Here is a 70,698-nt window from a genome sequence, read left to right as displayed (position 1 = left end):
AGTATTCTTGCACATTGGCTCTAACAAAAAGAATAGTGTCATCGGAAAAAAATAAATGTGACACCCAAGGAGCCCCCATACATATCCTAGCACCATGAATAAGGTTATTTGTAGCAGCTTTGTTTAATAAATTTGAAAAGGCATCAGCGTAGAGTAGAGTCACCCCGTCTCAACCTTCTAGACGGAGTGATAGAACCCGAAATATGGCCATTTATCTTGAATGTGAAGTTGACACTATCAAGACAAATCCTTTATTCTACTAAATGCCTATTTGACTCGTTCGTTAGATTACTCCACCCAACTAAATGCCTATTTGACTAACCTTTTGATTGAAAACAAAACTCTAAACTAACAATCTCATTCTAAAACTCTATCCTAATTTGATTGAAAATAGAATTCTTAACTAACTTTTTTATCTTATGAAATCTATTTTAAATATGTCCAAGGTGGCGCGACACTTGGTGAAAAATTGAAATGTCAAGTGTCGTTATCTCGTGACATGACTAAAAGTTTAGCTTTATATATTAGTTATATGATATGGCCATAATACCAAATTTAGGTTAGTAGTAATCAATAGTTATATGTGTGCATGAATAATATATGACTTTTAATAAAACATGTACCCATAATTTCATGGAACATTTGCATTATGTCATTATGTGAAATACTTTATAGATATCATTAATTCAAGAAACTCCAAATCAAATTAAATATATCACATGGGAATAAACATGACATAAATAATAATAATAATAATAATAGGAGAGGAATTTGGGAGTAATTACCATCCGAAAATTAAATTTTCATGGGATTTGTATATAAATCAATAATAACATAATATTGTATATGCGTACCTTTAATTGCAATATATACACACACACACGTGAGAATTTTTCTTATGTGAGAACACTCTTTATGTTCTAAAGTTTAAATATGATGTTCTAAATTTTTCCTTAGGTGTTCTAAATTAGATCAAATGTTCTAATTTAGTACTCACATGTTCTAAACCATAAATTAGTTAAGTTTAATATCATAAATTTTAAATAACTTGTTCCAAAATTTTAACTTATATATGTTTTAAATTTTAAAATGTGTGTTCTAAGATTTTTAATTATATGTTCCAGATTTTAAAGCATATGTTCTATTTTTTAACTCATATGTTCTAAATTTTTTACTCACACTTTCTATACTCTATATCAGTTTGTTCTAAATTTTTATTCACATGTTCATAATCTTAAATCAGATGTTAAAAAATTTTACTCATATGTTTAAAATTTTATAAAGCAGATTTTATAAATTTTTAATCACTTGTTCTAATTCTTAAATCAAATGTTCTAAACATATTACTCACATAGATGTTCTAAATTATTACTTAGATGTTTAAAATTTTAATTTCAAACACATGTTCTAAATTTTTAATCATATGTTCTAAACTTTTAGTCACATGTTCTAAATTTAAAATCTGTTCTCATATAAGTATGTTCTCACTGAATCCCTCCCTATAAAGGGAAGTTTTTAAAGGGTCATTTAGGACTTAATTTTTTCAGCGCGTCATATAAGATAATAAACTTTAGTGGTAGCCAATTAAATACAAAATTATTAGTTTCTTTTAAAATTGAATAATTTAAATGACACGTAAGAAAAATTGGCGAATGAGATTTTTCAGTTTAAATTAATTAAATATAAATATTATCTTTTGGTATTAGAAATTTATCTAAATATATAACAAATTTAGCATATAAATACTACCTCCGTTAAATGTTTTATGCAACTTTTGTCGTTTCGGGATGATCAGGGTTATGTGCAACTTTCCTTTTTCTTTCTATTTTAGTAAATAAAAAAGCTGGAATTTACTTTTTTACCCTTACTTATATTTTTTTTGTTAATCACTACCCTTATTATCTCCTAATTTCATTAACCTAAAACTAATCAGATTCCCTAACCTAATGATTCCCTCCCTTTATTTTCCCATCTCCCTCCTTCTCTCATCATTTACTCACTTCCCCAACCACCAAAAATTAAATTCTGATGGTTGGGTTTCCCTTTATGTTCTTGATTGTTCTTCAGAAGATGAACCCTAGTTCATCGTCTTTCAGTTTCTCTCTCCTCTTCTTCTTCGATTCTTCATCTTCCTCTCTCCAGATCCACTCTTCACCACTCCAATTTCTCACCAAAAGAGTCCTCCACGAAAATGGTTAACCTCGATCCTTTGAAAGACGCGTACATGGCCACAAATGATAAGGGTGAGGAGAACTTGATCCAGCACTTCATCCATTGCTTTGAGACTAGCAACCCTTTCCCTCGTGAGTTCTACGAGTCTACTAAAACCGGTCCCTACTGTACTTTGTACACCTACAAAGCTTTGGGTCAAGTTCTAAGGAGTATGGAGGAGGAGGAACGACTGAAGATGGAGCAGAGGAAAGTTGTTCCTGTAGATATGGTGGCTGAATCTGCTGCTCCTGTAGATCTGATGGCTGAATCTGCTGGTCCTGTAGATCTGGTGGCTGAATCTACTGTTGGGAGTGTTGTGGCTCCCAAAAAGGCCAGATCTAAGAGGCCAAGGTCACCCCCCAAGGTCCGATCTTCGAGGAAGGCGGTGCGTGTCGCTCTTAGGAGGATGCGTGGGCTTCTAGACCATGAGTACATCGTTCTTTCTTCTGATGAGGATGAGGAAATGGAGGAGGCTTCACCTACTCCTCCCAAGAAAACGGACTCTGATTGCTCTTCAGTCCCTGTTGTCAAATGCTATGTGAGGCGGATGAACCGTTCGGTTCAACCCTCTAAGTGACTGCTTTCGTAACGATTCCTAACCCTAACCTCTTTAATTTTAATTTATGAGTCCCTCAATTATGTTTGTTGTTCGATTTTTAATTGATGCTTGTCTGGTTGACAATGTGTTGTATGTATTCCTTAATTTAAAAAAAAAAAAAAAAGGGGAACAAGGGAGTATGATTGATGAATGATGAAAGCTGAGTATAGTTTGGTGTCTTTCTTTGGTTGTGTGATGTATACAATGTTCTCAATGATCATATCGTGTAGAGAACAATGGCTCTAGTTTTGTATTCACGTGTGGCAGTGCATGAAAGAGTCCCTCCCTTTTTGTTATGTGCAACAGTGAAGGTATGGAGTCCCCCTTCCTGTATGAAACACTACCCTAAGTTACTTCTATGGTCCATATGATGAAGGGACTCCAATGAATTTCACTTCACACATTAGTCTTGCTCCAATAATCTCTTGTTTGAGACTGTTGTTGAGGTAACAATGTTTTGAAGTGTAGTATTCAAAATCATTTAAGACCTTCTGATGAACTTGTATTTTCACAACCCAACAAAAACTTTTTTTTGTCATTACATTCATAGGGTCATTACAAAAGTTGATGCACATCATCAAAAGACTTTACATTTGACTGCCTAACATGTTAGCTCAATGTAAATCAACAAAATACACCTAACCACCTATTCATTAAGCTAAACAAAATTAAAAGAAAAATAAAAAGTTAAGTGGTTATGTGTGGCAGTCCATGTTGTCATTGTGCATTACCTGCTTCCTTGGGGTCCCTAATCTGCATCCACCTCCATATCTTCTTCTGCTTCTTGAGTCCCTTGAGTTGCTGGCCTAAACATTGTGTTTAGGTACTCTACACTCCCTAGCACTATGTCCCTTTGCACCTCAACCTTGTCTGGCAAAATTCCTAAATTTTCAAGCTTCTTTTTGTTCATGTAAGGAATTTTGTACTTGTTACCCCCCTCTGCCTGCAATATCATGATCATGCACTTTTGCAAAGTTATCCATATGTATTTGTTCACCTCTGGTTTGAATGTTTCATAACACTCAATCAACTTCTCCACTAGCTCATCTAGGTTGCTAGGAAATGATTGGTATTGCAGTGACTGAATAGACCTGAACAACCTTAAGTCTAGCACATTCAAATCTGGTGACTGTGGTGGCTGAAACACTAGTTGAATGTTGAATCCATTTGCTGTTGTTGCTGCAATGAATTCTTCATCTCTTGGTATCTGGTGTGGCCTTACATTGTCCCACTGTATTGTGACATTTTTCCTTAGACTTTCTGGCCATTTTGAGATGATTGATGGTATACTTTTGTGAGCAACATCTCCCTAATCACCTCTCTATTCACATTTTGGACTGCCTTGGTTTCCCATGTTCCTACAGGCTTGTTTTTGCTTGATTTCTTTGCCTGATCCTTCACTGTAAAAGGAAACATGCCATATTTCCCATCATGTAGCAATACCCCATGTGTGTCATACAATGGCTTCCCCACTACTGCCATAAACATTGCCTTGAGTTTCAATCTTCTTGATTGTTGAACTCTATGTGGATCTTCTTCACTTGGAAGGAGATAAAATCTCCTTTTATCTGGATTGAGATAGAACCATTTCTCATCTATGTGGATGATATGGTCCATATCTTCAAATGTAGGGTCTTCATTTCCAATGATTGGATTAATGTGTGACATAATCCATTTCAGTCTTGCAGCTTTGTGGTCACTTGTGAGTGCTTGCTTGTTGCTGCTTGTATGTGTTTTGAGCCTGCCTTTTTTTTTTTAAGTTGTGAATAGTAACATGAGATATCTTCAAAGCAGTTGCATAACTCCTCTCTGTCTGCCTAAGGTGCAGAGGCACTGACTGTAGGAATTCATGAGTAAATTCCCTTGGTTTAGGCCCAGTTCTGCCAAACTTCTTGGACCTGACATCAATCACATCCCCTTGTTCCAACTGTTTTTTTATGTCCTTGAATACCCTTGTGATTGTTGATTTGTGTACATTGAATTTGATTGATAATTCTTGCATGTACCCTCTAGGTAAGTTACCATTATGCATTTTGAGTAAGATTACATCAACAACCTCTCTCTTCTTGTGCAAAGACAATTGTTTTCTACTTGAAGGTTGTGTGTTGCCCTGATCTTGTGTTTCTTGCTCCCCTTGTTCTTGTGTTTATTGCTGCCCCTGTTCTTCCATATCTTCATCATCAGACTCATCATACAAGCCATAATCTTGCATGTGTTATTCATAGTCATAGTAAAGCTCTGCCAGTTCTTCCTCACTTAACAATTGCTCTGCCAGTTCTTCCTCACTTAACAATTGCTCAACATCCAAAAAAACCTCTTCTTCTAACTCTTCCATGTTGTGTGCTTAACTTGAAAATTTTCAGCTCAACGTTGATGAAACAGGGCTGCCTGCTGGTTTTTTTTGTGAAGAAGGGGTTGTCTTGTTGGAATCTATGGATGATGGAGGTGCCAAGCCAATGAAGCGTCTATTATGTGAAGAAGATGTGCAGCACTGACTTTATTTAGGATAATTTTTTGGATAATTAGGGTGTTAATTAATGTGTTTATTGCTAACTTTTGAAAACAAATGGTGTAATTTTGAACAATTTCATGGCTTGTATTTTGGGGAAAACATTGAATGCACTTGTATTAAATGAGGCTGCTTTTATATGCCTCTTAAATGCTGAAAATTGAATGATAAAGTCTGTTTTTTTTTTTTTTGTAAAAACTAGTGGGAGATTTGAATCTCCAAAAATTTCAAATTGTTTGAAATTTTGGTGAAAATTTAAGAGGGAAAACTCTTTCCCTCAAAAGTGACAGATTTCCCCACTAAATTGCAAGTGGGGGGAGGGGGGGTCCTACTTTCTCTCTCCTCAGCTTTTATTAATATCTCTAAACTTCCTCTAATCTTTACCCCTTAAATTTTGCATTGTGAACCGCAAACCACTCAAAAGTTGCAGAAAACATTTAACGGAGGTAGTATATTAATAAAAAAATAATTTTAAAACATTCAAACAAACCGTGCATCGCACGGGTTTAATTGCTAATCTATTAGTCGCCACTAAACAAATTCCTTCAACTCGTATAGTTTTTTTTCGTGTGTTTTTTTGTGTGTGTGTTTAGAGAGTGGGGGTAAGAATCGATCCCAAGATCTTCTGGAACCGAAAAGAAAGCTCTAACCACTTGAGGTATCCCTAACCAAAATATAAAGTTTTTGCCTTGTCGAAGGAACTTCCACTATCAAATTACCCATCAAATTTCCATCATGAGAAATCAATTCTTTGCACTTAACCTTTAATAATTTAAGACAAGATTTCATCCTAGCCCACAAAATATAGTCTAGCGTAGTGTCAAAGGACAAAACATATGGTTTTCATATAGTATAGCTTTGTCAATTAATGCGACAAACAATAGCAAATTTTTCTATACTCCCCGTCCAAAAAAAAAAAATCTATACTCTGGTTAATTTAGAGCATTCCCAACAGTGAGGAGAATTTTGCTCATGAGCAAAATTGGTGAGCAAAATTGCAATATTAGCTTCCCCACCAATGAGCAAATCAAAATATGCTCATGAGCATAATTAAATTTGCTCATCCTATGAGCAAAAATGAAAGTGGATAGTGAATTCGTGGAGCCCACCAAGTGTACAAACTGTCATTTTTTTTTTGCTTTTGACACCCTCAAAACGACGTGTTTTGAGGTTTGGTTATGAAGACCTTCCCCCAAAATGACGCGTTTTGAAGGCAGCAAAGGAAAAAAAAAATTAATGGCAACTGCTGACAGGGGCGCGTCAGTCCAGCGAATGGGAAGCTGACACGCGTCCCTGTCAGCTTGTTCAACCAATCAGAAAATGTTACCGTTTTGCAACGGTAATTAAATTAAAACGGTAATTTGGCCGTTTGATAATTAAAAAAAAAATCATCAACGGTTATATATTTTTTTTACTCTACAAATAGAGATCCATTTTGACATATTTTGGTATAATTTCAACAATCACAAAAACACTCTATATTACTCTTAATCTCATTTCTAGTGAGTTTTATGTTATATTTTCCAATATAAAGTTGAGAAAGGTTAATTTTTTTTTTTTAGTTTATTATTTTTAATTAATATTTTTACTACTCTAATATTTTTACAAAACGTTATTAATGATATTTTAAGTAGCAATATTTTGTTTTACTTTAAAAAATCCAAAAAACTCTTTATTATTTTTACTCCCAAGTGTAGTTAGATTAAATTTTTGTTTTCTAATATTAAATTTTCATTTTCTAATATAAAAAAATATATACTTAATTACTTTTTGTAGTACTCAGAAATTATTTAAAACGTTATTAACGTTATTTTATTTTAATTTAGGTGTGCCTCTTAAGTATATATTGTTGTTTTTAATTTATTACACAATATAATGGATCCAAACAACCCTAATTACAATCAACTTGCTCAACATTTTTCTGATTTAGCTGATTGATTTCATAAGTAGTCCAAATTTTCAATTATTCCTAGAAAGATTAGGCAACCCTTCTTCTCAAAATTCCGTTCATCAACCAATACCTCCACAAATTCCCAACAATGAAAACACTTTTTTTGAGCAACAAACTCCTTCCGTTTCCGAAGGGAGCAACTCTGAGTACGATGTCAGCCAAGAAGAAGCTGTTCCGGAGACACCACAGTACCCTCCACCACCTCCAAGGATTCCGGCCAATCAACCACTTGCCAAAGCGAGTCGCATTTGGTCGGTTGCTGAGGATGAAGCTCTAATTGGGTTCTACCTAGAACTAAGTGATGATGCGCTTCGTGGTACGAGCCAAAAGGCATCCGAACTATGGCGAAAAGTTCATGCAGCTTACTGTAAACTACAAGCTGAGAAACCGCATATTCTCCCGCCAAGACCTATGAAGAGTTTGGAGACACATTGGAGAAGAATGGCAGCTGATTTGCTACAGTGGACTAATTGCTATGAGGAGGCGGGCAAACTCCCTGAAAGCGGAAGTGGTTACAACGAAGCCGATCGAATAAAACACGCTTCCAAGTTGTTTTATATCTCCTCTAATCCACAACATAATTTTGCATTTCCACATGGAGTGGAAATGGTTAATAAAGATCCGAAGTGGAGGACTAAACTAAGATGAGGTCTGTCAAAGGAGGAAAGAAAGGGTTGCGGTGCCGATGATGAGGAAGATAGCAGTGGAAGTGGGAAAAGGTCTAGGGCAGAGAGTGAGAATGAAATCCGTACTGATGGATTTATGTCCGAAGGATTACCACGACCAGACAGTGTCAAAAAAAAAGAAGGCTAAGCGTAAGGGCAAAACAGTTGCTTCTGAAAGTGCAATATTGAGCATTAGTGAGCAGATAAAGGTGTGTACTGAGGTTAGAGAAAGGGAGGCGAATTTACGACAACAACGGTTGGAACTTGATAGAGAAAAGGAAAAGAGGAAGCAAAAACAAGTTAATTTAGCAGAGAAGATGAATTTTGATATGCTTCAATCACTTTTAGCAAGGACAACACCACTCACTCCAGCTGAAGAGGCCCACAAGGACGAGTTACTTCAATTAGTCTACGGTAGAAATTGACTGTATTTCCTTAATTAGTTTATTTTTAATTAGTTGTATTATTTGGTTAGATTTGTTTAATTAGTTTATCTTTTATTAGCTTATCTTTATTTTGTTCAATTTTAATTAGTTTATTTTTAATTAGTTGTATTCTGAGTTTAGATTTGTTTAATTATTTTATCTTTAATTAGTATATCTTTATTTTGTTCAATTTTAATTAGTACTATTTTGAGGTTAGCTTTCTTTACTTAGTTAATCTTTAATTAGTTTAATTTTTATGAGTTGTATTCATGTCCCTTGTCTTATTAGACATTGAGTAGTCATATGTCTTTCATGTCAGTTGTATAATTGTATTTTGAATAGTCAAGATTCTTTTCTGTCTTACTATCTTAAGTGTCATTGAATTGTCAATCATGTTTCATCACTCATTGAATTGTCAATCATGTTTCATCAGTCATGGAACTGTCATTCATATTTTGGAGTTGTCATTGAGTTTTCATGCTTATAAATGATAGTGATACCATCTTATGCAAATATAATCCAACTCCTCAAAAATATCCAAACACCCAAGTAACCAGCAAACACAATGTTTTCCATTAGCTCAACCTCCAGCTCGTCTGATTCTGATCAATATGTTGAATTTGATCATTTAGTTGACGAATTTGTCACAACCCATCTACCAACTTTGTTGTATAACAACCAAACACAACCCCAACCCGTGTCCGATGTTGAATGTGTTCCAAAGCGTAGAGGGGATACGGATAGAAGAGATAGGGAAAAGGGGCATGTTCAATTATTTAATGATTACTTTGCAAGTAATCCAGTTTATAGCGACAAACAATTCCGGCGTAGATTTCGAATGCAACGACCTTTGTTTTGTAGGATTATGAACAAGGTGGTCGAGGGGGATCAATTCTTCCAGCAGCGTAGGAATGCAGCTGGAAGGCTTGGGTTATCACCGTTGCAGAAATGCACCGCTGCGATTAGAATGTTGGCGTACGGTACCTGTCCAGATGCGGTGGATGAGTATCTGCGCATTGGCGAAACTACCTCCAGATTGGCTTTGCAACATTTTTGTCAAGGGGTTATTACACATTTTGAAGCTGAATATCTCAGAAGTCCCACCGACGAAGATTTAAGGAGAATCTTGCATCAAAATGAAATGCGAGGTTTTCCCGGTATGATAGGTAGCATTGACTGCATGCATTGGGAGTGGAAGAATTGTCCTATGGCTTGGAAAGCGCAATACGCAGGCCGTAATAAAAATGCAACCCTCATTCTGGAGGCCGTTGCAGATCAAGATTTATGGATTTGGCATGCATTCTTTGGGATCCCGGGATCTTGTAATGATCTTAATGTCCTTTACCGATCTCCGGTCTTTGATGATGTTCTTCATGGTCGGGCACCTCCAATTCATTTCACCATGAACGACCATGAGTACAACTTGGGCTATTACTTAGCAGATGGTATTTACCCAAAATGGGCTACTTTTATTCAAGGTATAACACTTCCACAACTTCAAAAGGATAAATTATTTGCTGATAAACAAGCTGCAGCTCGGAAGGACATTGAACGGGCTTTTGGGGTTTTACAGGCTAGGTTTGCCATTCTACGACAACCCTCCCTTGCGTTTAACGAAGACATATTGTGTGACATAATGAAAGCTTGTATCATTATGCACAACATGATTGTCGAAGATGAACGACACAACTATGCTCGGGCCGAAGTTTTAAGAAGGTACTATGAACAAGATCGCCCGCAAATTACAAGACCCACTACAAGTGCTACAGTTAACAACAACGAGCCTTTTGAATTCAATGTTGGCCGACCGCCAAACGTTGATTTCGACACGTACGTCCACAGAAGAATGTCACTACGTGATAGAGACACTCATGTTCAATTAAAAGCGGATTTAGTGGAACACATTTGGCAAAAATATGGTTTTATTAATGAGTAAAAAAAAAAATTTGTCGTAAGATGACAATTTAATAGAGTATCAATCGTACGTTTAAAATCTAGGTTCGCTATTGGTTTGTAGTATTAAATGTATTCGTACGCTAATTAAATTTTATGTTGTATTAAATTTATAATTAATTAGCGATTAAATTTCAATATTATGAATGAATATTTAATAATTGTATTAAATTAAATAAAAGTATAATTGTAATTAGTACCCATAAATATTCATTTAACCAAAACATAATAAATATTAATAGGGTGATGTGTAAGAGAGAGAGATATTGGTGGGGTATGTGAGAAAGTGGGTAGAGAGAGAATCAGGAGAATTTTTTTTGCTCACTAGTGGGGATGCTCTAAGAGACAATTGATATTGACAACAATAAAAAAAAAAAAAAAAAATAAAGGTAATATTGCAAATAATTATATAAAAATTGAGATACAAAAATATAAACAAAAGAAATAATGAGATGGAGAATCATTATAACAGACTAACCAGAGTAATTGATGAAAAAATATGCTACGATCACTGCCAATATTAGCGCTAACACCTTAACGACCTTCATTCTCCGAGTATTCATTAAAACAAGTCTGATAAATAAAATTGAGCATATGATAATTAACATGTACTATCTATTTATAAAGTCATAATTCTATGAGTTTAACGCGGATTAGGAATTCGTAAAAAAAAAAAAAAAAAAAGGGAAAATACTGCAGTGGGTTAATGACGGTTTAGAAAGATATTATTCTGCACCTAAATACTCCGTATGTTTTAAATACTGCAGGCAGAAAGTTAGGCTATTTTTTCTTTAAAAAAAAATTAAATATACTTAAAAATACTCCCTTTTAAAAATAAATCCTTTTATAAAAAATACTATCCTTTGTTTATGCGTGTTTAAACCCAACAAGATGATTATTTATGAATAGAGAGAGTAAAAATAAGTCCAGTTCATCAAAATTAATTTCAATTCAGTAAAAATAATAAATTTAGTTTTTTTTAAAGAAGAATTATAATAGAAAACCAGTAAAAATAATTTCAGCAAAATTAATTTAAGTTTAGTAAAATTAATTTAAGTTCAGTAAAAATAATTTAAGTTCAGTAAAAATAATTTAAGTTCAGCAAATATAATTTTGCTTAAGTAAAAGTAATTTCAGTTCAGCAAAAATAAGGTGAAGAGAACACTGAGTTTCAACAATTATAAACATATAATTTTTGTACAACAAAAATAACCAATGTTTGACAAAAAGATAAGTTCACCATAAATAAGTTAAGCAAAAGGTCAGCAAAAATTGATTGAGCAAAATTAAATTTGGGGGATCACATCATGAGGATTAGTGTTTATTTTCAAATGGAAGAAATGCAAAGGGAAAACTAAGATTAATTTGAAGTGAACTGACTGATTTTGTGAAATAATTTAAAGCTTCTCTAAGTTGTGTTTTCTTTTGTGTACGCCATACCTTTCTAAACTTTTGTCTAAATTTATACTAGTATATGCTGTTCCAATATATAAGTAAAGTTGCCTTTCAAAAAAATATATAAGTAGAGCTCTTAACTTATTTTGTTTCTGATTAAATTCGCATTTACAATTTTTACGAAGACATGATAAACTGATAGATCAAAACAGGTCAAGTTCAAGTCATTTTAATTCGTGTCAAGCCAGATTCAAGTTATTGAGACGGGTTACAACCTGTGTAACATTTGACAGGTTGATACAATATGTGAAAAACAAGTTTGCTACAATCAGGCAATCTATTTGACAAATGCAATGAAATTGAAACTGAAAATACCAAAGTACTCTGCAGATGAAGCAGATTACTTGATAACAGACCTATTGTGCTTTGTGCTAGATGTTGCCCATGATGGAGGAATTGGGTGACTCTGCCGGTGTCCAGCGATGGAATTCCAGTCCTTACCGGAGGCAGCTGACCATGATAAAATAGGTCTTTCATATCTATATGCTTCTTTTTTAGGGTTACAAATATAAAGATTGTCAACATTTTGTTAAACTAATACTTCGTATCCAAGTGTACAACCATTGGAATAGAAAGTTAAGCCCTACAGTACAAATTCCAGCTGCAATCATGTTCATTAACAATAAATCAGCTTCCACAAGTTCGACAAAATTTTTACATACGTGTAATCTAGCTATTACGACTCAATGTCATCATACGATCAATAAAAATCGCTGCTTACCATTACTTGTGAAAACTAACACACTAAATTAGAATCGATCATCCATGCAACATACATGACTAGTAGAAAACTTTCTGATAACATTATGCAAGATGTACAAACTGTTCTACTGGTAGAATCTTAATCTAAGCTTGTGATAAAGATTGACACCTAAAAGATACATACTAACTCAGAGTAGCCGGAGCACTGCCTTAGTCAACGTTGAAGGACACTCATCCTACAAAAGACAACAATAAAAAATCGGCAAATTGACAGCTCACTGACTGTAAAATTTAAAGCAGCTGACAGAAGAACAAAAGGATGGGATTCAAGATATGCTGACATGACATGTGTTAAGCCTCAATAGAAAGAATGGGGAAATATCAAGTACTCACACAACATAAACAATTACACATCAGCAAATTCACATTAAAAAGGAAAGGAAAAAGAAGGGGGAAACTGAATCAGATATGATTATTTATATAAAATTAAATACTAGTAAATAAAAACAACCAAGATAATTCTAGGTTAGTTCTGATAATGGTTGTTAAGTCTATTTTACTACTAGAATCAATACTGGGGGTACAAAACTATAAATAACTCAATTAAGGGCCACTAGTTACAGATAAGTGATATGTTTGCAGCCCATCATATTGGAAGAAGAATAGGACCAATGAAAAACAAGAGTCAGCAAATTAGGCTGCAAAATTAAGCTGATTCATAGTTCAGACAATGGAGAAATTTTCTTTTATTAGATGGGAGTCGCTCTGTAGGCTGAAGCATTAGATTTCTGGAATCTGAGAGTGAAATAAAGCAAAGAGTCATTTGGGTCTGAGATATCCTAAGATAAAGTCAGTTTCTAGTAAGATCTGATGCATCTTCTCAACTACAATGGCAGTAATTAACTTACAAGACCTACTTTTCAGCATGTTCATTTCACAAAACAGTAACTTGAGCATGCCATATGAGATATCAGCCTAACCCCAAATTTGTTGTAATTTCATCGCTAGTTGGGCAACCAATCTTCTCTTTGTAGGATGAGTAACTTCAACATCCAATGCTTCCTGCACTGCCAATAGAATATCTCTCTTCACTTTCAGAGAAAGAGGAACATAGTTTGGTCCGTGCATTGTGCTCAGATCTACTATCTGTAATGAAGAAAAGGTCAGCAAGTATGTTCAGGGCAGACTATTTTATGAGAGAATTAATCTGACAAGTGAGATGAAATTCATATTTCCCTGAATATGATAATCTAATAAGTGACATGAAATTTATGTGACCATATCTTTGTAATGTAGCTTTCTATTAACAAGATATAAATGCTATGCTGGCATAAAATACAGTTGTAATGTGAAAAGAAGCATGAAGGTTTATTTTGTTTGACCTCCAATAGTTTTCAGGTTCATTGCATTTTACCCGTGACTTCATGAGACAGTTATTTGACTCCCATTAAAGGGAAGAAGTCATCACCAAATAGTGATCACTGAACCATTGAAATTTAAGTAACTCTAAGAGTAGAGTCATGAAATAACAAGCACTAAGGTTAATCTAAAACAAAATTCTTACTTAAATTTGTGAGGAAGTCACATAAGATTACCTGCTGCAACCAAGGAATTATAGATTCAACAATTCTGTGTTCCGAGGCACATGATGCTAAAACAGTAAAGAGATTGTTGATGGTCTCATTTGACAAACTATCCAACACCGGACCAGTTCCATCAATCAGCTCAATCAGAAGTAGTTGATCGCCTGAATAGAGAGCTTCTGTGTAGGCAGAGTCAAGGTCCCCTTCGCATAGAAGACTCTTAACATACTTCCAGAGGTCATTATTATCCACTCTTCCATTCAGCTGAGTATTACCATGAGAAGTTGAAGAAACAATGTCATTTTTACCCACTCTTCCATTCTGCCTAGGATTACCCTGAGAATTTGAAGAAATGATGTCAGTTTTCCTGCTTCGGTGGTAGGTTGTGTTTTGCAGATTTGGCCCAGTACTTTTCTCAGGCCCTTCTCTAATATGATTTCTATTCACCATTGACAATGGTTGTCTTCGAGAGTCCACACAAGGGCTAATAGGATTGCTTTTATTCTTCATCCCTACAGCTTTCCCCTCCCAACTGTTTCTGTTGCTTGAGCATTGTGCAGCAAGATTTCGTTCCTGAGTTTCGATTGATTGCCTAGGAGTGGAATTATTCGAAATTCCAGAAGAAATAACACTCCGACTTTTTTCAACAGATCCCCTGCTTGCGAGATCACTATATTTGCCTCCCTGAGCAAGGTCATGCACAATTCTGTCAACAGCATGTTCCAGACTTGAAACCTTTAACTGTATGATAGATAGGGTCTCCATGGTGCTCGTTGTAAATCCCTGTCACAAAACAAAGAGCAGATTTAACAGCATATGAATAATTTGCAAAATCTGACAGAAAATTTAACCATGCAGTGATGTGCTAACTAGTAGGCCATGTTACCAAGGTTGGCCAGACTCTAAAAATTTTATCTTACAAGAGTCACAAATCACCATATAATAAAGGAAACAGTGATTTATTACTCCTTTCCAGATATACATCAAATTACAATAAATTATTGGCTTGTAGGATTAACAAACAACAGAGTTCAGTTCTGTTTTTCCTTATCTACTTCTCATATTCATAATGCTTTTAGTATAGGTTGACCTGTAATGAAAAAATAAAAAGCTTATACTAGAAACTGATATATAAGAAAATGTCATGTATACTACTGGTGGACAATAGCAGATGGGCAGCACACAAAAGCATGCTTAAAGCATCTAAGCAGTTACCTGTAAGATATCCATCAATCTTGACTGCTTGTTTTCTATTTCTATAAGCTGTTTCTGGATAGAGATAATCTCGTTTTCTGTTTGGGGACGATAAACACGCACAGAGTGACACTCGTCAGCTTCTGTAACTGTAGAATCAAGACTTCTACGATCTTCCAGCTTTGATATGTATGACTGCTTTTCAGTTTCAACGTCATCTTTTCCCACAGAAAACCTGTTATCTCCTCCTGCTGACTTTGTGATATCACCTCTACGAGAATTGCAATGGAAATCTGACACAAACTTGTTAGTAAAATTATCTGAAACACGGTTAGATGCAGATGAATACTCCTGCTTGTCTTCAATTAAATCATACTCATGCCCAACCTCTTGCATGCTTATGACATCAGCCGTCACTGTTTCTTGTGTCTTACAAACAGAGCTGCTTCCAGATTCATCATTATGAAGATACTGTGGAATACCAGAGTGCATCTTTGGAACAGCAACATCAACATGCCAGTCACTGTTATTAGATTTGCTAGAAATCTCAACAAAATTAGGACTTCCTTTTCTTCTTGAATCAGAAGCTCTATTCCTCACAACATTGGTCTTTGATTCTGTATGAGAGACGCCTTTCCACAAAGAGCTTCCAGCAGTAATTAGATCACTGCAATCATCACCGCACAAACTATCTGCAATATGGAAAACCATCGATTAAATTATGCCAGACAAGGGCTAAATAAGGATTGAGATCATGCTGGCAATGTGTTATACATGTTCATGGAGCAGAAAAATGTTCCAGCAGTAGTGCACCACCAAAGAAAATGAAAAATCAGATTAATCAAACATTAGCAGGTTTCTCTTCATAAATACACTTTCTAATACTTCTTAAGTAACCTAACTTAATTCATTACATTAGGGCATTATGACTAGCAGAGTTGGGGAAATTTGGATGATTGACATCATTACCCCAAACCAATCTAGCCTAGTAGTGAAGAATAAAAAATTCAAAAGGACCCGCCGAGAAAAACCAGAGAAAGGGAAAGAAATCAAGGTGAAGCACTTAAAATAAAATTAGTCAAGCATAAAGACATGATGATCAAGACCATTAAGGCCCTACCAAACAAGGTCCAACCATGGCACTGGGCATCAGTCTTCTGTATCTAGAATTCTAGATGGAGCTTAAATTGTTTATACAACTTTACATATGGAAGACCCTTGGCTTGAAAGACATCAAAAACCTTGATTTAAAAAGGAGCAAAAATGGTATACCACCTTTGAACTATAGGTCTGTAAAATGGTGCTTTGGCTCCTACTAATCAGGTGCGCTTTTTTAGAACAAAGTATAGGTTATCAGCATTCTAATAATAAAAGTTCTTGCTACATGGCTCTTTTCACCAGTTCATTGGCACAATAAAATTCCTTACAGAAATTATGCATTAGATGGCTCTGTCTCTTTCATGAGAAAATATGCACAAACTTGTCCCTTCAACCTATTTACCTACTTGCTATATTCCAAACTTATTTAAAACCTTTTTACTTTATAACATGCTTCTTTTCATTTTATACTTTTTCCTCTACTTTTTATGTAACATAAAAACTCAATGAAGTTTCCCTTCATATATCTATCAGGATAGTTGGGATAAAAAATGTACTCCTTTTCAAGGACCATGATTCCATACCCCAGCAAACCAGTACTTCACTCTCTCATTATCATTTTTTTTTTCTTTTTACATGAGCCCTTGAACAATCTCCTTGAAAACAAAGGCGTGTTAAAAGAAACTTCAAAATAAACTAGAATTGTGATTATTTGGAATAGAAAATTCATGCAACTGAAAAATAACTGCACGCATGAATGCAGAAAATAGAAAAAGGCTAGATATCAACTTTAGAATTAGGGCATGTGATTTACTTGAACTGAGTTGAACTGAATATTTTATGAGAGAAGGAAATTAGGAACTGAACTGAACTGATTGGAGCTGAACTGAACTAAACTGAAAATAAGCTGAAGAGAACAGGCCCTTAGTTTTTTAACAACCCTAGGATATGATTAGACCATTAAGGCTAAAATGTCCTAAAGTAGGATTAAATCTTCAAATCAAAATCCAAAGATATGGGCCACATCAACTAACCTGAAGGTTCGGGTACATCCTGTTGTCCAATGCTTCTCCAGCAATGCAGTGCCTGTGATACTGTATCTCTTACTGGTTTCACCTGTATAATAAGAAGAAGAATAAGTTGAATAAACCTTTTGTATGATGTAGGCTTAATATCTTTTTAAATTGAAGAGTTATTATCAATATTGACCTTATCAAAGCGACATGATTCAAGTGCTTGAATGCAAGAAGCCTTAAAAGGCACCAAGAAGGGTCCTCCACTTGAAGCAATCTCCCCCAATGCTAATGACGCAGCCTTACGAGTTGTCCAATCACTGTCCTTTAGAGCTTCTTGTATGCTGCAAATTGCAGTTGATAAAGCACTATGTGACAGAGCACCTCCTGCCTAAGCATCAAGAATATGCACACAACATCAGGGGGACAATAACTCAATAAGCAATATAATAAAATTCTAAAGGTAGTTTCTACAATTTGTAAGTCATCAATGCGATGAAATAATCTACTTCTGCTTCTGTAGTAATCTAATTCTGCTTCTGTAGTTCTGTGCATTACATTATGCACTCCTGTAACCATCAAATTGATGAAACAAGAAACTTAGCCTAAATAAACCACATATGCTGGAAGCTAGACTGTCACATAATCTGCAAACATACCCCTCCCCAAAGTTATGCATAATAAGGTGAGCATAGTAAAAAAACATACAAGCATAATGAGATTATGTATACCTCAGAACTAAACTAACCTGAATAAGACTTTTGTTCAATTCAATCACTGCTGGTTTAGCCTTAAAGTGTGGATTCTTGAGCAATTTCATGGTGCGAGCCAACATCTTTTGCAAGATTGACACTGGAGGATCATTCATGTTTTCAATGACCCTGGCTAAACACATTGCAGCACCTGCCTGAATCTGCTTATTCTGATCACCCAAGGCCTCAAACAAGGGCCTCACTAGCAAAACAAAGACACCATCAGTTTCAACTTGACGATTTCCAAATTCTGATGCAAAAACACCCATTGTCTCCACACATGTATCCCTAACAACAGAATCCTGATCCTTGAGTCGTTTTACGATTGAAGCAACCATCTTCCCCAAGTGTGGCCCTAGAAGATTCCCATGCATTTTCACCAAAACCCCCATCATCCTAACACATTCCTTGCGAACTGCACTCTTCTGTTCCGAATCAGAATCCAATATACATGACAAAAATGGGACAAGTCCATCTAGGTTCAAACTTTCAGCTGTTTTTTCCAACTCCTGAACTCCAATTTGGTATGTATCACGGTCCGCAATCTTATTAATAGCAAGAACAACTCGATGCTTGAGTTCATACACAACATGTTGTGGATTAGCCGCCTTTTTAGGACCCCTTGATTTCACCTCAGTTCTTCTCTTCATCATCTTAAGTTGTTTCTTTTTCGAAACTCAATCTTCCAATGACAGAAGGATCAAAACAAAACCGATTTCAAGAGGATTAAAAAGCAACTCCAAGCACACCAAGTGCTAGAAATCTGAGTCATTCATAGGTCAATAGACCACTAGAGCTTCCACAACAGCCCTACTTTGTGCTGCAAGACATCAGACAACAAATATGCATCAAACTCACAATAAACAACTTAATGGTGTAAAGAATATTGCTTCACTTTCATTAAGCTCGTGCCAACTAGATTAATTAGTTAAAGTCTCGGAAGTGCTACTACTTGTACCCATAACCTAACACAAGAATTTAGATCAAACCCCGTCTACATCATTACCCTTTGTGATTCTCCTTTATTAAGTCGCGGATTCTATCATATCACTTCAACTAAAACTAACGCAATCCAAATCATATTACTGGCAACCCAAAACCAACAAAAATAATGTTACTATTTTTGGCTACCCATTAGCTAGTTGTAATTTCCAAATTTACAGAAAATATAAAAATCAACCAGAAATCAAATTATACTGAAATCAACACATATTTGATATTAACACTTAACCAAATTCTTGAATAACATGCATATTTCACATAAAGAGACCCCAAACTATTCGTGCTCCCTTCGTCCCGATTTAATTGTCACAACACGGGTTCAAAATAAATTACACTATCAACGCGACTATTAATTCGGGACTAACTAAATACATATAGCTAAAAACTTAAAAACCCAGAAAACAAAAAACTTACAAGTTATCAATCCTTCAATAAACTCCATAGTTGACGAGCTAGAAGCTCGAGAAGAGGAAGAGGAGAGAGAAAACAACTCATTCCACAGCAGACGTAGTACAACTACAAGTACCTCGAAATGGGGTTTGAAAATTTTGAACTGGGAACAATTCAAAAAATAATATTTTATTTATTTGAATTTAATAGTAATAATTTGAAAATAAAAAAATGGAAATTTGAAAAAGGTAGAATGTGAATAATTTTGAAAATGTAAAAAAGAAATGGAAAAAAACAGTGGAGAAGTCGTAGTAAGAGGAGCAGAAAATGATTAAATTAACAGGGAATCTGAGAGAAATGCTGGAAAATGGGGAAACACGAGAAGAAGACGAAATTCGAGAGTGTGGTGGGTTGTCTTTTTCGCGCTCTTCTGTGTTTTTCGAATTCAGGGGAGCGTTAGTGTTTCAATTTTAGTGGGTCCGAATATAAACCCTAACCAAATTTCAGAATACTTGTTGGCTTATTGCTTTTAATACTCCTTCTGTTTTTAAATACTTGCTCTATTTATGTAACATGTTCAAGAGAAATGAAGCAAGTATTTGAAAACGGGGGGTTTAGTGACATCCTTACTACATTTGGGCATGGACAATTGGACATATGTAATGCTTCCTCCTTTTTTTTTACTTGACCCGCTTTGACTTTTACACTATCCACCACTCCTCCTTTAACCTTGTTTTGTGAATAATAATTAAAGAAAAACATATTCATGTAAGATATTTTTAAATTCTTTTCAACAAGTACTATCAAAATACTACCTCATGTCCAAATTACTCGCAACTTTGGGGTATTATTTGTGAGATATAAAATATTTCAAAGTTGCGAGTAATTTGGACCGGAGGTAGTATATAACTTTTATAATTTTCACTTATCAAGAATTAAAGTTATTGATCGTTAAAGTTTTGCATTGGCAAGTGTGATAAAAGAAACTGGTCAAGTAAAAAAGTACAGAGGAAGTATGTAGTTAGGGATGGCAACGGATCGGATCTTGACCGGGTTCGAATAGACCCAGATCCAAATCCGTTTTTGTATCAAAGATTCAAATCTGACCCAGATTCTTCGGGTCTGGAAAATAGAGACCCAAGTCCATATCCGACGGGTCCAATGTATCCGAGTTCAAAACTGGTCGAATATATATTACCTGATTTTTTCAATAAATGTAATGTTTGGGTCAAAAAATGCATTTTAAACTTCCTTTGGGAGTTATTAAGTTCAACCTGTAACCAATTTATATACTTATATTTTGAAATAAAAATTATAAACAACAAAAAAGGTACGATATTAAAAATGAGCAAGTGAAAAAACAACGATGTGTATCTGATTTGAGCATCCAAAATTCATCTCTTGAAAGGGCTAATCTCTATCACTAACTAAGATCATCAACATTTTTAATAAAGAAACAAACAAATTTTGTTTATTTAAATAGAAAAATAAAAAAACGGGTAAATGGATCTAGGTCCGGGCCTAGGCGTCAGTTCCCTTTTTTTCAGCAAGACCCAAATCCGACGGATTTAGGCTTTTCAATTATTCGTGTGTGTGAAAGCAAGGGTTCCCCTTCTTCATTGTAGTATCTCCCCGAAACAAGCCCTGTCCTAAATCACGAAGGCTCGTAAGGGTTGTCTCACGATAAGATGAGTCAAAGTATTTTTCTTCCCTTTGGACATGAGTTACTAACAAACAAATAAAAAGCGCATCAAAGAAAGCATTAACGGAAATGAACTTGTTTTTCTTTGATTTTACGGAGTAATTCCTTTGTTTTCAATTTATTGCAATAGAATATATGTAGGGTTGTATTAAGCGTCACGATGATAGTCTTGTGCTAATGAGGAAAAAAAAAAGGTATATGATTATGAAAATGCCACAATTTTGTAAGGAATTAATTTTAAATAAATTGAGCTAAGCAAGAATTAAATTCTAGTTGTTCGTTATGGTCTACAAATAACAAAGATGCTTAGGTATTTGCATGTTTATGTTAAGAGCGATGCTGCAAACCTGATAGCGGCTATAAAGAATGGGCATTGTGGCTTTATTCTTTCATTTGTTTAGTGATGTTATCAAATTGGATAACTTGTTTTATCGCATGTTAGAAACGCATGTAACAATATAGCTCACTTAGTGGCCTGATGAAGTAGGATACGACACATGTGTGAACATATATACTAAATACTAATGCAATTGTTTATTTTTTAATTTTAATGAAATTATACTCATCTTTTACCCCCAAATTATCAAAACTTGTACATGAATTTCAAGTTTTTATAAATAATAATAATAATTTTAAAGGGTTGACTTGTTTTAAAGTTATTAAATTTTAATTTCTAATTAGATATGGTAAGTTTTAAAGAAATATTTTGAATTTTAAAAATTATTATTTCCTTAATTAATTAGAACAAGGGTAAGGAGGTCATCTTCTATCAATTATGGCAAAGAAAAAATTACTTTAGCCCTCTATAATAAAAGCTAGTAAGTATCCCAATTTCATGAACATAGTCTTAAAAATCCCCAAATTGAGTGAAGATCCAAAACCCTAAAATTTTCTCTCTCTTCTTTTCCTCTCAAATTCATGGCTCTTACTCTCTTCCATGCTCAATTTCTTTAGCCATCACCTTCAGAACCACCACCACTGACCAATGGCCACCGTCATGCCAGTAGCAATTGTGAGCCACTAGTAGCACTATCGGTCTCCTTGTGTGTTCAATTTTCAACAAATAGATCATTTAATTTCATAGTTAATTAGAACTTAATATCACAATCTCCCAGCCCCATGCCATACATCAATGCTTGATTCTTTCCCCGAATTACAAATATCATATTTTAATTAAATACTAGCCACCACCAATATAATGTATTTATACTCTTTCTCTTGATTTAGGTCAAAATTGATACTACACTCATTCAATTTATTACGAGTGCACACAATTTGTTGGCGTTGTGCTAATCTTGAAGGGTAGTCGTTTGTTGAAGTTTGCACCAGTGCTTCGACGAAATGACTTTTTAGGTTAATTATCTCTCGCGTGATGAAAGATCATTGCCTTCTTCGATCATTTTCACCAAGTAAGATTGTTCTTTTTATTTGTGTTTGTTTGTGTATTCTTACATGTTTAATTTCAAACAATCAAAACCATTTAGTTCAATACTTAGAGCTTGACATTGAAATCATCCACGTACATTGATGCTTGATTCTTGCCTAAATTGCAACTAGCAAAAATCAATTAAATAATCACAACAAATATAATTTTTTTTTATTCTCTATCTCTTGATTTGGGCCAAAACTGTTACTTCAATCAGATCTTTGTGAGTGCACATGCCCAATTGCCAACGACGTCATGTTTATCTTAAAGGGTGGTCATTGCTATGAAAAAATCACTTTTTAGGACAATAATTTTGCCTGACATAGCAATTCATTGTCTTCTCCGATCCATTTTCCAGTAAGATCATTCATTTTATTTGTGTTTGTATGTTGTGCATCTCCTTGCATGGTTTAATTAATAGAACTTGACATTGAAATCCCCCGCATACATTAATGCTTGATTCTTGCCCCAAATTACTAATACCAGAATGCAAATTAATAATAAACACACCATTATTGTAATGTTCATTCTTTATCTCTTGATTTTAGGTCAACATTATTACTCAAATCAACTATTTGTGAGTCTTTACAATTTGTTAATGTTGTGCTGACAGTGACGGGTAGCTCAGGTGGTTAGAGCTTCCCTCTTGGTTCCAAGGGATCTTGGGATCGATTCTCATCATCCACCATTGTGACTCTCTAAACGTTATAAAAAAAGGTGTTGTGCTAATCAAGAAGGAAGTTTGTTGGTGGAATTCTACACAAATGCTCCAACGAAATCGTCTTTTAGGTTGTGTGATCTCCTACATCATAACAATTCATTATCTTCTCCCTTTTCAAGTAAGAACGTGCATTTTATTTGCGTTGGTGTGTGTCTATTTGCATGTTTTGATCAGTGGCGGTTCTAGTATGGGTTCAGCTAAACCCATATTAGATTTAGAAAAAATCTAATTAGTTAAATAAATTAAAAAAAAAACCTTAATATTGGTTGTATACATAACTATGCGCTATATTGTGTTGTTATTCCCAGCCTAGTGTAGTAACTTGGTAATTTTTAGCAATGGTCGTGGGTTTGAAACCCCAACACCCTTTATTTTGTTTTTTCCCCCCTTTAATCAGCTTTAGTAACTTAATGATGGATAAGATGATAATTCTAATACCCAAAATTATTTTCTTCCTTTGAACACTAAAATATGAAGACTCGATGAGCTCAATAGTAGATAAAATTGTTTTTTTTTAATAGTTAAACAACATGTGCACACCCAAATTATTACTTTTAACTTGTACTTTACATTATGTTACCTGATTTCATTATATGTGTTTGGACTCTGAACCCATAACGAAAAATTCCTGGAACCGCCACTGCTTTTGATGATTTTCAACAAATAGACCATTTAGGCAAAATTACACTAATTGACACCAACTATGGGGGTGAGTTACATTTATTGACACCAACTTGTACCACTTGTTGAACACATCAACTTGTTAAAAAACAGAATGAAGTTAGTATTAATGACATTGGAGTGGGCCTATTGTTGGAAAATTGATTTTAACAATATTTAAATCATTTTCATCATTTATAATTGTATTTGAAAATGGAAAATGCTATACATAGCCCTTAGGGCTACATATAAGCATTAATTTACACTTGAAAATCGTAAAAAATTAAGAAATCATCAAAATATAAACACTAATAACACTGATTTACGCGTGTTTTTGTCATGAACTCCTAATTTTATACAATTTCCAAGAGTATAATTAATGCTTATATATAGCCCTTAGGGCTACAAATAACATTACCCATTAAAAATTAAACAAATTATCTTAATGAGTTAACATTTAAAAAATTTATATTAAAATAAGAAAAAGAACCCAAATAATCTCTCTGATCTTCTCTTCTACTGTTTTTTCATCTTCACTACCCACTCTCCCATAATCTCTTTTTTAGAAAACACCTTAAAAACACACCCGTTATTCACTTAAAAAAAAAAAAAACCAAAATGCCAATCAATTTCATTGACATTCAAGTAATTTCATGCTTAGCAATTATGTGCTTCAAACATGAAAAAAATGTACTATTATTGATTTCTTCAAAATTACCCCTTTAAATTTGCATAAATGACTAACTTTTTTTTAAAAGACTAATAAACTTAAAAATATCATACATTGACAACAAATTTCTACAAAGTGATAATGAATATCTGGAAAGTAGCACATAGGGAGGGAAACATTAGACGAAAGTGATGAGACATGAGAGAGGTAAGAGGAGATAGGAGAATCGGGATTTTCTAATTTTAGTTTGGGTTATTATCTTTAAAATTTTTATTTATTAAATAAATTTCTTTTGTAAATTAACTTATAAATTTTAAAATTAAATTTTGAAATTAAATTTTTATTCTCTCTCTGATCATTATGTTAATTACATGCTTTTTTAAGCAGGTTGGTTTCATTTTAACAACTGATACAATAAGTTGGGGTCAATATATGCAAAACCCTTCAAAGTTGGTGTCAATGGCTGTATTTTTTTTTTTTAGTTTAATACTACTTCCGTTCTTAAAAGTTTGACTCATTTACTATTCATATGGTCAAAATAAAACTTCTTTGACCACATGGATTTACATAGTAGAAATGAATTAGCATGAGGGATCTTACATTATTAGATTCCCCTTATAATTTTTTCAAATATTAACTTTTTATAATTTTTACTTATACGTAGCTGAAAATATTCATGGACAAAGATATACACTGGAGACCGCGCAAATACATAGTGAGTCAAACTTTTAGGAACGGAGGGAGTAGCTAGAACTTGATATTAAAATCCTCAACCTTCATTAATGCTAGATTCTTACCCCAAATTACAAATATCAAAAATTAAAAATCAATTAAATTACCACCACTAGTACAATGGTTTTCATTCTTTCTCTTGATTCATGTCAAAACTGTAACTTTAACCGTTCTTTGAGAGTGCACTCAGTTTTCTAGTGATGTGCTAATCTGAAGGGTGTTCGTTGAATAAAATCTTCACTTGTATTCCAATGAAATCACCTTTTCACTTTTTAAGACAGTGTTGTCCCACGTCATAGCGGCAAATCATTTTTTTTCTCCAATTTCAAGTAATTAAGACCGTTCATTTTTATTTGCGCTTGTGTGTCTCCTTGCATGTTTAATTTTCCAATAAAAACATAGTGGTTAGAGCTTGTCATTGCAAATATATAAATTTGTGATGAAGTCTTAGGTAGTGTTTGGTTCATCAAATTGGAATGGATTGCTATGAAATATCATACTAGAGATGTATGGATTCTAAAACCCATAATAGTCCAAAGTTATTTGGTTTTATTGTTTGAAAGGATTCTATATTTCACTAATAGAATGGATTGTGAATCTTAGGGGGAGAGCTAGAACCCCTTGGGTATGAGATTTCAATTACTAAGAAACTTAACCAAACAAAAAACTAGATACAATGGATTTTGACTCAATTTCAATCCATTTTAAATGATCCAAACAAATGACCTCTTAGTGATAACATGAAGGAACTTTACCAAGCAAGACTTGGCTAACTCGGTAAGAGACTTACCTTGAATTTTAGAGGTTTGTGTATGCTTTGAATGTTATCAAGTTTTTTTTTTTAGAGAGCTACAAGGGCAAGGGTGAGAATCGAGCTCATGATAGATCTCCTAAAAACTGAGAAGGAAGCTTTAACCACTTGAGTTATCTCTCACTCTCTTGAATGTTATCAAGTGGTAGCACTAGTTAGGATCCCTTTACTTTTACAAACACTCTATTTCCAAGTAAGTGGATGACCTACAAAAATCGGATAAAAAAACCGAGGTACGAGGTTTGATAAAGTTGTCCGTCCTTACTTTTTAAAAACTCATGAACTATACTTAAGTTTGTTTTATTTTAGGCGAGTAAACTTTCATTACTTACTTTTTTGTGAAAGGTAATTCATAATAACAAAAATACCTTTGTTACAAATTAAGGGCATGCTCTTTCAGCTTAATTTCATTTCAGTTCAGTTCAGCTCCAAACAATTCAGTTCAGTTCACTTCAGCTCCTAATTTCCTTCTCTCATAAAAATTCATTTCAACTCAATTCAATTCAATTCAGCTCCAATCAATTCAGTTCAACTTAGTTCAATAAATCAGAACATACCCTAAGATTATCAATATGATATCCCATCAAAATTAACATTTTTAATGATATTCGTAATGAATATTAATAAAATAATAGATAATAATGCAAAATAAACGTGAAAAAAAAAACTATTTTATTGTTTGAGAAAGGACTTACTTCGTATTTATTTATATATTTTTTAAATCTTTTTTATTTTAACTTATTTGTCGAAGTATTATTTCGTCTAAACTTATTTTTTTTTTTTGAAAAATTGTCTAAACTTATTTTAAACCGTGTTTAAATTTTAATATGATAAATTAGTGAAAATTAGATGAAACAGAAAACATAGCTTACCTCAGTTTTCAATTGTTTTTCTCCTTGGGAACGTTTCACTATAACGTTGCACACTCTCTCTCCTCCATTGAAGCGCTTACTCTGAATTCTCCATTGAAGTGGCTACTGAACTTTCTTTCCTTCATCGAAACAGTTTTCTGAGGTTAAGATTATATCTTTTCTCTTTAGAATCATCAAACATCAGTTTTTCAATTTAGGGTTTATCATTAATTTAATTCAGTATTCAATTTAGGGTTCTTCTAAGGTGGATTATTGGATTTTTGGTTTTAATTACTGAATTTGTGAATGATTATGACGATTGATTGTGTTTGCTAGAATTTTGCTATGTGCAATTCAGATTAATTTTCTCTAGTGAGCAGAATTTTATGTGAATTTGGAGTCGAATTTGATAATTGAGTCTTGCTAATGTGTCCAGGCTGTTTTTCATAATAATCCTTGATTGTTTAATTGTAAAAATGGACCTTTTCTCCTTGTCTCAGGGCGGTCACCCCTGCCGCCGCCCGCCCGCCTAGGATGTGCCACTGCACAGAAATTGATTGTTTCTTTTAGCAATTGGCATGAATGAATGCATTGCTAGATGATGTATTGGGTTTTTGATTTTTTGCGATTGGTTTTAATACCCATGGTTTTGTTTTTTCAGAAACGGGTTGATTGAAGAGACTATGGCATCTTCTGAGCATGCATCTCAAGGGGTTCAGGTAAAAATTTGAGTTAAAGCTGTATTACAGAATGAAAAGAAAAAAAAAACCCAGTTAAGGTAGCTGAGTTTGTGGTTCAATTTTGTTATCTGTGGGGGAAGTTGGTTTAAATTAATGCTGGATTTTGGTGTTTTCAATTGATTAGTGAAGCTTGTATTTTTGTTTTGGATAACGTAAGGTTGGGGGATGGAGGAACATTATGTTGTGGACATTAGAGAAAAATGATTTGAAGGGTTTTACAATGGATAAACATTTGGAAGGGTTTTTAAATTTTGATAGTATAAGAATATGAGGTTTTTGAATTTTGATGGTTTTGAAGCATGAAGTATGGTATTTAGCTTCAACGCCTTCAAGGTTGTTTGACGATTAAAGCCTGATACTCGAGCAAGCAGGCTTTGGTTTTGATTTTCAGAGTATAACTAAAATTATTTTTAACTTCTTAGAGAATTGTCTTGTTTCTTTGTTTTTCTTTGATTGAGGCATTGCTTTGGGTGTTGTTAGGGATTGTATTTAGTTGTATACTGTATCCTGAGTATTAATGGGTTGGATGATACTGACATTATTCCTGTTTTTAAAATACTAATATAGTTGATGTGAATGGTACTGGCTACTTTTTTTTTAATAAATTATAAATTTATTGATAAAGTATTTTGTCCCCTTGATGAGGGATCTAAGAAGTAAAAGCTTTGTAATTTCAGATATTAGGAGCTAAGTAGTTTGGGCTTAGTTAGGTTAGATGGATATTCTATGAAATATCAAGGGACTAAGGGGGTTAACATTTTCTTAAACTGGATATGGCATCCCATATGATCCCTAGAGCACTCTAATCTTTTGCTTTCAATGTAGCACCAACCATATGACATGATGCATTACATTATGATCTTAATAAACATAGCATCGAAGTTCTGATTCTAAGAAAGCAAGGTCATTTCCAAAATAAAATATTACCCCTGTTTTTGAAATCTGACCCAGTTTTGTTGATAGGAAAGTTTGGAAAGAGTGAGTAGGTATTAGAAAAAAGGTTAATAATGTAAGAGAAATGGAGTAAAAAGGTGGGTGGATGTAAGAAAAAAGTGGATATAGATTATGAGAGAGTGAAGAATGTGTAAATATTGTGAGGTAAGGGGGATAAGGTGGTGATATGGGGTCGCCTAACATAAAAATAAAGGACAAGTAAGTTGAACCTTTTGAAACACATTCATGTTTGGATATCTGTCATATCACACATATTTAACAATGACATTGTTTATATTGTTATGCTGTATGCATTGTTGAAAGACAAAGATGACTTAATCCATGTACTACTTGTTGAGTTTGGGAGTTTTTTTTTTTTTTTTTTTTCCTTCATTTAGTGGAGTGATTTACGGGTCTATATCGTTCTGGATATATTTTGGAATGAATTATCTTGTGGCTTTTTGTGAGATTTGATTTATTGCAATTTGTAATTCTGCACCTGTGTTTCTTTTTTTTTTGAATGTTCCAATTGTTTCTGAGGACTTGATTGAACAGGATGTCATGCTGGAGTTTCGTGCTGGTAAAATGCTATTCGAGGGAAAACGTGTAACCCCAGATTCTCGTAAAGGGCTAGTTAGGATTGCCCGGGTATGCTTCACCTAACAACTTTTTGCTCCATTCTTCTTTTTATAGTATGTATTACAGCTTGACGTCTGTGGAAAATGTTTTGCATTGGAGCTTAATTTGGAATTTCTCTTCAAATGTTTAATTGCTTTTGCCACATGATGTTTTATTACTGAAATTTTCCTTAGGGTGAGGAGGGCTTGGTCCATTTTATGTGGCTTGATCGGGTGCAAAATGCGATTGAAGATGTATCCTTTAGCCGTGTTTTACATAAATTATGTTCTTAGCTGTGTTATGATAATGCCTGTGCTGGCACTACTGGTTGAGCAAATAAGGTATTTTATTGTCTTTGTTCTTAATTCTGACAACTATATATATCCTGTCCATCCCGTATTCCCGTTGTTAATCATTCTAGATTTGATATTTGTACTTCAATAGGAATTGATTGGAGAACATTACTTAACCATTTATTGGTGTATTGGGAAAAATGTTTGCTGTTTGAAAGGGTGAAACAGACTAGCAAAATGGAATGAAGATTGATACATCTGAATCTTTTTCATGAAATGATTGTGTTCTGGCTTGGATGATTTATGCAGTAAATAGCCTTTGCATGTTAGTGATCCGGATGAAGGGGCTATTTATACTCCCTCCGTCCCTTATTGATAGTTTTTTATGGGCAATTTTCACGGGAATTAATAAACATAATTAAGAATAGTAAAAGTACATTGAAAAGGTAAATTTACATTGGGTATGCAAAAGAGTAGAGAGAAAATAATAAAAGTACATGGGAAAACATAATTTACATGGGAAAGTTAAATTTGCACAAATATTGTTGCAAATTGGAGGGAATTTTGGTAAAAAATTAATATTAATGGTTGTTGATAAAAGCAAATGAGGTGAAAATTTTGGGAATCAAATTTGGCCAAAAAGGACTATCAATAAAGGACGGAGGGAGTAGTATATATGTTTCCTTTGCTCCATATATGCATTTTGTGTCTTTTCAAAGCCGCTGAAATATGAATCATGTAAAGATGGCATTGTTTAGGCCTCGCATGAAAAGCATGGCCCACACCCTAATGTAATTGTCTAACACAATGGCATGACAAAATCTGCCTTAGGCATGTAGGACTGAGCATATCCTGGTCTGCCCCATTTGAAAAGTGTAGCATGGCACATCCTGTCCTGTGAATAGTGGGTTGTGCCTAGTCAACCCCTGGCATGATCTAGTAGGAAGAGAGTTCACACTATACGGAATTTGCGCCTTCTTTATATAAGTGTGATAATTAAGATCATGAAGTTGGACAGTGAAATTGTTGGGTCCACCAAGCTAACATTTTTTGTCAGCTTTTGCTGCTTAAATACGACACTTTTGACATTGATTGTTGTTATCTTGTGGAGTTTTACACTTATTACAATGTCCAGTAGGAATCTTGTACTTGCAAGTCATGCAACCTTACTCTTGTTTTTTTAGACCAGTAGAATCACGCAATCTTGGAAACATAGGGCCACTTAGAGGTTAGTTATGTTGGTGGAAGTGATTATTAAAAGGGCGATTGACTTCACATGTCTTGCGGAAGTGAGTAAGAGAAAAGGTTAGATTATAAGGCCTAGCACTCCGGAGTCCTGACTAATTAAGACTAGAAATGGATTTGGTGTTATTATTGATAAGTGACTGTTTGAAGATGTAGTTGAGGTTTAGTGAAAAGAGGATAAGATCATAAGGGCAATTCCATTTATGGTAGAGATTGGGAACGTAGTGCATATACTCCCCAAAGGAAGCTCTTAAAGGTGTTTTGTGATACAAGGTATTATACAGTGAGTGAACTAGAGATTTGAATGATTATGTGGGGATATGTTGCTATGGCTTTTCAATTGTTCATGGAGGATTTTGTCATGGAGTAAGGAATGAAGGGGAGAAACAATCTTGGACTTTGCACAACCATATGACTATAAGGGTAGTTATTTTGGTTATAAGGTGATGGAAACCTTGTGGAAACGGAAACGTTTCAAGGTATCAGGAACGGGGAAACCTGAAAAACCAGAAGTTTCTGTACTTTTTGGGTGACAAGTTTGCAAAGTTTTAGCATTTGGAATTAACAATTGATTCTTGCTTCTTTGTCTCAGGCTCACAGCTGTGAAGAAAGCTTAACATTTCACTTCAATGCTGCTAAGTGGAAGGTTTTTATGGACAATGTATTGAGAGGAGGAAACTTATAGGCAGCTATGTGAAAATAAATATTTGTCAATAGTTTATCTTTTTGTTCATGCTTCAGCCTTTTATATAGTATTGCAGTTTGTCCTGTTTGGAATGAAGTAGCCGGGTATTGCTAGATCTATCAATAAATCTGGTTTCTTTAGTCCTATCTGAATACATGTAAGGAAAAAAGGTGACTATTTTGTTGGGAACATCCTGGTTATTGAGGCTTTTGTATAGGTGGCTTGCAATTATAGATAGCTGTAGCAAAGTGCTTTGAGTGAACACAGTTTGTGTTTTTTTCATTTATGGCAGCGTTTTATCAAATGCTTTTTAGTTTTAGGGTTATTGATGCAACCTTGATTTAGTAAAATGCTGTATGTCATGTTGTGTATGATCCTTGTATCTCAGTATAAATACGACCTAGCATATATTGTTTATTGCATTGGATTACTATGGATGGAGTGCTTGCAAACCTAAGTAGATCATTGAATCTTGTCAGTTTATAAATGCTTTATTTATACCAGTGTGGTCTATTCACTTAACTTATTTTACATTATGTTTTCTAATTATACCAAATGCTTGTACGTTACAAGTCTGTTTGGTAAAAGGCAACATTTATGAATCTATGTGTAATATTTGTAAGAAAAATCCCATGACAATGCTCTTACCACCACATCAGTATTTACTATTCTGTATATATTTCCGTTACCCCACAATACCATCTCTAGAAATGGTTATGAAAATTCATTAGGAACACACACTCAGAGAAACTTGGGGTTACAGTTGCATTACCATGGATATGTAAGTGGCTTTCTTTGTGAAATACATGCATGTTTACTACCAATACTGTTATGTATTACTGCTACTGCCCACCAAATGAGCTTCTATGCTTTTTTTTTTTTGGTCTTTTCTTTTTCATTGCTGGGATGCCCCTGTTGTTCCTTAATGCAACATAGGACCAGATAGTTTTTCCAGAGGAGGCAGTTTTTGAGAAGGTATGTTTCCTTTTCTTTAACATTGATTCAACTTTTTGGAATTTTTTTTTTCTTAAAAATATACTACATGTGTTTAATTTGGTCCCATGGTTACAGTTTAAAGCCTTATATTCAATATGCAGGTTGAACAAGCAGCTGGAAGGGTCTACATATTGAAGTTTAACACCGATGACAGGAAATTCTTTTTCTGGATGCAAGTGAGTTGTACTATTCTTGCATTTGGTGCATTGATTCACCGAGGTAGAATTTTTGGTTTAATTTTTTATTCCTTTCTAACTTTTCTTTGCTGAACTATTTCCAGGAGCCAAAAGCCGAGGATGATCAACAACTATGTCGCTCAGTAAATTATCACCTTAATCGACCATTAGGTACTAAATTACCAATTATTATCACTTCTCAGTTTATAGCTCTGTTTTTTTTTTTTCTTTAAAAGCCTGGATCCCTCTGGCCTGGAGAAGAATAATCACATAATCCCTGATAAAATAAAATTAAAATAGTCACATAGTATTGCAAGAGGTTACCTGCCAAGAACCCATCTTTGTATAGTGAGAGAGAAAAAAAATTTATGGGTTTCAAGAATTTATCTTTTAAGAGCGAGGTGAGTGGAGAACGGAAAGTCCTTTGTTGGAAGAATGATATTGGCCTTGTCTTAGACTCCATCTGCTTCTCTCTCTTCTCTCCCTTCGTAATTTAGTTTCTCTATAGTTGTTGGTTGGTGGATAAACCAAACATGTTTGCAATGCATGTGCGTTGTTCACTGTTCGCTGTCTACTGGTACTGGACTTCGACCCTCACCTTTCTAAAGCTTTTCGAAGACATCCTACACAATCCTATGTAATTGGGATATTTTGAAGATGATAAATGTCACCAATTAGAGGTCTCTGTGCATGATAGATGTTTACAGTTTGTCTCAGTCATCTTGTTAGTTGCAATATACTCCCTCCCAGTGGCGGATCTAGGATTTCGGAACTTGTGAGTCACCCTGAATTACCGATGTACTGATGACCCGTAAAAGTTCCCAAAATTTTTTGAATGCATCATTTTGAGGCTTTGTGGCATCTTGGCCTTGTTTGGCTGTTTGACCAGCTGGTTTGTTTGGCTGTTTATAATGGCTTTTGAAATTGGCTGTTAAAGCTAGCTGTTTATAAAAGTGTTTGGTAAATTAATTGTTGATAGTTGGTTGTTTATTAGATAATTTGTGGGCCAACAAGCCAAAAGCCAACAAAAAAGCTACTCAAAGCAGCTTTTTCATTTTGGCCTAAAAGCTAGCTTTTTCACCGGCTAAAAAGCCAATTACCAAACACATTTTTTGACTGTTTGACCTCATAAAAAAGCCAAAAGCCAAAAGCTAACAAAAAAGCCACGAAAATGCCATTTACCAAACATGGCCCTTATCAAAACCCGACGAGCTTTCTCTAATAACCCAAAACTCACATACATGTAAAGCAAATTGTTCTGAGAAAACCCATCATATAAAAACACAAATTTGACAACATGGGCATGAATTTGCTTGTTTTTTAAAATCCAATTATCAATGCAACAAGCTCTAACAATAGAAGGAAACATGAAATTATTAGGCAAAGCAGAGTCCTGCAACATTCGTAAGTACAAAATCAAGCATTCTCTAGCCAAATAGCATTGCAAGTAACCCCTGATTAAGGTGTTGTATATAAAAGCATCTGGTTGGGGCATTTTATCAAACAATTAATGGACCTAAACCAAATCACCAGATTTCGACAAAGCACAAAACTTGATAGCTCAACCCATTACATCAAAGTATGAAACATTATGGTCAATAACCAACTAATCAAGACTACAAAGTACCGATTTTACCAAATAAGTTCAATTTAATTCAACATTTCAACACTACAATGAACATATTGAACAACCTGTCAAAGTGTCAAGACTATGAAATTATAGAAGACTGAAATTATAATTAATTAAGTAATTACCACAATGATGAACAACAAATCAACAATTCAGTTCAATTTAATCAATCAAATGACTGAAATTATACGTAATTAAAATTAAATCTGAATAACAAATTAAATAGTTCATAATTTAAATTTTAATGCAACAATACCTTGTTGAGTTGCTCTGCTTCAATTGGTGGTCACAAGTCACTCACTCACTCGGTGTCTCGGTCACTCCGGTCTGTGGCGGTGGGTGGTGTGGCGGTGCGGCAGGTAGGAGACTAGGAGAGTGAGGACTGGTGGTCACAGATCTACAGCAAAATGGTGAGCTGTGGTCGCCGTAGATGGTGGCTGGTGCTTACTGCGGTACTGGTACGGTGGGCTGGTGGGTCTTTCGGCGTCGGCGATCGAAATGTGACAGAGTCAGAGAGGGAGTTAGGGTTGTGTCGTTTGAGTTCGTTTGTTCTGTTCCTCTGTCGCTCTTCGCTTCACGCGTTTTGCCTTGTTTCTTTTTTTTTTCCTCTCTTTAATAAACTTAATTTTTTTTCCCTGCCGAGTCACGTGACCCAGCCCTCTGCTCCCTCCGTTTTTTTTTATTAGCATCACTTCTATATATAGTAACTTTATACCATTTTTTTATTATATCTCTCTCTCACTTTAAACCCCACTCAAATAATTCATTTCCCTCTCTCACGGTCCCCACTACTCTCTCTCACGGTCCCCACTACTCTCTCTCACATATTTCCACTTTCATGGTCCCCACATTACTTTTATCATAATAAATTATTCATCCACATTATTATATTATACCAAATTCACTCTCCTAAAACTCCGTGCAAACACAAGTGTTGCAAATGAAAAAAAAACGGAGGGAGTGTATTAGAATTTATTTTTGTACAGAGTGACAGTGAAAAATCTATGTTAATCATGTTGACAAATTATTGAGCTTCATTTTTTTTCATTTATTATTTATTTATTCATTTTTTGTAGAATTTCTTGCTGAAGAGGATTCTGGAGCATCAATTCCCATTCAAACCGAGGATATGGTTGAAGATGATATATCATCTAGGTACATTTTTTCTTGATGTACTATATGCTTAGTTTTCATAGGAAGTTGTACTTCATGATCAACCATTGCAATATTGCATTGAGAATGAAATGTGCCTATACCTTGCATAAAAAGAGAGAAAAGGGAGAAGGGAAAATTAACAAAAGAAAAATGATAGTAGATGCTTGCTTTCAAGGGATGTCATCATGTATGTATTAATTTTCATACACAGTTGGAATAAGAATACTTGCAGAACTGGGAAACTTATCAATGTTCGAGATGATAAGTCTTCTTAAAAGCTACATTGTTTTGTTGAAGTTAGTATTGTTTTATTTGGTTGATGTTCTAATTCATGGGAGTCTACTTTTCTAAAATCTAGAAGCTTATATTGTTTATGTTCATGTTAATCTATTCTACCCCTTAAAAAAAAAAGCTAATATTGTTTGGTTGGCATGAGCATTGAGCATAGGAATTGAAACTTAGGAAAATTCTAATTCTCACATAATGAGGGAAATTGCTTACCTAATCCCACCTATATAAATAGAACTTCCCATGGGAATTCCATCTTCCTATGCTCAACCAAACAATATTGCTCAATTTCTAGGCAAGTGTGTATTTAACCAAATGACCACAATATTTGCTGTGTTGTGGCCTTTACTTATTAATTTGGTTGTCTAATTTTAACTTCACTCTGCTTATGTCAGTAATTGGGAGTATTACAACGAAGTGCTTCTCTTTCTATTTCAAATGCCCAAAAAGAAAAAAAAAAAAAACAGAAAGTGCTTGCTTTTATGAGATGAGGTCATGTATATGTTGAAGATTACAAACCCAAAAATTCAAACAGTACACATTTTTTGCATTAATTTTCCTGTCTAGGATAACTTGCATAGTTCTCTTCTAGTAAGTTGCCTCCTGGAAAGTTGCCATTGATTTATTGAGAAAAAAATATTAGTAAGAGCTACTCTCTTTGATATAACACTTCAAGAATTGTCACACATGGCGAATTAGTAAGAGCTACACTTTCTAAACCTTTCTCTCTGCTTCAGTGTGACCAGATCTTTCGTTCGCCAGTTTGAGAACACTCAAGCCTTAATTTCATCTCTACTTAAGTCTTTGTTTCTCCCTTCTTTAAATTTGCCAACAACCATACGGCCTACATCCGCATGAGCTTTGAGCTTTTCGTCTGTCGTTGGTCTGATTATTGGTCCCATTTGTCTTAAATTGGAAAAGGCTAAAGGATTATGTTGATTGGGGGAAAATCCCCAACATCTGCCATGAAGTGGTGAAACAGAGAGTGGGGGTGAAGGTAGTGAAGCAGAAAGAAAGGTTTAGAAAGTAGGTGTTTTGACTTTTTAGAGAGAGATGCTTTGGAATTCTAAAAGAGAAAGGAGCACAATAACAGTAATGGTTTTTAATGTTGCCTTTGTATCATAGTGCATTTATATTTTGGATGAGAGGAATGGGCTAAAATAACTTATGTTTTGGATAGGAGTATAATGTAACTTTGAAGTTTATATGGCTTGTAGTATTATGGCCTGTAATGGTTCAACTCTAGTAGTATAGATTTGGTAAATTGGACTCTGCTCATGTCAGCATTTCGAAACATTCTGCGATGTCTACCAATGCTACTCCCTACATAATCGTTTTCCGGTTTCCATAATGGATTTAAAGTTGAGTTTTAGACCATCATCTCTTTGTATTGTTATATGTTCATATCTTAAGTACTTTGTATTTTTTAAAAGTTGCCAAGGACAATTATTGTTAAATGGATGTAGTTTAAATCTTTATATACTTGTTTGTAAATTGCAGAGCTGGTAATTTGATTGGCTCTAGCATGGGAGGTGAAGTAGTGAGTGATGTGACCTCTGCCCCTGGACCAGTAAAAATGTCTGATTTGCAAAGGATATTAAGTAATCTACAACCTGCAGGTATATTTTTCTGAAAACACTGTTGTTTCGACCATCAAATTTTGGCCTCTTCCTTTGTTCTCCCCCTCCCCCTCCCCCTCCCCGTCCTCCCAGTTCCTATGATCTCATTTCTAAACTCTTATCTGTTACCTTGTAGGATCTGTAGATGATATGGAAGATCCTGATGGAGGTAACCACATAATTCATATAGATTTATATATCACTTACATATGTAGTTGTGTGAATGTTTTGGAGATCAAACATTTTAGCTTGAGTCTTTGCTCCTGCTATATGAAGGACTTATCTATATATTTATAGAGTCCGTTCTCTTATTGTTACTGAGTTGTTTTAAGTGATTTATATATCTTATTTTCTTGGTTTATATCGGCTTCGTGTTAAAGAAACATGACTTATTTTTCTTTTGAATTATCCTGCTATTTTTAGCATTTTGTAATTAAGGTATTGAAGAAAATATTTGTAGCTGTAACATCACTAAGGGTAATGCCCATCTCCGATCAATAAAATGCTACAAGTGTTACCCAGTCTGATGCATTATCTGCTTCATGGCTGAATATTGATTGTCATTAAAATGGGAAAATTCATTGATGGTTGTTAGTCTTTACCTTTTTTTTTTTTTTTGGAAACAGTTGTTAGTCTTTACCTCACTCTGCAGTCTGCATAGGAGAATTTTGTCATTTGTAGATTAGGGATGCCTTGTTATATGGGAATCAATTAGCTTTGTGGTTTTTGTTCATCTTTTGCTGCTTGTCTTGGGTACGTCTGATCTCACTGTTGGATGGTTTGTGAATACAAGTGTATATCATTCATCAAATCAGATAAAAAGGAACAGTCTTATAATGGCTGTCTTATTGTTGCTATCTGTCTGTTACAGGCTTTGGTTTAGGGGATCTTTTGAAGCCTGATCTGGTATTACCGTTGCTTGAGACTTTACCTATTGAAGAACGCCTGGCTTCATATTTGCCAGAGGTAAATACATTTTGGTACTTTTTTAAGCTTACTATATTTCTACAGGGCAATGTTTTTATATCTTTGAGATTACAGGGTCAACAGTCGCGTCATGACTTGTTAGAAGTACTACAGTGTGCTCCTTTCCGCCAACAAGTTGATGCTTTCACCTATGTAAGAACATGTCTTCCTGTTCCTTTGATTAAATTATATCATCAAAAGGGTTGCCCTGTTTTCCATCCCCCATCCCTCTTGCATTAATTGTTATTCACGTTCTTTTTTCTGTAGGTTCTGAAGACAGGCCAAATAGATTTGGCTCAATTTGGCATTGACCCGAGTAAATGTGAGCAACCTGCACCCTCCCTTCCTCTATTGCCTTTCGTTCTTTTGTTTTTCAATCCTGAGGCTTTAACCACTTGTCAGTAGAAAACCAGAAATTTGTCTGAGTAATATATCAGGATATCTGCCTACTGATTAATAACAGTTTTGAATAGTTCAATGATTTTGAGTGCTGCTGTGTCACAAGCTTTAATTATTATTATTATTAATATTTTTTTTGTTGATCACGAGGGGCAAGCCCCAGACAAGCTTTAATTATTGAAGTTGATTGTATTCTTGTTTTCTTCGAATGCAGACAAGTTTACTGTTCTTTCTTTCCTGGAGGCATTAGAAGACTCTGTTGCAAAAGGCTTGGAACCTGATGCATTGGGGCAAGGAACTGATCAGATGGACGAAGGGCAATAGTGTATGGCATTTTGAGATTGTTTTTTCTTTACTGCATTGATCCTGTGGAGCAATAGTTGCTTAGACATCCTCGTCTTTGTTTCCCCTTTTATTCTGCCTGGGTAAGAGAGGGGAGGGGTGTTTGGATTTAGAACCAAGACTTACTCAAGCAATGCAGATAGTCTCTAGTTATTACTAGGATACTTGTTTACATTTAAATAGGCAAGACATCCCTTCAACTAGTAGTATTTTTTTCGTTTTCTTTTTGTTTAGGGGTTGGATCCATGGTTGCAAATGAAATTCTTGGAATGGTGTGGATAATTTGTTAATATTGAATATATTCATTGATTCTTCTTGGGTTAGCTGAGCAGAAATTTATTGTCATGTTGGTCCCTTGTTTGTTATCGTCTTATGCTCTAACTCTACCATTGTACTGGTCCGAGTTGGTAGTGATGGGTAGCACGGTCTGCTGTTGTAGGCTTGTGCAGGCTAATCCAAGGGCCTCAGGCCCTCAGCCTATGGGACACTGCCAGCCCGCAGCACCGTTTTAACAGTTTTGGGTTTTTGCGTTAAGAGAATAGAGATTGGCCATGTTGTTCTGGTGTTTGCAAAATACTGAATCGTCGTCAAGGCAAATTACTTTTAGATTAAAAGCTAAAAAAAAAAAGTAAGATAATTACGCCTAGTGTTTTAAGTATGGTCTTTGGCAACATTATTTATTTATTTTTTTTGAGAGAATTGTTTAAAGTTTTCTTTTTGGTAGAAAAATAAATGTTTTTTTCCCCTACTTTTTACTCGTTTGTAGTTAAAGCTAGGGTTGTTCATCGGTCCAAGGCCAGACTGGACCATAGACTGAAAATTAGAATTTTAAAAATCGAAAACTGAACCAATTAAGCTAGGACCAAACTCGGACCGCATTGAAGACTGGACCAATTAAGCTAGGGTTGTTCATCGGTCCAAGGCCAGACCGGACCAAAGACCGAAAATTAGAATTTTAAGAACTGAAGATTGGACCAATTAAGCTAGGACTAAGCCAGGACCACATCGTTTTGGACTTATTTAAGAATTTTTTAAAAAGAATTCTAATTTTTTTTAAATAATTTTATGGAAAATTCGAAAAACGTAAAGGAAAATCAACACTTTAACTTTATTTTTTATTTTTTATTTTTTTTGTGTATATTTAGTACAAAAAAGCTCATAAATTTAAAGTTTTCTAAGCTTATTGAGGATAATTTTAACCATTATTTAAGATTTCATGCATATTTTTAATAAAAAAAATTGGTCCAGTCCAAGATCGGTTTTTATAGGATTTTGGACTGGGTTGGATCAAAGACCGGAAAACAAATTTTCATGCCCGAAGACCGGACCAATTAATTCGGTCCAGTTCGGTCCGAGGTCGGTCCGAGGTGGTGAATTTTTTCGATCTGGATCGATTTATGAACACTCCTAGTTAAAGCATATATTTTCTTTATAGCGTTATCAAGGGAAAGTAGATTCATTGAGCACATCAAAATATTTTATAGATAGCATATATTTTCTTTATAGCGTTATCAAGGGAAAGTAGAATCATTGAGCACATCAAAATTTTTATAGATACATTGCTAATTTGCCACAACTATAAGTTAAGGACTAAAAAGACAATGGAATTATTATCTGTTAATAAAATTGATGTACATACAAAACTCTATTCCAAAGTCGAAATGTATCCAACTCTTAACATAAATCTGAAAAATGTACTAATCTCCCACTTTTTTCATCACAACTTAGCTTATGCATAACACCACCTCGGACGCATCCATTTTGTGTTCATCTTTACTTTTTCTTTGGTGGCCAAGAGGCGGTCCACGGGTGGGGAGAGGACTAGGCAAATTCTAGCCTTCTAGGGAGTTTACATTGATCAAATGTTATAAAGTTACGATTGGAGAACGAGAGAGAGAAATAAAAAGGATTTTATACATGCTACAATTTTTCTCCTGATGAAGATGAAGCACTTGTTTGGCTTCTGTTGCTAGATGCTGTCGATTGCAATGATGGGTTTTCACTATCCTGTGAATACTGAAACCAAACAGCTCGTTAGTCCTTGTAGCATGTACGTGTTTAGGGACCAAAAATTAAATGTGGCATATTATTTAAGGACAATGAGTCTACTATATTGTACTCGTAATAGTAGAAATAATAGTATCGAACTTACATTGTTTATGGTCATGACTTGACTTGGCCTATATGACGAGTTTGAAGAAAACATGACGGTGGGCATATTTGCTTCACCGAACTCCTTAAATCTGTTAAGTTCAGGAAGTATTTGAATAAGATCAGGTCTATCCTTTCTTCGTAACTCTGCACATTGAAGCGAAAGTTTAGCAAATTGTAAGGCCTCTTCGTAAGGACAATCATGTATGTACGGATCCAACATATCTCGAAAAGTCCCTCTTTCGATAGCCCTTTGTACGTGATGAGTTAAACCCATAGCTGGCTTAGCCGTGATAAGTTGCAAGTACAAGATGCCTAAGGAGTAAATATCCGATTTAGTCCCTAGCATCCCGGTTTGCTGATACTCTGGATCGATGTAACAGAATGTTCCGGCTGCTTGAGTCATCCGATACTGTGTTACTGTGTCGGCCATAGATGGTGGCACCAACCTTGCCAATCCAACGTCACTGATTTTACTCACAAAATTTCGATCAAGTAAAATGTTGGCTGGTTTAAGGTCACGGTGCACTAATGGCTCGGGCTTTGACTGGTGAAGAAAGAGCAATGCTGTTCCGATTTCTGCTGCAATGCGGAATCTTAGTTGCCATGGGAGTGGCGGAGTGTTATCTCTACAAAAAAGGCGGTCTTCTAAGCTTCCATTCGACATGTACTCGTAGACTAGACAACCGTACTCGGGGCATGCTCCCAAGAGGAGCACCATGTTTGGATGTCTTATGCAACTTAGAATTTCAACCTGCAACATCACATGATATATTGCACATATTATAGTCTTTTGTGGCATAACTTTGAGCAGGTTGTATAGTATTTATGATAGACCAGTCAATATAGTTCGCATTTTATTTTTTTGGGTAAGATAGACCTTTCTAAACTAACACCTCTTACAAGTCAATCAACTCAACTATACAAGTCAATGCTTGAGAATAGAGGGGGGAGGTAAGGGAATATAGTTAGCATTTTGGCCCTAACATCTTGGTGTATACGAACATTTATTCTATTTTAAGCCGTCCCAAAATAATAAGCTAAAGCTCAATATTTTTTAACACATCCTATAATCATTTGCACAAATTATTTTATGCAACTGAGAGCACGAGACTTACCTCTTGTTGAAATTGAGCCTCTCCCTGCGCGGCATCAGGCCTAAGAACCTTAATGGCAACAAGTGTATGATCAAGAGTGCTCTTATAAACAGGGCCATAACCACCTTCACCAATCTTAAGTGATTCAGAAAAGTAAGAAGTAGCAGCTTCAATCTCTTTGATGCTATATTTCCTATACCTAACATCATTGTGATTCAAAGCTTCAAGTGCTGCCTTCTTCTCTTCTGCTTCTTTGGTGGCTTTCTTTTCTGCTAACTCTCTCTTTTGTGATTCGAGATCTGCCAATCTCTGAGCGGCTTCGGCTGCTTCCATTGCCGCTCTACACTTGGCTTTCTCTTGCTCCGCGATTGCTCGTGCTGTTTCCTCTGCGTAACGTGCCTCTTCTAACCTGTGATCTTCTTCTATCCTTGATCTTTGAAGCTCACTTGCCTAAAGATAAAATTGGCAAACAAACAAATTATTAGTGTGCTTTGTATTAAATATTTTTCGGGCTCAAATATTTTTGTTGTTGCATGGAAACGGATAACAAGATAGATAGGCAATACTTGGGGGAAACTAAACTAGGAAACATAGGTTTTTTTAGGTTTTTTTTTTTTTTTTTTTTTTTTTTTTTTTTTTTTTTTTTTGAGCTAAAGAAAGATAAGTTTTGAAGAAGAGGAAAAACAGAACATTATTTAAGAGAGTTTCGAGTATGAAAGCGTATCCAAAATAGAAATGTTGATTTCAAACAAAATTTTCGTGCATCATATTGTGCGTATGTTCATCATAACGGGGTGAAAAATCAATATTAGCCATGTTATTTTTTTTTGGCAGGTCAGGTCAATTTCAATTTGAGTCAAAATTAAGTTACGTAATTTTAAATTCAATCTGAGTAATCGGACACGAGTCATGTGACACATGCATTAAATCCTAGTAAACAAATATTTCAGCACCTTTTGTTTTGCAGTTAGTGCTTCCTTGCAAGCTGCATTATACATGTCCATAGTTTTCTTGAGCTCCATTCTCAATCTTCTCATCTCAGACTCAAAATCTTCCTGTCAGATTCAATCAAAATCAAACTTTTAATCAATTTTTACTAAGGTTTACATAGACAATGAGATCTTATCATATAAATTTGTTAGATATCTTACTGAAGATGATGAAAAACCACTAGCATTTGAAGAGGAATACTCCAATAAGGCATTTTGATCGATTGATTTCCTGTCTGCCACAGAACCAATACTCATCCGATCTGCATCCGATCCACTCGAAGGCCGAGGCGCGAGACCCCAGTCCATTGCATCAAAGGAAGGACGATCAATACTAATTCTTGGCTCATTGGTTGGCCAAGAAGGGTTAACAAATGATATGTCAGAATCTGGCATACCAATTTCACCATATGCCCTGCCATTTGCTGCTCTTCCTCTAGTAAATGGTGACCTATTGCCAAAAAAAATAAAGATCATGGTTAAATGGTTGTTGTTTACATATATGATATGTCGTAGAAAATATCTGATGCAACCGTTGTAAAAATTGTGCACTTGCCTTATTGAGTCCATTTCTTCAATGCTCCTATTTGGGTTATAATGACTCTTTTCTCTATCTATTGTACAAAAAAAAAAAAAAAAAAAAAAATTGATTTGATATAAGGTGTGTTTATTTCAACTTAATGTTTTAATAAAAGCCGATTTAAATAGGTGTAACAATTAAGTGAAGAGAGCACGGTCTAAATGATGATTGTACCTCTTGGAACATAACCACCAGGACGGATGGGGGACTCGTATATAGGGATACCATTGGGGATGGGTTGGCAATGTGGCGGGCTTCGGCTAGAAGGCCTTGGGAGAGGACGAGTGGCGGACCGACTTTGTAACATTTTCCCCTTGGAGATCACATAAACAGAGCAAAAATCAGGGCAACCTTTGAATAGATTTGTTGCAACATCTGGGCCTTTGAACCTCCTGCTCCAAACAAAAGAAGCACATGACATAAAAAGTCTAATATGCCTAATAGATTAGGCAATTAATAGAGGGCAAAATGTCGTAAATACCCTTAGTGAGCAAACTATAGTACGTGAGACTCATGTAATTAAGACAACCATCGACATTTTGCCCCCTATTGGTTGTCTAATCGTCCAAGCATTAACTACCTATCTTGATCCAAAACACACGATTCTTAACACTGTTATGTCTAATCGTTAACATATACAAATATTACCTCATCAATTGATTCCTTGATGAAGCACTTACAACCATGACCTCAATCGCGTTATGTTGACAATATTCTATCAAAGCTTTCGAAATGTCAACGTCTTCCAAAATAACCTCATTACATATAACCTAAGGATAAAAAAAATCATGCATAAGATTGTAATTAAGCTTAAAGAAAGTTAATTTTGTACCCAAGAAAGCATATCAATAGATAGCTTAAGAGACAAGGTAAAGAAAACGAACATCTTTACGACTACAGAAACATCGAAAAGGAAGGAAAATTTCCCGAGCTTGAGTTTCAGCGTAGTACTTGGCGGATCTAACAACATCTTCATGACTATCAGAGAGGGGCGTCGGCGAATCTGTAATTGCACAAGACATTGTTAATAAGGCAAGTGAGCAACACATTGTAAACAACCACATTTTTTTTTGTTAGGAGGCAATTATATGTTTTTACAATATACTTCCTTCGCTTTTTTAGTTGACACTGTTTGACTTTTATACCATTCACACAACATGCTTTGACTCGCTTTTGTGGTTTATACGTGATGTGGTCAACGTCAGAAAATAAAAGTCAACGATGACTTTTCGACTAGGGTAGTCTCTTACAACATTTACCATTTTATAAGGTAGTTTCTTACAACTTTTTTTATTAGGTAGTTTCTCTAAAAAAAAAAAAGTGCTTTATAAGATAGTTTTTCACAAAATAAGTAGCAGCCACGCAACGTACATTAATTAACAATTTAACCCCTCTCTCTATAAAAATCTAAGCAAGGTTCACCTTTAAAACACATTTTTTATCCAGATTTCTATCCAAACATGGTAAAATAGGTCTATTAGGCCAAAATAGCCTAAGAACATAACGACCTTAAACACCCCACGTCAAAGGCCAAAAATTAAAATGTTCGACTTTCAACCCAACCCGACCCTAGGAGAGAACCATATATGTATATATGAAGGAAATAATGTTATGTTTGGCATGTTTATAAAGCACAAAAACATAAATAATTGAATGTAGATAAACAAATTAAACAATTACATACTTATAAAGGAATTGGAAGAATTTCTTTGCTTAACATGGAGCAAAGTAACAGTTTGACCCTTGTTAAGAACATGGTCAACAGCCCATTTTAGGGCATATTGGCTTCCTTTATCCTTATCAATTGCAACAGCAACTTCACCATTTTTCTTAGCCTCACCAACAACATTACTTTGTGGTGGTGGTAGTAGTTGTTGTTGAAGGTGGTGTTGTTGTTCGCGATTCCACATCATATATTATCAATTTAACCTTCTTTGTTCGTGGTTGCCTTAATTAATCCTTAACCCCTCTCTTCTTTTTCTTTGTGTGTATTCTTCTTATGTTGTACCTCCTCCGCGCCTCAATTCCTCGAAAGGAGAACGCAGAGGAGATGTAGGATAAGAAGAATCACTTAGAGAAATTGTATAGTTATGTAAGAAATTAAATTATAAAAACCAATTCAAGCTTTCATATATTTATTTCAAAGTTTGTTTTTTTTTTTTTTTTCCCTCTCCCTCTTTTTCCTTTCTATTTATTTTTTTTGTTAAGGGTTGTTTTTCATTTGATCAAATGGCAGTATTTCTCTCTCTTCTACTTATTTACAACCTTGAAATAATCTAATTTGAGTATATACGTGTGCTAGTAAAATCTAGAGCCTTTTGCAATATTTGCTTGATTTCTAACCTTTCCCTTGATTAACGGATAACCCTCTTTTCTTTTGTTTATTTACCCATCTCAAGTTAATAATATGCAGCATGACGTTTCAATCTCAATAACACAAAGTATATTTAATCTAATCTACAAAGAATTATAATTTATAATTTTATAAGTTGTGTAACAAATACGAAGTATATGTTTGATTTATACTATTCTTTGACTAATTGAAGTGTAATCTATTAACTATTACTAAAACAAAACATTGATGATGTCATCAATTTCTTAAAGTGCTTACGTGTCAAACTCTCATAAAAAAATTTTCCGTCCAAATTTGACAATATGATGTCATCAATTTATTTATTTATTATTTATTATTTATTTATATATTTATATATTTATTTATTTTTTTTTTTTGCGGCTAGAAACTAGGACCAATTAGGTATGAAACTTGAATTTGACATCAATATTGTTGTATATACTCTACACTAATTTTGGATATTCATAATACAACAATATTATATAGACGTAAATATTCGTAGCTAATTATACACATTTTTTTTTGAACAAATTAATACACATTTTAGGAAAATTTTATACATAGCCCTTAGGGCTACATATAAGCATTAAATTTACACTTGAAAATCGTAAAAAGTTAAGAAATCATCAAAATATAAACACTAATAACATCGATTTACGCGTGTTAATGTCATTTCCAAATTTTATACAATTTCCAAAAGTATATTTAATGCTTATATATAGCCCTTAGGGCTAGATATAACATTACCCTTTTTAATATACAATATAGACAAAGGTATAGATAAAGCAGGTTTACTATAATTATCGTACATTTATTTGAGTGTAAATTAAAGTTGCTAATTTTAACAAGAAATTTATCTTGTAAAATCACTTAAAATGTACAAAATAAATCATCATACATGTTATAAGTTATTATAAGCTCTTCAAAAGTCAGGTTAAAGTTACCCTACTAATTGATAATATTTGAATATATATAGAGACTCCATTATTTAAGGTGTTATTTGGTTGAAATACGAAATATAATAAGAAGATAAAATTCGTAGGAATTAGGATTTTTTTTTTTTTTTGGTATTTGATTGACAAATCCATGAAAAGTAGAAATCCATAAAATATTTCACTTCTCACAAAATGGATTTGAAGAACTAAATTACCCAATGAGGCGTACGTAAGTGAGCACTTCCATGATTAACCAAACAATATTTAACCTTTTTTAGAAAATGCTTTTCTTTTGAGAAATTTTTTTAGGATAAGTAATGGTAGATATAGAGACTTAGTGCTTGTTTCAGTTGTTTGGTTGAATGTAGGAAGTGTTAATTCTTTGAAAAGTTTTATTTTCATTTTTCTACGAAATTCAATTACATGGAAACAAAACTTTTCAAGGAATTAACCGTTCCTACCTTCAACCAAACAAGCACTAAGTATCTATATCTACCAGTAACCTACTCAATTGATCAATACTATTTTTTTTTTTTAATTTTAGGTCTTAAATCTTGTAAGATATATGCCATGTCATCATTGCAAAATCTATGTCTTTAGTGCATATTGTAATGATTCTAGCTATCATCATTAAGTTTATCTATGTATTTTAATTTTTATGAAAATAAACACTATTTATATATAATTATATTATATCTCTTAGACAATTACATGTCATGCTAAGGTGGCAAACTTCATGCTCTTGAAAAAGTTTTTCTATTCTTATTGAAACAAAACTTTACTTTGTCCATTTCATAAAAAATTAAATATCCCATTTATCAATGTTAGTGATTTATAGGTAAGAAAAAAATATAGTCATGTAAGTATTTCTTATAAATTACAATCGTCTTTTTATAATATATACTTATTAATATTTAAAATATATTAGTGGCCAAAATTCTCTATTTACATATTTGCCTGATTAAATTGGGTATTTATTTTGAAATAAAGGAAGTATTTTATTTCAATTTCAATTATGAATTTGTGACACGACATCCTTATGTGGCATGCATTATATATGCGAAAGTTTTTCCCTTCATATTAGGCTAGTTTTTGTATGATGCATGAATAAAAACACACACACACATTGAATTTATTTGTTAAGAGCTCAATGGAATGTGTCGTTAGTTTTCAATTTTCAGAATTGTATATGAATTAAATACTTATATAAAAACGTGTAAAATGATGATACAAAGAAGGCATGGAAAATTTTCAGTTAATAACTTAATAACCATCGTAGTTTGATTAAATTGAAATTTATTGAATTCAATATGAAATGAAAATGAATTTGCTAGATTATGATTTCTATTGTAAATGTCACATGCCTTTCAATTAATAGAATGATATTATTAGATTTAAAAAGAAAATATAAATCATGTCAAACTATAGAAGAGATATCATCAAATTCAAAAGAAAAAAATTGCTTTGTCAAAAACAAAAAGAGGAAAAGTGTTGCTCATAAATAGCAAAAAAAATGTAACTGTTGTAAATCCTTGTCTAATTGAAAGGCTAACCGGATATATCTCAAGTAACACAACTACACACACAATATTCATGGAAAAAACAAAGAAAAACAACATTAATCCTCTACCATTACCATATTTCCTCAATTTTCAATTTTATTTCTAATATCTTCTATTCTTAGCCTCTTTTTGTTTTTTCATTTTTCTCTCTCCCCTTTCATCCCCTTCTTTGTGTTCTTCCCTTATGCCATCAAAATCATTGTTTTTGCCTTTGACCTTTCTCTTTTGGAAGAGAGGTCTAGGTCATACATTCCAATCACGATCCTTCTTGTAAAGGGCGGTATCATCTGCCCTTTACACACCTCAATCTACATGATCATATGGCTTCTATGCAAAACCAACCGCGCCATTCTCTTATTTTCTTGTTCATTATCTTCCTCCACATTGCCATTTCTTATAGCGCGTCTTCCTCAACAGACGATGCAAATGCCTTACTAACGTTCAAGAAAACCCTAAAGGACGAGTCTAATGCTCTTTCGAGTTGGAATCTCTCTACACCTCCATGTTTCGAGAATAGGAATAATTGGGTTGGTATCATTTGCTCGCGAGCTGGTAATATTTGGGGGTTAAGGCTCGAAAACATGGGATTATCTGGATCCATCGACGTTGATTCCCTAGTCAAATTATCAAAATTACGGTCCATAAGCCTTATGCACAATAGTTTTAGTGGTGAATTGCCTGATTTTAGGCAGCTAAGAATGTTGAAAGCATTGTTTTTGTCATATAACAACTTTGAAGGTGTTATTCCTCCTAATGCATTTGATGGGATAAGACGTTTAAGGAAAATTCATTTATCATTTAATAAATTTAGTGGTGAAATTCCTAATTCTTTGGCAACATTACAAAAACTTGTGGAGGTAACTCTTCAGGGTAACCAATTTCAAGGGAATATTCCAGATCTTAAATCAACACAAAATCTTCAAGTTTTTAATGTTTCTAATAATCAATTACAAGGTTCTGTTCCTGCTAATCTTTCCAAATTTGATCCAAGTGCTTTTTCAGGTATATTTTGTTCTTTATTTCATTTATTAACATTGTTTATTTCATATACAAATATAAAATCGTTGTTTTTAATAAGATAATAGATCTATTATGTGTACACATGACGTAATGTGTTCGTGGAATTTTTATACATAAAAAAATGTATGATAGTTCATAATATATTTGGGAATTTTATTTTGAAACTTAATTTAGACATCAGGTCTCAAGAATTAACTTATACAATTGAGATTATATGTTTTTTATGCATACTAATTAATATGTTTACATGTACATATTATTTATAATCACAAGAAATACAATTAATTTTCTTTCTAAAAATTTATTAGTGTCTAACCTAATCGAATTTTGTCTATCTATTGTTATGTTTTAAATCATAATTACGCGCAAAAAGGTTGAGTCCCTATTTATTAATAGGGTGTCAATGTAAATTCATGATTTAAAATTGGGTTCAAATTAAACACAAAGTGTAACATAATTTTTTTTTTCTTGTCTCTATACTTGAACGCAGGTATCAACAGAGTTGAGTTGATTATTTTACCTTGGACATAAATAATTTTACATAATTTATATACAAATTCAATAATATAAAAAATATATAAATATAATATATTGACATAAACTTAAATTTTGTATTTTTGAATAGGTAACAAAGATTTATGTGGACCGCCTCTAAATGCATGCCCACCGTCGTCATCGTCCTCTAACCGGAAGACAAATACGGCACAACCATCACCGGCGAAATCATCGGATAAACCGGTTCCAATTGCAATCATAGCAGTTGGAGTAGGAATGGCAATTATTTTGGCAATTTTAATCATTTTAATTGTTGTTGGCATTAATCGATCCAGGAAGAACAACAACAACAACAACAACATGCCTTCTTTAACGTCGAATTTACCTAAGAAAAGCATGGTGGAACACGACGAAGAAGAAGGCCCTAATAAAAGCACAAACGTTGTAAATGGTGGTGTAGGCCGAAACAATAAAAGCGGCGAAAATGTTGGGAAATTAACATTTGTAAGGGATGATAGGGAGAAATTTGACTTGTCAGATTTACTAAAAGCTTCAGCTGAAATATTAGGAAGTGGGAGCTTTGGATCTTCGTATAAGGCGACATTGAATAATGGAAATTCGGTTGTTGTGAAGAGGTTTAAGCAAATGAATAATGTTGGAAGAGAAGAATTTCAAGAACATATGAGAAGATTAGGGAGATTATCACACCCTAATTTACTCCCTCTTGTGGCTTATTATTATAGAAAAGAAGAGAAACTCTTTGTTAGTGATCCTGTTCAAAAGGGTAGCCTTGCTCTTCTCCTTCATGGTACGTCTTTTTTTTTGTCTCTCTCATCCATGCACAACCTTAACAACATATATACGGTGTAGTAGACGACGTCATAAATTATGGGAATGGTAATGAATGTGTGTGTAACAAATTTGTGAAAAATAATTGTGAGTCTATTGTGGGGTCATCTATATACAATATACCGTTGTTTACTTCATAAACTTTCATTACCATTCATTACCATTAGTAAGGTGGTATTGAATGGTAATGAAAATTCACCAAGAAATTCACCTGCATGGGGATGTATTGAAGTTATTGTTTTTAAATTGACTTAGAAATTCGTTACCATTCCCACAATTTATAATCACTAACCAAACAAGTCATAAGTACCTAACTAGTTACTAATTAGAGTAACTAATTACTAATTAGAGTAACTAAGTATCCCTATAGATACTTTTCATTATAGTCTAATGCAGCTTAGAAAATTTTAAAATAGAGAAATGAAAAGTGTGGGATTATAAAAGAGGAATACTTAGCTTGTAAAATAAAGAAGTATGGTTCAAATAAGTAATAAGGATATGTATAAATCTTGTGAGTCATTGCATCAAAAAGATAAATCTTGTGAGTCATGTGAAATTTTGTTAAAAGGTCAAAGTTATTTTTTCAATAGGAGGTAATACATACCTTTAGATAACTTCTTTAATTATTACTTCCTTGCAACTTTTAAATAATCTCAAAAATATGTGAATTTTGAACCTACAAATGTTTCTTACTTATTTTCTATGTAAATTGTAGGTCAAACTCGGGGAACACCAACCTTAGATTGGCCAACACGATTGAAGGTAATCAAGGGAGTAGCAAAGGGTCTTTCCTACCTATACAAAGAGCTAGCTTGCTTAGTTGCACCTCATGGCCACCTTAAGTCATCAAATGTACTCCTAAACGCCTCGTATGAGCCTCTACTCGGAGATTATGCACTAATCCCTCTCATTAACCAAGAAACCGTGCAAGAAATGATGATAGCCTACAAATCACCCGAGTATTTCAACAACGGTCGCATCACCAAGAAAACCGACGTGTGGTCACTAGGGATCTTAATCATAGAAGTGTTGACGGGCAAATTTCCGGCATCATACTTGCAACAAGGGAGTGAAGTTGATATGACAATTTGGGTAAGGTCAGTGATAAATGATGGATATGACAAAAATATGGGACTAACAAAAAATAGTGAGGGTGAAATGCAAAAATTACTAAACATTGGAATGGCATGTTGTGAAAGAAATGTTGATAAGAGGTTGGATATTAAGGAAGCTTGTGTAAGGCTAGAGGAGGTACGAGAACGAGACCGCGAAGACGACGATTTTCACTCGACGTGTGCTAGTACGGATGCTGATCATCGTTCTTCTAGAGGAACGTCTGAAGACTTTGCTGTGATTATCAATTAGATGTGTTTCCTAACATGCAATGCTTACTCCTCGTATATCATCAAAAGGGCTGGACGTTAGTTGTTACACTTATCGCGAAATCCAAATCTTATGTCCCACTTTTTATGTTCCACAATTGTGTTCTTACTTGTTGGTAAACACAACTATTCAAGCCCTAACCCTTATTTGATTAATTAATGAAAATATTAAAATGAACCAATTCAAATGAACGGCGGCATACAGGTAATACTACATCAAAAGTGGGACAAAGATTTTTGTTAAGTAGTTATTGTAAATATTAATTCTTTGTCTTTTTTCATTGTGTGTATTTAAATCAGTCCGCTTAATTTTTAGCGAATTATGTTAGTTTTAGTGCTACGAATTATCTTAATTTTAAAAGCAAGTTGATATATTTACCTATAAATTTGACTACCTTTGCCCCTTCTTTGAGTTCATAAGGGTTTTATCGAATATTTGAAGGGATTTAGATTTTGTCATTGGAAGTGAGCAATAGGCATGTTGGGTATCATCTAGCCCAAATTCTTGAGAAGCCCAAAAGCATTCTTCATGCTTCTAAAGAGTATGTTCGTGGATAGACTCAACAATTCTCTTGATTTTTCTAGAAGATGGTCAACTTACAATATTATAAGCAAATCTAGAGAATTCTGCCTGAAATATCATCAAAATCCCACCGACCTCAACAAGTATAAATAGTCAAGGTTTGGCTCATATTTAACCCATTCACAAAATTGGCCATTCCCAAATATATTGTCATACCACAAACTCTTGGTAAAAGTTAGCTAAATTGGGAATAGCGATTATATATAATATAGTATAATTCATCCGTTCTTAAAACTTAGTTGTGTTTTAATTTCAACTTTATTATATACTTATATATGTACACTAGTAACACTACTTTGACTATAATTTATGATTTCAAGACATAACAATAGTTCATTCGATTCGTGATATGTTTTCAAAACATTAAGCTTTTTATCCGTTAATGATAATAAAAAGATTTCCAGTTAAATAACAAGTTTTGTATTATAAAGGTAATAATTAACAAGTTTCAGAGAAAGATCTGATGCACCCAACTTAGCCTCACAAGTCACAAGCAGCCTTTATTTTGGCGCATAAAGAAACTAGCAAATATACCGATAAAGAAAAAAAAGTAATAAGCTTTATTACAATAATAATTGAAGATAAATCTATATTAATTTAAAAAATTACATACGATTTATTACAAAATTAATAAGATTGAACAATTTCAAACGATATTCTAAGATGGTATTATTTATATTATTTCTGTACAAATAATAATATTGAACGCTAATTAAATTTAACCTAGTCGACTAAATCATTATAAAAAATTTAACGCATTCGGAGGACTTGAACGACGGACACTTGATACATCAGTTCGAGTTCGACATTGTTACTACTTTATGGTTTAGTTGTTAGTATGCGTTGGAAAGTTTTTATGAGATCAAGACAGTATTCACTACTACAAAAGCCTTGTAATCTCGACACGGTATGGTCGACGCTACAGGAAATCGTCACTCTTAAATTATAGGTCGCGTCTCACCTCGACACTTTTTTAATTCGAAAACTATTTATTACAATTAAAAGTGTCGAGATATTGCAAGGCACTTTCACGTGATAAACTCGCTTTTGAAATTTTTGGGAAAAGTTAAATAAGGGTCCTCACTTATAGCTGCCAAAAGCCCAAAAAAAGGTATGATTTTTGTTTGTTAATTGTTATTCGAATGTTCTTTTTAAATACAATTGAGTATTGGATATCAATTTAAGGATTTTATCTATAAATAATATTACGAAATTAGTTTGTATAGATTGGTTTAATATATGATGAAGTAAGATATACAAAGTATTTCTCACACAATTCTTTAAATTCTTGTACTGTCAGGAATTGATTTTCCTTAGTTTTCATTAGAGTATAGCAAGCGTATATATATACAACCTAGCAAAGAGATTAGGGCTCATGAGATAGGCCTGATAACTATACACTATACACAATAATAGGCCCTAACACCCCCCTTCAAGTTGGAGCATGCAAATCACAAATGCCCAACTTGCCAAGTAAAAATAAAAATTGGTTTTTGCTCAATGCCTTAGTAAAAATGTACGCCAATTGATCCGTTGTCTTCACATACGACGGACTAATAATGCCTTCCTGAATTGCGTCCCGAACATAATGACAGTCAACTTCAATATGTTTCGTACGCTCATGAAAAACCGGATTCTGCGCAATGTATAATGCAAATTTATTATCACAAAATAGACTTATCGCCCGCGGAGAGAAACCCCCAAACTTTCTAGCATTGCCTTCAACCATTTTAACTTGTCAGTTGCTTTAGACATCGAACGATATTTAGACTTCGCAGAAGATTTAGCAACCGTATCTTGTTTCTTAGTCTTCCAAGAAACAGGAGAGTGACCAAGAAATACCAACCAACCATTAATAGAACGTCTAGTCAAAGGACAACTTGCCCAATCCGCATCACACCAACCTGTAATGTGTAAATCACAATAAGAGCTCAAAAGAATTCCCTGGCCCGGACATCCTTTCAAGTATCTCACCGTACGAAGGGCAGCCTCCCAATGATCCTGTCGCGGTTGTTGCATAAATTGAGAAAAGATATGCATCGCGTAAGCCAAATATGGTCTAGTCACTAGTGGAAAAAAGGCTATCCGTAACAGGCAAAAACTGTCCATCCGTAACGGGCAGCGTCCGTTATGGATGGCCTTTGTTATTTGTAACGGGCTTTTCAGGTGACCGTTACGAATAATCCCGTTATCCGTAACGGGACATGGTTTGCCCGTTACGAATATTGTATAATCAAATTAAAAAAAAAAATCCATCAAAATGCTGGATTTTGCACACCATTATCCGTAACTGGACATAGTTTGCCCGTTATGAATACTGTATAATCAAATTTTAAAAAAATCCATCAAAATGCTGGATTTTGCACACCATTTTAATTTTAGTTACAACATCAAAATTTCCTAATCTCATCCATATTAATATTAGTGTTTTTAAGCTATAACCAAAATTACTACCTACGCTATCAAAAAACACATAAGCTAACCAACACAAGAACAAATTAAAATGGCTAGGGACCTAGCTAGATTAAACTGAGTATCATCTTTAGACGGCAGAAACAGTCATATGCACTTGTGGTGCTGTTGGCTTCACCGGGTCCTTCACGGGCTTCCCCTCCTTCGGTGTAGACCCATAGTAGCAAGCGTACAAGATCAGTTGTGCTACGGCAAGTATGGCTCCAACCCCATTGCTAATCTGCGCGCAACAAAGAAACAAAGGATTAGGATTACAAATTACAAGCATTGTGACGCTTACATTGAGAATCCCCAGATGAAATGAGGTTATAATTGATTACCAGAATGTAAGGATCAAATCTGATGAAGGCCTATGCACTCCAAATAACTCCATTAGACAAACCAGCCAATGAAAGAGTCAATGGCATGAATTCAACACTCTTCGTTTTTATGACCTTGTACTGTTTGTGCCAAACAAACATTTTTTCATAATTTAGTACATGATATGCGTGTAACAACTTGTAATTAACAGCAATGTTACAATGCTAACATCGAAAAATACAAGTACAGATGCAAAATTCATACCATAACAGTGAGAGGTGCACCATAGAGAATGATCCCAAAGATGTCACAAAAGATCCCAACAAAGGTAAGACCCATATTTCTCCCCTTGAATTAGTCACTAACTTCTACATTCATTAAGAATCGATGCATCAATATTCCGGCACCAATATGTAATAAACAAACTAGGCTCATTTACAAAATGAGATGCATAATTTAACAAAACAATGTAAGTGAAACTATATCAGGCACTACAGATCACTCGAAATTCTAATCACGAGTTCGAAATTCAAAATCTAGCTGTAAGTTCCCGGATCCATATGATTCAGGCAACATAATGTCAGATTGCCATAACAAAAATGCTTGCAAGTACTAAAAATCAAAGAAAATAAGCTGATTTCACCATAAAATTACATAATTCAAGCATAATTAAGCTTCGGAGCTACGAACATTTGCGCATTACTTAAAGATCTCAGAAATCAGAAAGTTTTTCACCAATTTAAAGTCATAACTACCAAATTGCATCTCATTTCCAAGCTAAATTCAAATTCGCAAACAACAAAACTAAATAGCCATTTTCAAAATTCAAATAAATTTACAGACCATTGAAATAAACAATCCAAAATCACAAATCCTAAAATCAACACTAAGAATCAAACATCTAGACGAGAAATTCTCAAACCTTACCAATGATGAGAATGCATGATTTCACAAATTCACTAACAACATGTACTGAAAATCAGATCAAATGTTGAATCAATAATCACATTAAAAATCTATTAAATCACTCAAAAACGTAAATAATTCTCGAACAATAACCAATTACAAATCCTAAAAAATTCAATGCGAAGATCAAAATAACGAGCACATCAAATCGAAGAACGAAAAGAATGCAAAAGAGAAGGAAATCGAAACGAACTTGTGAACGAAAACAAAAATCCTACTAAGAAATTAAACTAAAGATGAAAATTCAGAAATCACTCAAATTAGAGAGCTAATAATAATTGAGGAGATTAAAATACAAAATGAAGATAGAATTGGAATAAAATAAAAAACTTTAGATCTAAAAAAGACAATAATCATTCCTGAATCTGCAAAAATTCAGCACAAAATATCCCAAAAATCCAGTACCCTGAAACTTAAATCAATTAAAAACAACATAAATTTCAAAAAATAAAGTTGAATCAAGTTAGACTGATAAGTCGTATATTGAGCGTGTTTTTAGAGTTCATTTAGGTAGTTTTCAAGCTTAGTTTAATTGTTCATAGCTTATTTTATCTTGTTTTGATTTGGTTGTGATCATGTTGTGCTTTTATGGGTAGTTTCATTATTTTTGATGTATTTCAGGATGAACGAGACTAATTTGGATGGTCACGACAGTTTGTTAAGATGGAAGAGTGATGATACCCGTGTCCGCCCTGGCAGGGCAACATTGCCCTGGCAGCCAGGGCGGAAGAAAGAGAAGAGACAAACGAAGATTACTACGAAGCATCTTCTTCTCATCGCCCTGGCAGGGCAACATTGCCCTGGCAGCCAGGGCGAAGAAGATTTGTATTGATTACAAGCTTCGAAGGTCAGCCGTGGAGTGTGTATTGCGCGCCTGACCGGGCAGCATTGCCCTGGCAGACCGGGCGGACAAAAGCGCTGCATATGAAGGAATTCTTAAAGGCGTAAGCTCCATTTTGCTTCGCGCGCCCGACCGGGAAGCCTTGCCCGGTCAGACCGGGCGGAGTGTTGATGACCGCATTTTCCTATTTTTTCGGGTTTTCTTAATTAAGGGATATAAATACCCTTTGTAAACCCCGACTTAACATACTTAGTTATTATTTTCTAGCTTTTAAACCTTCATTAGAGCCCTAATATTCCTCTCTAGATCTAGATTAATTTGCACTTTCAAGTTTTGATCTTTGTTCATCAACAATTGGTACTTTTCTTCATTCAAGCAATTGGTATTCATCTTTATTTCTTCTTTTACTTTTAATTACTTATTAATCATGTTTTATTCATTGATTATTGTTTTTGCTTTCATATATATGTGTGATTAGTTTTCTTATTCCAAGATCTAGCGGAACCCGAATATGATTAATGCATGATTTAATTCTTTAAATTCTCTAATAATAATTGTAGTTGATATGCTTAATTGATTTTGCTTATGCCAATACTAGATTAGGGATAATTGGTATTGTTATTAATCCTTTGTTTTAATTGCAACGGGAGTTGGGTTTTGACGGATTTGAATAAATCAATTAAGGGTTTGACGTTCATCACGGGAGTAGTTGAATGGATGATTAGGAAGTTAGAGTAATGTGCTCAAAGTCTTTAATTTACACGATTCCACGGAAGTAGGCTTGATTGTGATTAGAGAATCCATTGATAACTCGGGAGAGACCATTGGTATTATTCATGGATTACTTTTCCTCATTAATCAATTGAATTATGTGTTAGGGGTAGAATGACTATTGCATTAATTGTATTCGCGGTGATGCTTGATCTTGGATGTTTTTAGAATTGATTTGTGATATTGCTTTGATTTAATAGTTTTAATTAGTTCTTTAGTTATTGATTCTCACTTATTTTATTTGATTACTTACTTAGTAATTGCTTGAGTCTATTTAATTAGTTGAACCATAGTCTCTTGGGATCCGACCCTTGCTTGCCCGTCTACATAGTAGTGGTCCAGTTAGGTTTATTTTTGTTAGGTACGCGACACGCCTATCAAATTTTGGCGCCGTTTCCAGGGACTAACGGTTTCATTCTAGTTATTTGTGATTCGTTTTACTAAGCATATATTTTGTTGCTTCGGCTATTGTTCCTTGTGTCTTTGATCTCCCGTTTTAGTTTCTTTGTTGCATGCAAACTCGAAGTCCAGGTTTAGATGATTTAACACCTTTTGATTCTGAGATTGAAGTTATTGCGAGAAGACGAAGAGGTAGAAGAAGGAGAAATCAAAATATAAGAAACATGGTCGACCCAGGAACAAAATCTCTTTTGGAGTATGGTATTTCGGATACAACAACCGGATTCCTCTCTAGTATTCTTAGACCACCTGTCACCGCTCAGAGCTTTGAATTGAAGCCCCAGTTCATACAATTCATCTCTAGTGATTCTTTTGCGGGCTCACCGAACGATTGCCCTGTGACTCACATAGACAGTTTCTTGGAGAAATGTGACACTATGAAGCTCAATGGTGTCATTGATGATGCTATTAGACTACGCCTTTTCCCTTTTTCACTAAGGGATAGGGCAAGAGAGTGGCTACGAGATGAAGGTGAACAAAATCCATATATTATTTCAGTTCATAGTCTAGAGTCATTAAAGTGGACATTAATGATCTCTTTAAATGGACTAGCATGTAATATTGATTGGATAACGTTGTTTCTTGGGCTATAGGAGCATAGTGAAGCTCGGCCAATCACATGGATGTGCATGAATGATGCATGATCGAACTATGAACCTACTGATAAATGCTTTCCCTAATATTAGTCCAATGGCCGCTTTATATTGGTTCTTTAATGATTTTATTTACTTTAATTATTTTAGATTTTATTTTATTCATTATTTTATTTTATAGTTATTTTTATAATAATTGATACTTAATTTTATGTTGTGTGTTTTTGGTAGGAAGAAAAATATTCGCAAGCACTACGAGCCCAATAGCAAAGCAGACTAGCAAATATAAAAAAAAGGGGAAGAAGATAAAGGCACGTGAGTTAGCAACATTAAACAATAAGAAAGCAAAGATAAGAAAGCAGCAACAAATAAAGTAAAGAAAGGAGCGTGAAAACCAAAGATACCCCAAAATCTTATTAAGGTTCATCTTCAACAATATCATCCGAAATTCAAGCAAATAGAAGATGAATTTCCATCTTAAATTTTATCTTTCCAACCTAGAAAATCATGGGAGGCCGTTGTTTTTGGCTATAAAAACCCCAAAACAATCATCTCAGAGGACACACAACTTAGCCAATAATTATACAAAGAGTACGAGAGTTCGATTGAGTCCGTAATTGGGCAATTGGTGAAGAGAAGATAGCCATTGGAGGGCAGCTTAGTCTCGAATCCAAGGTAGAACAAGAACGAAGGTGAATCGCGGGGTCGAAGCCGGGTTTATTCGGGTGTTCTTCAGAGTATATTTTATAAGTCTTCTTCTGAACTTATTTGTTCAATACTACTGATTTATTTGATGTTCTTTGCTAAATTGATGAAGTACTTTTATTGGATTATTGATATTATAATTGATTCTTGATAGTATTATTTTTTCGATTTAATGGGTATTTGAAATTTGCTCGTTCTTGATTATTAAATTTGCAATTTGACATTGATTGTTATCTATCATGTTATTAGTTGTGAATTATTGCTATCTATATGATTTGGCTTAGTTTGAATTATATAGTGAAGTAGTATCTAATTTTTATCAAGTCTGTGATTATGGTTTGGTTTAAATCAGAGGGCATTTTCAATCTAATTATTCCAAGCATTTATGTGATTAGTTTAATTAGGACTAATGAGGTCTCCTAGTTGTTAATGCTTCCGTATCTAACTCATGCAAGTTGCGAAATATTTGTGTTAATTAGATCGGTTTAGAGTCAATTTCGGCTTAGTCCAAATTTGGTTTCAAGTAAGAGAGATAGGGAGTCTTTGTTACTATAGTCTCTACGATTAGTCTAATCGTTAAATTGAGTATTTTGCAGAGTCGGTCAATTGTTGTTATCAATAGTTTAGTATGAGTAGTGCCGAAGTGGAATTGGTTAGTTGTGTCGTCAATAGTAGTTTATTAGTTTAGTTCCGTATTAGTTTTATTAGTTTAGTATTATCTAAACCAAACCCCCCCATTCTATGTACATATGTGAATAAATGTATAGTATGTAAGTTTCCGTAATATATCTAGTTAAACCTTGATTAAAGAGTTAAAAGTCTCCTCGTGGGATCGACCCTTGCTTACCCTTTTACTAGTTGTTAATATTTTTGAAGGTTAAGTTAGGAAAAAAATATTTAATTTTATACGGTAAACGACACGTATCAAATTTTGGCGCCGTTGCCGGGGAGATAAATTTTAACTCTTAAAATCAAGATTTAATCTGTATTTCTAATTATATATCTGTGTGATAAGTTGTTACTTATATACGGAGAACGAATTAGCTAATTATAGCCTTCATGCTTACCGTTAGAGGTGTTAGTTACTCTGTTCCACTCATATAAAATCTTTTATACATGATCAATTTTTAGAAGTAATGTCTGCTTTTCATATACTTTCGTTTAACATCATGTTCATGCCTTCAAGTGTGTCAATTTTCTTCATTAGTTGTTAATTTCTTTTAAAGCCAAAATAAACATACATTAGGTGAGGTTGGGTACACTTTCGTTTAATTCTTAATTTAGCCCAACCTATTTGGAAACGGTATGTAGAGGAGTAGTAATTAGTGCATTGCTTGTTTCTTGGCCAAATTTTTGCAAGTAATGATTATTGATTAACTCTCTTAATATTTTGGTGCATGGGTGCAGGATAAGTATATTTCAAGTTGCATAATACTTTTATTTTTGCACACATATGTTTGTTCTCCTTATGATAATTGAACTATGGTATTAATCTGATCACAACTAATGATAATAGGTAACACACTCGTATTATGGTAGTGGGAATTAAAACAGTTACTAGGAGTTGTCATTAGATATTATCTTACATTGAGTTTCTGTTCAGGAATTAAGTAACTAATAAGCCACTATTGTCCTACACTAGGCTCTTACATATAACTTAAGAGTGGTATGTACTGAACACTTCACTAGTTAAGTCATCCTTGCCATTAATAAAGTATTAGTGGAATATACTGAACATTTTACTTTCTAATGATCTTTATAAGATTTGGTAGGAATATATTAGCTCAAAGTCACTCTCGAATTAAGTTGACTTATATTGATTTGCTATTAACGTGCTTGCATATATATGATTTCGTGCCTAACTGTGGGTTAGTCAGATAATGAACACTAATTTTAGTAGCATTGCTGAATAGATTTGTCACTATTTTATTGCTATTAAAGGTCAAGAGATAAATAGTTAAGTTGAGTTATAAAAACTCTGAAATGAACTGATTGACAGTAGTTAAAACTGTTGGTAGAGTATATTTTATATGCAAAATAGTATTAAGGACAAATTTGTTCTGTTAGGATTATTTTGCTTCAAGTGCATCTGAATTAACTCAAATTATATGTTTGTGATTCATGTTTAGTTCATGTTCTGCTTAGACTGCTCAAAATGATTCTTGTTCCAATTACATTTCTTTGCAAGTTTTAATCTCTTATGAGAATTCTGATAAAAAAAAAATTAAAATAAAAAAAAAAAAAAAACTGTAAAAGAAGCTGAATTATGTATGCTATAAAGTGTTTTAGTAGTAAAATTTAACGAGTTAGTGTCCAAATATAAGCTGCTCTTGTGCTATTATAATCTCAAAATCAGAAGTAAAAGTAGTTTATAACCAATCTGGCTGAATAAGATTGACAATTAGTTAGCTTTATATGTTGAATTTGACAATGCATGAGTATTAGTATGCCTACTCCTACATTCAGGAAGACCAGTGTGTACTAGTTTCATATCTTTTTGAGTAAAAACTGAGCAGAATATATATATGACAACTGATTTAATGGGATTGCATAATGTCTTGGTCTGCCAAGCTAGGTTCGGATAATTCTTTAGCTTGCCTGATGTTGATTTGCTACTGGAAATTTAGCTATAAATTAAAGCTATAAATCCTGCCTAGTTATAAGCTGCTAAGTTCTGACCAGAAGGTGATTATTGAACTCTACATTTCTACACTAAAATTTCAAGCTCATCTTTCCATTAATTTCTGTTTTTCTTTATAGGTGTATGTACGCGTACGATAAAGAAGCTAGACTTCAGCGCATTAAAGCATACGTAGGCTTCCTAAACGAGGCTGAACTAGAGAAGCTGCTTCACATTTTCAGTGCTGAACCGGAACTTGAAATAGAAGATCCATTACCGATTGAATACAAGAACATGGCAGAACGAACACTGAAGGAATTGGGAGCACCGAGAACAAGAGAAGACCCTCTGTGCATTGTCTTTCCAGAGCTAGAGAATCCTCTAAAGCTGAATTCAGGTTTCCTTAATCTTCTCCCTAAATTCTATGGGAACGCAGGTGAGAATCCTTATAGACACTTAAAAGAATTTAAGGTTGTATGTTCTTCCATGAATCCAGAAGGCGTAGAACAAGAACATATTAGATTGCATGCTTTTCCTTTTTCTTTGCAAGATCCTGCCAAAGAGTGGCTATATGAGCAACTTTCACCTAGTTCTATTAATTCTTGGGCAGAAATGGAAAAAGTTTTTCTTGAAAGATTCTTTCCTGCGAGTCGTATTGGTTCTATTAGGAAGGAAATTTGTGGAATTAGACAAAATAATAACGAATCTTTATATGAGTATTGGCAACGTTTTAACAGACTTTGTTCATCTTGTCCCCAACACCAAATAAGTGAGCAATTGTTAATTCAATATTTTTATGAGGGGTTGTTACCTAATGAGAGAGGTATGATAGATGCATCAAGTGGGGGGGGGGCATTAGTAGATAAAACTCCAACGGAAGCTAGAAAGTTAATTTCTAATATGGCTCAAAATACTCAACAATTTGGCAGTAGAAATGATGTTAAAAGAGTTAATGATGTGGACTTAAGTGGAATTAAAAATCAATTACAAGAAAATGCTCAACAAATTGCTGCTTTAACCACCTTAGTGTCTAAAATTGTTCCTGGTAATGAGTCTACAACTAGAGTATGTGGTGTTTGTTCTGGTTTTTCTCATGCTACTGATGAATGTCCTACTTTACAAAGTGAAGATGTTAATGCCTTAGGAGGTTTTCCTGGTCAATCTCAAAGGAAATATGACCCTTTTTCTAATACTTATAATGAAGGTTGGAAAGATCACCCTAACCTTAGGTATGGACCTAGACCACCATTTTCTCATTCTAATCAAACTAGGCCATTTGTTCAACAAAATTCACAACAACAATCTGGTTCATCATTAGAGGATTTAGTGAAACAATTGACTACCCAAATTGGACAAGTTCATAGTCAAGGTGTTCAATATCAAAAGAAAACTGACACTCACCTACATCACATAGATACTCAAATAGGTCAAATTAGCACTTCCCTTAGTAATTTGGAATCTCAGCTTTCGAATAGGCTCCCTTCTCAAACACTTGCCAATCCAAATGAACATGCTAAAGCTGTAACACTTAGAAGCGGTAAAGAGTTAAAGGAACCTAAAATAAAGAATAGAGAAATAGAGAAAGAGGTAGAAGTCAGACCTAAGGATGATGTAGCTAGTCAGAGTAAGGAAAAACATGATACAGAAAGTGAGAAAGAACTGGAAAAGAAGGGTAATTTTGATGTGAGTTATGATGTTTCTCGTTTTAAAGATATTCCCCCTTTTCCTTCTCGATTTGCTAAAGCTAAGAAGGAGGCCCTTGACAATGAAATACTTGAAACATTTAGGAAGGTTGAAGTGAATATCCCTCTTCTTGATGCTATTAAACAGATACCTAAGTATGCTAAGTTTCTAAAAGAACTTTGTACTAACAAAAGGAACTTCAAGCCTCGTGAAAAGGTAAGAATGGGTGAGAACGTATCTGCTGTAATTCAAAAGAAACTTCCTCCAAAATGCAAAGATCCTGGCATGTTTTCTATCCCATGTAAAATTGGTAACACTAAATTTGAAAGATGCATGTTAGACTTAGGTGCTTCAATTAATGTCATGCCTAAATCTGTATATGATACTTTGAATGTGGGTCCTTTGTCTAAAACTAATGTTGTTATCCAATTAGCTGATAGATCTAATGCATTTCCTATGGGAGTTTTGGAAGATGTACTTGTTCAAGTGAATGAACTAGTTTTTCCCGCTGATTTTTATGTGCTTGATATGGGTAATAGATCTGATAGTGTTCCTTTATTGTTGGGTCGTCCTTTTCTAAAGACTTCCAAAACTAAAATTGATGTTCATGAAGGTAATTTGACAATGGAATTTGATGGCGAAATGATTAAATTCAACATATTTGATGCTATGAAATACCCTAATGATATCAGTAATGTTAGTTCTATAGATTCATTTGATGCATGTGACTGGATGGCTCAGTATGTCTTTGATGAGTGGTGTAAAAATCTATTTGAAAATGGTGTGTTTGGTGATTTTAAGGAAACAAAAATGGTTGATTCTTTTGTAGTTTCATCTGATGTGATTGAACCTGATGCTTGTGATGGATGTGAAAAATCTTTACCTTCTATTGTGCCTAAATTGATCCCTTCTACTGTTAAGCCACATGAATTAGAATTGAAGCCCCTTCCTTCTAATTTGAAGTATGCTTATTTGGGTGATAATGAGACTCTACCTGTGATCATTTCAAGTTCTTTAAATGAATCTCAAGAGACTAAGTTATTGAATTTGCTTAAAAATCACAAGGAAGCCTTAGGATGGACTTTAGCTGACATAAAAGGCATTAGTCCCGCCATGTGCATGCATAAAATTTTTCTTGAAAAAGATGCTAAACCAACTAGAGAGGCTCAACGTAGATTAAATCCTTCAATGATGGAAGTAGTTAAAAAGGAAATTCTAAAATGTTTAGATGCAGGATTGATATATCCTATTTCCGATTCTCAATGGGTAAGTCCTATACATGTGGTACCTAAAAAGAGTGGAATAACAGTTGTCGAAAATAATAAAGGAGAATTTGTCCCCACTAGAGTTTTTAATGGATGGAGAGTTTGTATTGACTATAGGAAGCTTAATCAAGCTACTAGAAAAGACCATTTTCCTCTGCCATTTATTGATCAGATGTTAGAAAAACTTGCTGGACAATCTTTCTTCTGTTTTCTGGATGGTTATTCAGGTTACATACAAGTACCCATTGCCCCTGAAGATCAAGATAAAACCACTTTTACCTGTCCTTTTGGTACATTTGCTTTTAGAAGAATGCCTTTTGGTTTATGTAATGCTCCAGGAACTTTTCAGAGATGTATGATGAGCATATTTTCTGATTTAATCGAACATGATATGGAAGTTTTTATGGATGACTTTACTGTTTTTGGTGATTCATTTGATAGATGTCTTCATGCTTTAACTCGTGTTCTGAAGAGATGTGTTGAAACTAATCTTGTTTTGAATTTTGAAAAGTGTCATTTCATGGTTGAACGAGGCGTGGTTCTTGGTCATATTGTAAGCGCTAACGGTTTAGAGGTAGACAAAGCTAAAATTGAGGTGATAAGTTCTCTGCCTTATCCTAAATGTGTTCGCGAAGTTAGATCATTTTTAGGACATGCTGGTTTTTATAGGCGTTTTATAAAGAATTTTTCATAAATTGCTTCACCTTTATGTGATTTGCTTGCTAAAGATGCTGTTTTTGACTTCAATGATGAATGTAAGAAAGCTTTTGATGATTTAAAAGCCAAGCTGACAAGTGCTCCTGTTATTAGACCCCCTGATTGGTCGTTACCTTTTGAAATAATGTGCGATGCTAGTGATAAAACCATAGGAGCTGTTTTAGGCCAAAAGAAGGGTAAAGAGTCTTATGTGATACATTATGCTTCTAAATCACTTGACCCCGCCCAATGCAATTACACTGTGACTGAAAAAGAAATGTATGCTGTGATATTTGCTTTGGAAAAGTTTAGAACTTATTTACTTGGTACTCATGTGATTGTTTATTCTGATCATGCGGCTCTAAAATACTTGATAAAGAAGAGTCATTCAACACCTAAGTTACTTAGGTGGATGCTTCAATTACAAGAGTTTGATCTAGAAATTAGGGATAAAAATGGTGTTGAAAATCAAGTTGCTGACCATTTGAGTAGGATTGTCCCTAGAGAAGATTGGCCTATGATAAGTGATTTTTTCCCCGATGAACAATTGCTTTCTTTATATCATGTTGAAACTCCTTGGTATGCCGATATGGTTAATTACTTAGTAACTAGGACGTTTCCCCCTTTTCTAACTAAGGCCCAAAGAGAAAAGATAAAGTCGGAATCTAAATACTACATATGGGATGATCCTTATTTGTGGAAATCTTGCTCTAACCAAGTAATTAGACGGTGTGTAGATAAACCTGAACATGATTCTATACTAACATTTTTCCATAGTCTTGAAAGTGGAGGACACTTTGGTTCTCAAAGGACTGCTCATAAAGTCTTAGAATGTGGTTTGTATTGGCCTACTATTTACAAGGATGCTTATTTATTTTGTAAGGCTTGTGAACGCTGCCAGAAATCTGGAAATCTGTCTAAAAGAAATGAAATGCCCCAATCTGGAATTTTAATTTGTGAAATATTTGATGTGTGGGGCATTGATTTTATGGGTCCCTTTCCCGTTTCTTTTGGTAATGTTTATATCATTCTTGCTGTTGATTATGTGTCTAAATGGGTAGAGGGGAAAGCTGTAATAACCGATGATGCTAAAACGGTTGTTAAGTTTGTTAAGAGTCATATATTTAATAGATTTGGCATGCCTAAGGCCATCATTAGTGACAGAGGAACCCACTTTTGCAATAAAACATTTGGTGCCCTTCTGGAAAAATACCATGTGACTCACAGAGTAGCCACTGCATACCACCCCCAAACAAGTGGACAGGTTGAATTGTCGAATAAGGAGATAAAGGGTATTTTGGAAAAAATGGTTAACCCAAGTAGAAAGGATTGGAGCCTTCGTTTAGGTGATGCCTTATGGGCATATAGAACTGCATATAAAACTCCTTTAGGAATGTCTCCATTTAGACTTGTATTTGGAAAAGCGTGTCACTTACCTGTGGAAATTGAGCATAAGTCTTATTGGGCAGTGAAGCAATGTAATTTAGACTATGATCTTGCTGGGAAAGAAAGGAAATTACAGTTACTTGAGTTGGAAGAATTGAGGTTAGAGGCATATGAAAATGCCAAAATCTATAAAGACAAGACCAAAGCCTACCATGATAAAAATATAGATAGAAAATCATTTCAGGTTGGCCAGAAAGTCCTTTTATTTAATGCTCGATTGAAATTATTTCCAGGAAAATTACAAACTAGATGGCTTGGCCCCTTTGTTGTTACTAATGTTTTTCCTTATGGTGCAATAGAAATCAAAGATTTCAATACTAACAAAATTTTCAAGGTTAATGGCCACAGGTTAAAACCATTCTATGATCAAGCTTATGTGACCATGATTGAAGACATTTTATTTGAACAAGCATGAAAAGAGAAATGTCGAGCCAACGACGTAAACCAAAGGCGCTGATTGGGAGGCAACCCAAGATTAATTATTTCTTTCCTTACAGTTTTATTTATTTATTTATTTTACTCATTTTATTTTATTTTTCAACATTCACTCCCTACATATTTACGCTAAATTGTGCTTATAACTGATTTGCAATTGCTGCACTAATTCACTCCTGTCTCACAGAATATTTTAGTTACAATAGTATATATTTTAACAACTGAAATTCACTATACATTGAGTTTTGCTAGTCGGTTTGCAAGAGCTTAGCTAGTTTAGTTGTGGCTTAGAATATCTCATTTGGTGTCAATGTTCTGTCCAGAATTGCAACCTTTCTTATCATCACAGTCTTATTATAAAGTGCACTGACATTCTGCCTTAATTATGCCTTTCCAGGAATTTGCTTCTTCTTGTGCTGTGTACCAGATTCACAAAATGGTAGATTCCTGCTGCAACTTTGGACATATTCATAAATCTTCGATACTTTAAAATCTGTTGCTCAATGAATAGAGCAGAAGCACAACAATAAAGAAAATAAAGGCAGACCAACCTGAGTCATCAAAACAGAGAACAGAACCAGCTAAGTTTCTTCTCCTTTTTCTTCATTTCTTTTTCATCGAGGACAATGAAAAGTTTAAGTGGGGGGCCACTGTTGTTTTCTATATTTTGGATGTTGGGATGTTAGTTTGGGTTACAATTTTAGCAACAAAAAGTTGTTTGACTATGACCATTTTTAGGGGAGATGCTGCCGATTTTTTTTAGATATTGGAAATTTTGAGCTAATAGCAGTAAAATACAAAAAAAAAAAAGTGTTTTTATTCTCCGGTATTCTTGATAACCTATCCTTTAAGCTTTTGTCATTTCCCTATGAAACTGCAACTAATTCATGTTTTGAAAATGATTTAGGCATTTAAAACAGTTTCTACGCCACATCAACCAAAAATCCTATCCCTGTTATTTTCCATGAATAAATCACAAATGTACCTCTACTTACACATCAAATGGTTAACCTTTTTGAAATTAGTAGAGCATATTAAAGTGTGATGTAAAAATGGTTGTTGAGATTCAGTGGTGATACATACAGTACTATAAAGTGAAAGTTTCAATATAAGGCTCTGCGTACCAATGATTGGGTATATGTGTTAATCAATTCACATATAGTGAATTATAAAAAAAAAAAAAAAGTAGAAAAAAAAGAAAAAGGGGGCAGTGTACATAAAAGTTCAATGTGCACTCAAGAAATATTTGTTATGAGGAATATTTGATTTGGTTGTAATCATACTATGCTCTACTAATTTATAGAATATTACCACCACAATCCCATAATTATTGTCATATCCTTCATTTACCTAAACCCCCATGATAACCTTAAAATTAAAAGTCCTAATGATTTGAGACATGTAAATTGGTATAAGCAAGGAGGGTGAAAAATGATAAAAGTTAACCAACCAAGTTGTCAAGTTATATTGGAGAAAGTTTTATGAATTGTGTTTTAAAATTGTTTATTGCTATTTAGTTGAAAATTTCTGAATAACAGACTTTGTGGGTATGTCTACTACAAACCCTCACGAGACCGTACTCGTCCTCTAGGGGGAACTTAGGGGTTTAAAGGGCTTGTTGCACGTGCTAAGTGAAACCGTGATTCCTACGACAGTGAGTTAGGTTTATTGCTTTTATTGGTTAGTTTTATTTAGTTTGTTCGAGGGCGACCAAAGACTAAGTGTGGGGGAATTTGATAAATGCATAATATACTATAATTTAAGTCCCTAATATTAGTCCAATGGCCGCTTTATATTGGTTATTTTATGATTTTATTTACTTTTATTATTTCAGATTTTATTTTATTCATTATTTTATTTTATAGTTATTTTTATAATAATTGATACTTAATTTTATGTTGTGTGTTTTTGGTAGGAAGAAAAATATTCGCAAGCACTACGAGCCCAATAGCAAAGCAGACTAGCAAATATAAAAAAAGGGGAAAAAGAAAAAGGCATGTGAGTTAGCAACATTAAACAATAAGAAAGCAAAGATAAGAAAGCAGCAACAAATAAAGTAAAGAAAGGAGCGTGAAAACCAAAGATACCCCAAAATCTTATTAAGGTTCATCTTCAACAATATCATCCGAAATTCAAGCAAATAGAAGATGAATTTCCATCTTAAATTTTATCTTTCCAACCTAGAAAATCATGGGAGGCCGTTGTTTTTGGCTATAAAAACCCCAAAACAATCATCTCAGAGGACACACAACTTAGCCAATAATTATACAAAGAGTACGAGAGTTCGAGTG

At 34.1% G+C, this 70,698-nt stretch overlaps 8 protein-coding genes and 1 long non-coding RNA gene across 10 annotated transcripts; 4 read left to right on the top strand and 5 right to left on the bottom strand.

Moving 5' to 3' along the window:
* Nucleotides 1-3,557: 3,557 nt before the first annotated feature.
* On the bottom strand, nt 3,558-4,477 carry LOC110683883. Its single transcript, XM_021860290.1, has 2 exons — nt 4,127-4,477; nt 3,558-4,040 (listed from the first exon to the last, which is right to left on the bottom strand). The coding sequence occupies exons 1-2, from the start codon at nt 4,475-4,477 to the stop codon at nt 3,558-3,560; spliced, it is 834 nt and encodes a 277-aa protein (XP_021715982.1).
* A 4,447-nt stretch (nt 4,478-8,924) lies between these two features.
* On the top strand, nt 8,925-10,295 carry LOC110683882 (protein ALP1-like). Its single transcript, XM_021860288.1, has one exon. It carries the CDS (start codon nt 8,925-8,927, stop codon nt 10,293-10,295), a length of 1,371 nt encoding a protein of 456 aa, XP_021715980.1.
* A 2,167-nt stretch (nt 10,296-12,462) lies between these two features.
* LOC110683773 (TORTIFOLIA1-like protein 2) lies at nt 12,463-19,994 on the bottom strand. Of its 2 annotated transcripts, XM_021860182.1 has the most exons (8): nt 19,526-19,994; nt 18,106-18,929; nt 17,554-17,748; nt 17,379-17,460; nt 15,268-15,938; nt 14,065-14,835; nt 13,450-13,615; nt 12,463-12,705 (listed from the first exon to the last, which is right to left on the bottom strand). In XM_021860182.1, exons 2-8 carry the CDS (start codon nt 18,760-18,762, stop codon nt 12,701-12,703), a joined length of 2,547 nt encoding a protein of 848 aa, XP_021715874.1. In that variant the 5' UTR covers nt 18,763-18,929; nt 19,526-19,994; the 3' UTR covers nt 12,463-12,700. The 2 variants fall into 2 exon arrangements, with proteins under 2 accessions (XP_021715874.1, XP_021715873.1); XM_021860181.1 differs by lacking the exon at nt 12,463-12,705 and having other exon boundaries at nt 13,142-13,615; nt 19,526-19,993.
* Nucleotides 19,995-27,067: 7,073 nt separating this feature from the next.
* Nucleotides 27,068-39,504, top strand: LOC110683772 (26S proteasome regulatory subunit RPN13-like). The gene is made up of 14 exons (XM_021860180.1): nt 27,068-27,237; nt 27,736-27,793; nt 29,303-29,395; nt 29,560-29,619; nt 32,525-32,563; nt 32,686-32,760; nt 32,865-32,931; nt 35,467-35,545; nt 37,334-37,452; nt 37,589-37,621; nt 38,324-38,418; nt 38,494-38,571; nt 38,686-38,740; nt 39,032-39,504. The coding sequence occupies exons 2-14, from the start codon at nt 27,758-27,760 to the stop codon at nt 39,139-39,141; spliced, it is 939 nt and encodes a 312-aa protein (XP_021715872.1). The 5' UTR covers nt 27,068-27,237; nt 27,736-27,757; the 3' UTR covers nt 39,142-39,504.
* A 1,174-nt stretch (nt 39,505-40,678) lies between these two features.
* LOC110683771 (U-box domain-containing protein 35-like) lies at nt 40,679-46,440 on the bottom strand. The gene is made up of 9 exons (XM_021860179.1): nt 45,661-46,440; nt 44,861-44,979; nt 44,625-44,746; nt 44,151-44,368; nt 43,559-44,010; nt 43,361-43,462; nt 42,429-42,857; nt 41,312-42,064; nt 40,679-41,175 (listed from the first exon to the last, which is right to left on the bottom strand). The coding sequence occupies exons 1-9, from the start codon at nt 45,887-45,889 to the stop codon at nt 41,080-41,082; spliced, it is 2,520 nt and encodes an 839-aa protein (XP_021715871.1). The 5' UTR covers nt 45,890-46,440; the 3' UTR covers nt 40,679-41,079.
* Nucleotides 46,441-48,569: 2,129 nt separating this feature from the next.
* Nucleotides 48,570-52,932, top strand: LOC110683770 (pollen receptor-like kinase 1). The gene is made up of 3 exons (XM_021860178.1): nt 48,570-49,828; nt 50,472-51,149; nt 51,906-52,932. Exons 1-3 carry the CDS (start codon nt 49,147-49,149, stop codon nt 52,553-52,555), a joined length of 2,010 nt encoding a protein of 669 aa, XP_021715870.1. The 5' UTR covers nt 48,570-49,146; the 3' UTR covers nt 52,556-52,932.
* Nucleotides 52,933-54,694: 1,762 nt separating this feature from the next.
* LOC110683881 (uncharacterized mitochondrial protein AtMg00240-like) lies at nt 54,695-55,264 on the bottom strand. Its single transcript, XM_021860287.1, has 2 exons — nt 54,891-55,264; nt 54,695-54,791 (listed from the first exon to the last, which is right to left on the bottom strand). The coding sequence occupies exons 1-2, from the start codon at nt 55,262-55,264 to the stop codon at nt 54,695-54,697; spliced, it is 471 nt and encodes a 156-aa protein (XP_021715979.1).
* A 181-nt stretch (nt 55,265-55,445) lies between these two features.
* Nucleotides 55,446-57,657, bottom strand: LOC110683678. The gene is made up of 3 exons (XR_002503653.1): nt 56,192-57,657; nt 55,948-56,067; nt 55,446-55,847 (listed from the first exon to the last, which is right to left on the bottom strand). It is a non-coding gene; the product is annotated as an uncharacterized LOC110683678 (long non-coding RNA).
* Nucleotides 57,658-59,684: 2,027 nt separating this feature from the next.
* LOC110683769 lies at nt 59,685-66,541 on the top strand. The gene is made up of 2 exons (XM_021860177.1): nt 59,685-60,294; nt 63,023-66,541. Exon 2 carries the CDS (start codon nt 63,027-63,029, stop codon nt 66,522-66,524), a length of 3,498 nt encoding a protein of 1,165 aa, XP_021715869.1. The 5' UTR covers nt 59,685-60,294; nt 63,023-63,026; the 3' UTR covers nt 66,525-66,541.
* The last annotated feature ends 4,157 nt before the right edge of the window (nt 66,542-70,698 follow it).

Source organism: Chenopodium quinoa, unplaced genomic scaffold, assembly GCF_001683475.1.
Source record: "Chenopodium quinoa cultivar QQ74 unplaced genomic scaffold, ASM168347v1, whole genome shotgun sequence".
Classification (NCBI taxonomy): Eukaryota; Viridiplantae; Streptophyta; class Magnoliopsida; order Caryophyllales; family Amaranthaceae; genus Chenopodium; species Chenopodium quinoa.
This window is presented reverse-complemented; position numbering and strand designations above follow the sequence as displayed.

Coding starts and splice junctions, on each gene's coding strand:
- LOC110683769 (XM_021860177.1), top strand. CDS start 63,027: ATGTACGCGTACGATAAAGAAGCTAGACTTCAGCGCATTAAAGCATAC.
- LOC110683773 (XM_021860182.1), bottom strand. CDS start 18,762: ATGATGAAGAGAAGAACTGAGGTGAAATCAAGGGGTCCTAAAAAGGCG. Junction 15,939..17,378: donor GGATGTACCCGAACCTTCAG/GTTAGTTGATGT, acceptor TCCATATTGCAG/ATAGTTTGTGCGGTGATGAT. Junction 14,836..15,267: donor GATTGATGGATATCTTACAG/GTAACTGCTTAG, acceptor GTTTTGTGACAG/GGATTTACAACGAGCACCAT.
- LOC110683772 (XM_021860180.1), top strand. CDS start 27,758: ATGGCATCTTCTGAGCATGCATCTCAAGGGGTTCAG. Junction 38,419..38,493: donor TGGCTTCATATTTGCCAGAG/GTAAATACATTT, acceptor TTGAGATTACAG/GGTCAACAGTCGCGTCATGA. Junction 38,572..38,685: donor AAGTTGATGCTTTCACCTAT/GTAAGAACATGT, acceptor TTTTTTCTGTAG/GTTCTGAAGACAGGCCAAAT.
- LOC110683883 (XM_021860290.1), bottom strand. CDS start 4,477: ATGTCACACATTAATCCAATCATTGGAAATGAAGACCCTACATTTGAA. Junction 4,041..4,126: donor TCCAAAATGTGAATAGAGAG/GTGATTAGGGAG, acceptor GTCACAATACAG/TGGGACAATGTAAGGCCACA.
- LOC110683771 (XM_021860179.1), bottom strand. CDS start 45,889: ATGATGTGGAATCGCGAACAACAACACCACCTTCAACAACAACTACTA. Junction 44,747..44,860: donor GTTTCTGTAGTCGTAAAGAT/GTTCGTTTTCTT, acceptor TTTTATCCTTAG/GTTATATGTAATGAGGTTAT. Junction 42,065..42,428: donor AGGCTCAATTTCAACAAGAG/GTAAGTCTCGTG, acceptor GTGATGTTGCAG/GTTGAAATTCTAAGTTGCAT.
- LOC110683881 (XM_021860287.1), bottom strand. CDS start 55,264: ATGGACAGTTTTTGCCTGTTACGGATAGCCTTTTTTCCACTAGTGACT. Junction 54,792..54,890: donor ATGTCTAAAGCAACTGACAA/GTTAAAATGGTT, acceptor TACATTGCGCAG/AATCCGGTTTTTCATGAGCG.
- LOC110683770 (XM_021860178.1), top strand. CDS start 49,147: ATGGCTTCTATGCAAAACCAACCGCGCCATTCTCTTATTTTCTTGTTC. Junction 49,829..50,471: donor TGATCCAAGTGCTTTTTCAG/GTATATTTTGTT, acceptor ATTTTTGAATAG/GTAACAAAGATTTATGTGGA. Junction 51,150..51,905: donor CCTTGCTCTTCTCCTTCATG/GTACGTCTTTTT, acceptor TGTAAATTGTAG/GTCAAACTCGGGGAACACCA.
- LOC110683882 (XM_021860288.1), top strand. CDS start 8,925: ATGTTTTCCATTAGCTCAACCTCCAGCTCGTCTGATTCTGATCAATAT.